This window comes from Haemaphysalis longicornis, unplaced genomic scaffold (assembly GCF_048455015.1).
Source record: "Haemaphysalis longicornis isolate Haplotype H1 unplaced genomic scaffold, Haemaphysalis longicornis Haplotype H1 scaffold_9, whole genome shotgun sequence".
NCBI lineage: Eukaryota > Metazoa > Arthropoda > Arachnida > Ixodida > Ixodidae > Haemaphysalis > Haemaphysalis longicornis.
The window spans coordinates 121,866,865-121,929,764 of NW_027526460.1; the positions used below are offsets into that span (position 1 = coordinate 121,866,865).

At 49.8% G+C, this 62,900-nt stretch overlaps 2 protein-coding genes across 3 annotated transcripts; both read right to left on the reverse strand.

The window, feature by feature from the left end:
• Positions 1–4,680: 4,680 nt before the first annotated feature.
• On the reverse strand, positions 4,681–20,888 carry LOC144152063 (thiol S-methyltransferase TMT1B-like). 2 transcript variants are annotated; one of them, XM_077683261.1, is made up of 4 exons: positions 20,522–20,888; positions 20,052–20,454; positions 14,002–14,151; positions 4,681–5,460 (listed from the first exon to the last, which is right to left on the reverse strand). In XM_077683261.1, exons 2-4 carry the CDS (start codon positions 20,427–20,429, stop codon positions 5,227–5,229), a joined length of 762 nt encoding a protein of 253 aa, XP_077539387.1. In that variant the 5' UTR covers positions 20,430–20,454; positions 20,522–20,888; the 3' UTR covers positions 4,681–5,226. The 2 variants fall into 2 exon arrangements, with proteins under 2 accessions (XP_077539387.1, XP_077539386.1); XM_077683260.1 differs by having other exon boundaries at positions 4,682–5,460; positions 20,052–20,887.
• Positions 20,889–39,604: 18,716 nt separating this feature from the next.
• Positions 39,605–55,818, reverse strand: LOC144153404 (neprilysin-1-like). Its single transcript, XM_077685051.1, has 3 exons — positions 54,758–55,818; positions 43,541–43,716; positions 39,605–39,874 (listed from the first exon to the last, which is right to left on the reverse strand). Exons 1-3 carry the CDS (start codon positions 55,695–55,697, stop codon positions 39,605–39,607), a joined length of 1,386 nt encoding a protein of 461 aa, XP_077541177.1. The 5' UTR covers positions 55,698–55,818.
• Positions 55,819–62,900: the final 7,082 nt, after the last annotated feature.

Consider the following 62,900-nt stretch of genomic DNA (forward strand, 5'->3'; position numbering starts at 1 on the left):
TTACGCCTGCAATTAGAGCACATGGCGAAAAAAGCGGTCGCCGAAGCGGTCGCCGAAGCGGTCGCCGAATCCGTACCATTATTCACCGAGTACCCCCCACAGACAGGGCTGTGTAACGGCCTGCATTTCCACAAAGATGCATAATAGGCAGAAGTAACGTTTCTAATCATTATTATAGCTGAAATTACGATAATTGGTAACACGGAATTTTGAAAAAACAAAAACAAAACAAAAACTACAACGAATAGAAAGAAATAAGTTTTACAGAAATGAACTGACAAAATTAAAAACATGAATCTTACACGTCTCCCCACAAACCCAAGAGCAAACTGAAAAAGCGCTGGAAAGACCGTATAGATATCATGGTCAACAGGTTTAATGTACCGACTCACAGAGACCTCTCTGAACTGGACAAATCTCTCTAGATAATAGACAGCGCAAGTGCCCTCTTTCGCGCGGTAGTACTCTTTCGCGCGGTAGTGTTCCTCTATTTATTTTTCTTGGGTTGGTGGTGTTATTTGCTTTGCGCCATTTACTTTGCATTTTGATTTAGCGTTTGCATTGTGGAATTTTACTTTCAATTGTATTTTTTAAGTCCGGGCTCTACTGGCCGCATTCCGCTGTTTTTCGTTTTTGAAGTTTCTTGATCGTCTTCTTGTTGCTCTACCCCTAATGTCTAATATGCACCACTCATCATTGTAGTCATCCCCATTAGGTGTAGCAAGCCTTTACCCTAGCAGGGATGATCTCACCAGTTCACATTAAATAGCTCTCTCCCTCTCTCTCTCTCTCTCTCTCTCTCAGACAGATCTTACCAATGTGGTTGAAGGAACAATTGTATTTTTCACTTATCCATTCACGCATTGTGTATTGCCATTTAGTATGGGGATTAGGTATTAAACTGACTTAGATCGGCTCCAGTATAGAGATGTAAATTTTCATGAAATTTTGACGGCGTGAAAAAAAAACAGGTTTTCTTCATGTTTCTTCAGAGAAATATAAAAAAAATTGAAAAATATGATTCTGCAGAGATCTATAAAAATTCGATGTACTTATTAAGGCGAAATCCTTAGGTGTCTCATTAAACGCGAAATGTGACCGTTGTAGCTAGCCACTACACGAATGAAGCCAAATTACGGTCGTTGTAAATAGAAAATAAGTACAGAAATATACACAGAAACTTATTTGGGTTCGAATGGGATATGAACCCGGGTTGTCAAGAGCCGCAGCCAAGTGCTAACTGCAGCCCTAACCTTGTACCGTGCCAGCATGGAACAAGAATTATCCGGATTCGGGACGGATGACAGCGGAACGTGACGGCACCGCAAACACAACGCAGCAAAGAAGTCCCCGATAATCGCTGGATCTTGCCTTCAAATCACTTACCATACGTAAATGCCCAATAAATGTTTCTATTGACACTGAAAAGAAAAATGGCCGCGTATCTTTTCCTTTCGTTGCAAGTGTCGTCAAAAGACGATAGTCTTTGTAGACATTTGCCAAGGAAATGCCCCCCTTTGCTTTCCCGCTCACCTCTCATGCTGTTCCTGTACCGTCGCGCTCATCCCAAGGTAAACACACTAAAGGTTTGCTCTGCGCGATTTGAATTTACCGCGTTCCACTGCTACAGGCCGGGTTCCTCGATGCCAGCGCTGCAGTACGGCGGAGACGCGCGTGAATGGAGGCGGCCGACTGCAAGGTTTATAGAACCGCGTGGCTGTGCTCCACGTGCGTTCCAAGCAGAACGCGGAACCTAGCTAGTGGAACCGCACGCTGTTGCCGCGTGATTTTTCATGTGCCGCCAGGAGGTGGCGAGTGCAACAGCAGGCGGCGGTTTTCTGCAGTAGATGTAGATATCATTTGCTATCGAAAAACCAAGCATCCATGAATTTTTTATTAAAGGAACACTGTAAATATCCTTTGTGTATTAATTTGGTTTATTATATTTGCGTAATGTCTTGTTCTTCTTCAACAAAGTTGATAAGTATGAACATATAAAACGGGCTTAGACGTTTACATTTGGCTGCAACTATATAAGAATATTGCGCAATACCTATTTTACTTTAGCCGTGGGGCTGCGAGTCACACACAGACAGAAAGACAGATATACCAAAATTTCTGGGTTTAAGTAGCCCAAGAAAGCCTATCGTCTTTAATATAATTATTACATGCTGCATCGCAACAGTCCCAGCGGAGCTTCCGCTGTCAAAATCTCCGCACGATTTCGCTTCAAGGCACTGATTTCATAAAGCGTTTCATTCACTGCAAATTGGTTGCATCCCGACAAATTTCACCGGATGAAGCTGTGTTTGTTTTCTTTCAATATTATCCTGGTTGAAAAAAATGAAAAAGAACCCCGATTTTTTTCTAATGCTTTCTTGTGTTTTTTCGACCGCTCACTTCTCTACTACAGCACTTTCAAAGGAAAGCTTTACGATTTGTACACCCGATATCTCAAATAGAAAGCTCCATTTCTCATATTCTAAAAATTTTACCCTTTGCTGAACTTTATAGTTTCTTCTTAGTAACTTGTCGTTATCCCTAAATTAAGAATAACTTTGCACTCTTTGACAAATATTTAAAGCAAGAGGTAGTATATAATTTACGCACGAACAACCTAGTTGCACATAGACACCGGACAATCTATGGTAGCCAAACTATACATAATCAAATTGTATCACTTTGTAACAGCCATCCTTCTGTAATTGATGAAGCCCATAACTCTGAAACTATCTGCCAATACAAAATGAAAATAAAAGCGCTTCTGCTAGATATATCTGGTCTTAACTGACTTTCTTTTGTGCGGAACATTGTACGTAAGAAACAGTGTAGTGTGGTATGCATTTTCTATATGTGTGAACTGTTTTTCTTTTATAAACATACAACTGTAACAATCTAATGTTTAGCCATGTGATTAGTTTTAATATGCGCATGTAACGAACATCTTATTTGCAGACTGCACCAAGTGTGCTTGCTTGTTATGTTCTTATTATATATTCGAAGTGTTCGTTTTTGTGTTCAAGTGCAGATTTTTTTCACGGTTCTGTTTTCTTTAATTGCATCCACTGATTTCGGATCTGTATTCGCGGGGCGGAGGCCTCGTCAGGAGAAGTACAAGTCTCCTTTTGCATTGCCTCGTGGCCATAACTACATCTATGCATTTTTCTGCAAAATAAATGGGAATTCAATACGAATTTGAAAAAAAAAAACGAAATAGTAGCGCGAACGGACCAATTCTGCACTACGTCTACCATCTGCGGGAAAATACATAATTTGCGAAATAAATGCATTTAATCGCGTTAACGGTGTAAATTTACATCATTTGCAGAAACAAAATAAGAGAAAACCAAATAATAATAATAATGATAATAATCTTTATTGCACTGGAAGCAGAGCAAAATGGGTAAATAAGTACTGAGAAAAAACCGGGCCATCTCCACTAACGTGAACACTAAGGAGGGGCGAAGCATGCAGTGTGTAAGTGTATTCAAAGATTTTAAGTTTCTCTCTAGCCGCACGGGGCGTGCTGATATACGCGACATCCCAATTACGAAGACGGAGGCGAAGTGAAATTTGAAGCGGAGAACTACAAATTTTAAAGTTAGAGAGTACGGAGCGAAATAGAAAAAGCGAACGAAAAACGAGTGTCCCGGTGTGTTCTTTTAGTACGCGTTTTTTGCCCACGTAGATAAAACGTTCTATCGCGAGTCGGTAGAAAGCGAATGTCCCGGTGCTTAATACCGAGACCACACAAGAATACGACGACATGAGACGACGACGAGGTGAGACGCCGACAGCCCCAGCTCCGAAGGTGCTTTGCCGCAAAAAGAGGGTGGCGCTCTAGGGTGGCGCGCTAGGCGTGGCAGATAGGTTAAAACCCATACGCGGAGTGCTGGCAGGAAAGGTGATAACTGGCTATGGTTTGGCTATAAGCAGCCAAAGACACCAACTTGTCTTGATTAGCCAAATACGCCAACGCTATTGGCTACTCACAACCAAACACGGCTGCTAAGCACTCACAGTATAGACAAGGGGCGTAGGAATGCTGTGAATCAGTAGAAAATCCTCTGAATTTCAGCAGATTTCTTCAGAAGTAAAATATGACAGCAATATTGGTTTTGCACTGGTTTTGTAGGCTTCCAGCTATAAGACAGATAGAAAAAAAAAAGAAAAAAAAGAAAACGCCCGTGTGTACGAACGAGATTTCCCTGCACGTTAAAGATCCCCAAGTGGTCAAAATTATTTCGGAGCCCTCCACTACCGCGCGCCTCATCGCCTGCGTTGCCTCGGTGCGTTAAACCCTACAACGAACCAGAAACTTTATTGTTCACGGGATGAAGGGGATGAATCAGCCGCCTCGGTCCAGGCAGCCGCTGCTCTGATGAAGTGGGCTGCCAGTTCCCGTCGCTCTTGGAGACTCGCCGCAACAGCCAGCCACTCTCCGGTGTGATTGTGTGGTTGGGTAGGGTTGTAAGGGCCCTCCCACAGAATGCGGTCCTGGCTTGGGGGAATAAGGCAGTGGTGAGAGAGTGGGACAGGGAAGTCTGGCGTTCGTTGGAATAGATGGAGCCGAGTGGGTGTGTGAAGAGTATGTGTTTCTGCCTGCCGAATGATTACTTGCTGGCGACTGGTAAGGCCGGAGTGGAGGGGAGGGAACATGCGACGTATGCTTAGAGGTCTGCTAATGTGGGGAGCGGAGGGTAGGACAAGGATTTGTGTCGCGGGCGTCGACAGGTGCCCGAAGGAGAGAGCCTCGCGGGGAAGCTGTTGTGTGCGTTCGTTTCCTACAACACCTGCGTGACCAGGGATCCAGTGGACGTGAAAAGGCCCTTTAACGTTGTTGAGGAGGCACAGTGCGGAGGGGAAGGTGAGTCCCTGAGCCAGATGGTAGCACGCTGACTTGGAATCGGTGTAGATATCGGTCGTGCGGCCGGGGATTGTGTTGTAAACAGCGGCAAAAGCGATGGCGAAAAGTTCGGCTTCTTCTGGGGAGGTGCAGCGTCAACCATAGCGAAGAGTAAAAAGCAACAAAATCGCCCCTGTGACCAGAACAATGCTTCTGAGGTAAGCAGCGACCACTGCAAGTGACGAGCTGCAAGTGTGACTTGCAGTGAGGTCACATTGTGATTCACTAATATAGTAACAATGATGGGGATGAGTAATAGTAGTTGTAGTAGTAGGTCGCTTTGAACGCGTTCGACCCGGCACGAAATTTGTTCAGTTCGTTCACGCGACCGCGTATCCATGGACGTGGCGAGACAAGATGGTGGCAATGTCGATGTACGACTCCCGCAGGTGCACTTGGGAGAAACCCGCACGCTTGATGAGCTCTCCAGAGTCACGGTTGAGGCAGCACCCGCAAAAGACGAGTCGCCACACGGGAGTAAAGACGTTCTGGAGGAAGAGGCCCAGGCTGCCGTTTGGTTGGGCGACGTGTTCGATGAATATGAGAAGGCCGCCCTAAAGGGTGAAAAGAGAGAAAAAAAGCTCCGTGGTAATACCTTTTTAAAGCAAAGCTTTCTACCTCTGCCAGCCAACTGTTCTTTCGCGGCGTGCGTGAAAATGAACTCCCAACGCGGCGGAGGCGGTTTCAATCACGGAGACACTGTAGATGGCGCGGCGAATTTACCCATCGTTCCCCGCGCGGAGGTGCCTGCGAGCGCGTCGGCGGTACGACTTTGTCGTGTGCTTTAGCGACGGTTGTTTTGGGCTTGTTGTGGCGGAGCTTGGCGTCCATTGGGCGCTGCCTTCGCACGGCTTGATTAACTTGTTCGACAACACCTCCAGGGTAACCCACACCTGACGGAATTATGTGGTCTTGCGGCAAACATACGTTAAGGATTGGTTTGCATGGTGGGAAAAAAAAATGTATAAACCACATACAGACATCTCGCCCTTAGAGAAACGCTACCTTTCGCGCACTGCTTGCCACGAATGGCGTTTTCTAAATTGGTGAGTACCAATTCGGTTGTGGTTTTTGATTCCCCCGCTAGGGAGGGGGAGGGCTTTTTGGCGCGAATCCAACATAACGGCTGACAGAATCTCTGGTTTCACTCTTTATAGAGCCTCGTGTGTGAATTTAAGTGACGTTGCATGGCCAATTGTTGTGGTGTCATTTAAAGTTTCGCTTTCAAACCACCTCCACAACGTGCATTAGAGCCAATTTTTTGAAGGTTCACACAAGGACGAATAATACCGTGAAAACCTATCATGAATACACAAGCAAACACAAACTACATAGATATTTGTGTATGAAGCAAAATAGAAACACTCTTCAAGACATATGGGTGAAGTGCACTTACCTGCTCACCTTCTGCCGTACTTTTACTTTATTAAAAGCAGCGTACCGCATTTCCTTCCTTCTAACGCACCTCTTCTCCGAGTGTAACGCGCAGGTAGGTTTACTTCTAAAAAATCCTAATAAATAATTTGACACCGGTTCTACCACGCACATGACACCATGCACCCGCAGGAGATGCTTTATTTTATGCACGCCACTGGGATAGCAAGTATTTGTTGTGTCTAATAAACTTGCTTATCCAGCCCTTGCTGGCCTTAAAACACTGGTATAGTCGATTTTCATTTTGAGCCTGATTTTAACGCGCACGCACTACTACAGGCTACTTTGAGCGGAAAAAGGTGCGCGTTAGAATCATGAAAATACGGTAATCATCACGCCATTTGTTACTAAGCCAAACATCAACCCTCGAAAACGACGAAGATACTGGTAGCCGGGTTTACATCACTCGGACGACAATGTGTCAAGACGTATGCGACGCATACGCGTACACATGCCACGGACGACGAATACGCGCGAATAATTTCGTCTTAAATGTGGCCATACCGCATTTCCGAAGAGAAAAATTACCTTTAAACTCGATGCAGGCATTAATTTTACAATAATTTCAAACAGAAAGGAAGGAACAGTAGCACAATTTTGAGATGTGGTAAGGGATAAAATTCAAAGCCTGTCTTAAAAAAAAGATTGAAGGAACAATTGTGGTGAAGGTGCGATACCTCAGAGTGTTATTAACTCGAGAATAATGACTCGAGAATACCCTCCTTTCGGATGTTCTGGGCTGAGAAGAAAAGGGGCTTTGTTTAATGGGAGCAACTACTAGCCCCAAACAGCATGGCCGATCCAGGACGCGGTGGGAACGGCGATCTAAACAAGGGTTTGAGGGGTTTACTGAACCCGCCCCGGAGGTAGCACAAGCTGGTGCGCACTGCAACATAACAATGCTTTTAGCAATAACAGACACTAAATAAAAAACCATGCATCCCTCCGTCTAACGGCGACGATGGTTGGACGCGACGCTTTCTCGTGATGAATTTTTTGGTCGGCCAATCCCGCAGTGCGAGTATGTTCTACTCTGAGGCACGCACACTTTTTGAGAATACCCACATCAACTCTCGGGTGTGCACTCCGTAGGCCTAACGTTTGGGTTTGGGGTGTAGGGCGGGAATCCGTACCTGCTGCTTGGCGTCCGGTTCGGCCATGTCAAAATGCAGCAATCAGATAGACGCCTGCTTCATAACGCGGTGGGCCGAGGTTCGATTCCTGCCACGGCATGATGATAATGAACAAACGTTTATTAAAGAGCAAAGGGGTAAGAGAAGGGGGGTGAGGTTAGTCTCCTATGTCCAGGAGACCGCGAGAGGACGCCGGCGTCACGGCCCGGTCGACCAGCATAGCTCGATCTTCAAGGTCGGAGCTGATCAGCAACCTCTCCCACTGCTCACGGGAAGGGGGTGGGGGTCAGTCGGGCAAGTAGGGGTGGAGAGGGTGGGCATTCAATGACAAGATGGAACGTGTCTAGTGGGGTATTGACATTGTTGACAGGCTTTAGGGTAGAGCTTTCGAGCAATGCGATGAAGACGTGGGCGTGCGTGAGGGAGGGGCGCGGTGGACGATATTTGTAGCGGAGGTGCCTGGAGTGGGTGAGAATGGCTTCAGTGGTGGTCAGGGGGTCGGTGGTGATGTCTTCCGTGGCTGACGATTCGGATGCTGAGGATACCGGTTGTGAATCTCGCGGGCTGCAGCATGGGCTGTTTCATTCCCCAGCAGGCCGGTGTGAACAGGTGTCCATATTATTGTGATGAATAGTTGAGGGGGAAGCTTTTGCAGAAGGAGAATCGAAGCGTTTTTTTCTTTCACTTCACCCAGGATCATTCGTCATCATCGTAAGAGAAAGTTGGCTTTCCTGCAGGGCGCATTGGCGTACAATGGCATCAGTAAGGACACTAAAGCTTTTTGCGTTAAACTTGACAATTTGGTCGCGCAGAAAACGCAACATGGGGCGAAAGAAGTAAATATACCTGCTTTTCCACAGCCTGCCGTCTGGCCATATCTCCAGGACGACTGGTTTCAGCCTGTCGCGTGTGCTGAAGTGCACTCACAGACGACCCAGCTGGCGAGCTATCCAAGGCGAAAGTAAGAGACCCGGCGCCGGCTAAGCAGCCGTTAAAGCATCGCCTCGTTACATGGTACCGCAGCGACGGGGCTAGTTCTGCAACGGCTATCATTCGGAATTTAATTTTATTGATTACCCCTCTTCCAATTGCACTAAGATGTGCTTCCCCACCCCTGCGCTTCTGTGAACTTTCGAAGTTTTTTCGGCCGGCATCAGTACTCATTTCTCTCTCCCTCTTAAGAAAGCACCCTCAAATGAATTTTTTGTGCTCTGCAGTACAACGAAAAAAAAAAAGGCGCAGCTTGCACTAATGGTGCAAGGCTGGAGAAACAGCGCAGCTGGCGGCCCTTCTCCCTTCGTCGCAGACCCAAGTGTTCAACCTCATATTTATTTCTGAACTTGCTAGTTCTCCATGGCTGGCAGGCTCGGATCGTTTTGTCCGCAGGGTTTCACATCTCTCCCAAAGTGGACCGCGTTAGCACGGGCTAGAACCGGCGGCAACCAGGTTCGTGAACTCGGCGCCTGTAGCGCGTCTGGGCTCCCCTCTTCAGGCGCAAACGCGCTTAAACAGGCGAGGAGAACAGCGCGCGAGAGATCACGCCACAAACGCTGGGCCGTTGGGTCGAGCTGGCCGATGCCGGGCACTTCTCACGAGGCGCACGCAGCCGTGCGCTCGGTTTTTTAAATGCGAATGCATTTCTTAGTCGCAGGTTGTCTTGCGTCGTTGAGCGGCGTGCGCCTAGCAACAGCTGTGGCGCGCGCCTAGCAACCGGAGCAGGTGCGGAGAGTAGCGGAGGGCAAGGGGAGAGGAGGAGCGCGCTCGGCGTATGAGGGCGCTCGCATCGCGGAGCTCGGGGTGGAGAGAGAGCTCGCGCGCGGGCTGGCGCGGGTCTCTCTCTCCTCTCCGCGTACCCCTCTCCGCTCGCTGCGCATATAAATGCAGGGAGCGTGCGCCTCTCTCCGTGACTGCTTGCCGACTGGCGCCTTGATAGCGATGGAAGTCGGTGAAGTCGAATCCCTCGCGGCAACGATACCGCAAAGAAGAATTCGGTGCACCCAATGCATTCGCATTTCCGCACGATACCCTTCGGGGAGGTGGGGGGATTTTTTTCTTGGTATTTTTGTGCGTTCCTCACCTGGCGCAAGCCTGTACGACGCCAGGATCCCCTCACGAGGCACACGCTCACGTGCGCCCGGCTGGGCTGAGTTTTCTTGTCAAACTCCACGGCGAAACTAAAAGGAGGCCGATTTTAACAGCTCTGCTGCTAAAATCTGGCCCCGATCAGTTATGAATCCTCTTAGATCAGTTATTAATCCTCTAAAGTACGGCGGGACGAATTGCTTTAGCTACTTATCAATGTAAGGTACTAATATTTCCACATGTTGTACCAGGTGCACTCTGGAGGTGCGACGGTAACCGGTGTCGGCGCACGCACAGACGGCGCAGCTGGCGAGCTATCCAAGGCGAAAGTGAGAGACCCGGCGCCGGCTAAGCAGCCGTTAAAGCATCGCCGCGTTGCATGGTACCGCAGCGACGTACCGCTGCCCGTACCGTAGGTACGGGCAGAGCACGAGTTGCAGCTTTTATGGAATGAAATTGGTCATTTTTTCTTTGCATGACGCCCGCATTTGGCGCCGACTTCAAACCAACACTTATTACAATCACCTCCATCTCCACCACATATCCCCTACTAACTACCCAATTAACTGCCCCCAATGCGATGAGCCCAACACCACAGCTCATCTCGTCTGGACGTGCCCCACCAACCCTCCACCACCCAGATCCCCCACCCTTGAGCAGTGGGAGTGCGCGTTGCAGAGCTGCCAGCTCGAAGACCAGGTGGCCCTGATCTCTCGGGCGAGGATGGCAGCCGCGGCGTGCGGCCTACCGGAATAGGATGGCCGCCCACAGCTCCTAACTCTTTTTCTCCCCTACCCCGTCCCTGTTGTTTCAATAAACGTTTTCTCTCTCTCTCTCTCTCTCTCTCTCTCTCTCTCTCTCTCTCTCTCTACCTTATAGTGGGTGGCTACAGTTTATAAACCCGATTCGGCCCGTATACGGGTCGAACAACATCTAGACTACCATGTCTACCACGTGTTGGGGAGCAATAAGCCCCATAGGAATCCCTGAGAGATGCCGAATGCTGTTTTTCCTCCTGTATTGGAAAACACCAAAAGCAGCTACGATTGAACCTACGTACTGGACAGCGAAAATTCCCGGTAGTCACCGAGCCGCCGCAGTGGGTGTGGATAGCTTTTCACAGCTGATGCTGAGGGCACAGCGTGCGGATCATAGTGTATCAACGTAATTTTTATAATAAATGATTTAATCTATCTCTAAACACACCAGAACAATTCAGCTTACCACCGATAACCATTCCACTGATCCGCACCTCCTACGCCTACGAAAGGCTCGAAGAAGCATGATAAAGCGATAGAAAAAAAGAAGCAACCGTGCCCTCAAGCTCCGCATAGCCCAAATTACTACCGAGACCACAAAATATGCACATCATCTAAGCAGATATAATTGGAATCAGTTTTATGACCAACTACAAGGCACGCTGAGCAATCGCTGATCTTGGCACACTTTCAGAAATTTTTCGGCAACGCATAAACCAAGGTAGCCACCACACATTATATATGCCGTCTTATTCACCAATACCAAGGAGACGACAAACAACTTCTCAGAAGCCTGGCCGACCGTTACATAGGTCCCATCCCCTATACCCTCATCTGGTCCCCGCCTACGCCGGTAACCCCAACCCAGACATGGACAGTCCCTTTACGGAGGCGGAAATAACCGCGGCTCTTCCCAACCTGAGAAGAAACAACGCCAGGGCACGAAAAAACCAACAAGACACTCATGAACCTAGACTATGATACCATAGAACAGTTACTGCAATACATCAACAAGAAATGGGAAAAGGGGGAAGTATCCAATTTCTGGAAACATGCCAACATCAGCTTAATTCCCAAACCTGCAAACCCATACATTTCGCGAACCTACGTCCCATTTCTCTGACGTCATGCGTAGGCAAGTTATATGAACGTACTGTGCACAATAGGCTTGACCCTCACCTCGAAGCCAATGATCACTGGCTTCACAGTATGTATGGCTTCCGCTCGCACCTCTCTACTCAATATATACCCCTGTAAATCAAAGAAGACATCCGGGACAATCTAAGCAGCCAACACAAAAGCGCCATTTTGGCACTGATGTCAAAGGGGCCTTCGATTATTTCACACACCATGCCGTATTAGAAGGACTACAGTCAACCCACCGTGGCGAGCGGACATACAACTTCGTGCAAAACTTCTTGACAGACCGCACAGCGACAACTGGCATCGGGAACCTCAGGACAGACAAACACCCGACACCACCAAAAAGATCACCCCAGGTTTGTGTCATATCACCACTGTTTTTCAATTTGTCCATAAACGACCTCCCAGCACAACTGAACAATATTCCAGGCATCAGTCACGGTATCTATGCCGATGATATCACAATATGGACACGCCTGGGCTCTGCCGACAGACAGCAAAACGGCTTGCAAGAACCAATTGAAACCACCGAACAGTACCTTCGCCGACGTGGCGTGCACTGCTCTCCAGATAAATCCAAATTACTGCTCCTCAAAAAACGAACCAGATGTCGATCCCCGGCGCCAGTTCCTGATATAGAACTTCAGATAAATAGCGCTCTAATCTCAAAGATAAAAACTCTCGGCCTACTAGGTCCTACGCTACAGCTAGATGGAGCGGGCATGGCAACGCCCCATAACCTGCAAACCAAAATAAATCAAGCTCTACATCTCACCCGCCGTATCACAAATCGCCGAGATGACCCAAAAAAACCGGACACCATTAAAATCGTGCAAGCTTTAATAACGAGTAGAATTACGCATGGGACGCCATATCTAGCCTTAAAAAATAACGAAAAAGAAAACCTAATATACGGATACGAAAAGTCTACAGGTTTTCTCTCGGTTTACCCCTCACTGCTTCTACAGACAAATTACTGCAATTATGTCTGCACAATGCTTGGGAGGAATTGGTTGAAATCCACAAAACTAGCCAATTGGAACGCCTAAAACTCACGAAGAGAAGACACACAGTACGAAAACTGGGTTACGAAGTCCCAACAGACAATAACGCTAAACAACGCATTCCTCCACATGTTAGAGAGAACAGCACTGTCGCCCCGGAACCAAGAAATATGCATGTGATCCACAACATAGCACGACGCGAGGCAAGAGTTCAAGCTCTTCGAACTGCTTGCGGAAAACGGCCTGACGTTAGGTACGTAGACGCATCAGTATGCACCAGTACATCAGGCAACGCCATCAGCATAGTCAATAATCAGGGATTGAAGCTAGCTTCTGGTTCGATACCTACCAAGGATATCGACACCACCGAAAAAGCAGCCAATGCCCTTGCAGCTACCACTGGCAAACAACATGTCACTGTCATATCAGACTCCCAGAGTGCGTGTCGAAACCTCCAAATTGGACGCATTTTATCAAAGCAGCAAACATTCTATCTACCTATCCTGATTTACTCGAAATTTTCGTAATTTTCATCTCTGTAAGGGAATGAGGCCACTCATGCCGCAGCCCGAGCTTACAGACACCGGCCGCCTCCTTCTGGGATACCAGCCGGTCCTTCCATAAGCCCAACACGAGAAATAATCCCCAGAAGGTACAGTGACACGTGACATCCTGTCCCACTACCGCTTGGGACGAAGAACCTTTCCGCCTCCACATCTCAACATGTCTCGCGAAGACACGGTCATCTACAGACAGCTCCCGGCTAGCACATTTCCACATGATGCATTACTATACTAAATAGTTCCAGCATTATACACATACAATTGTAAATTCTGCACAGAGCCTTGCATTCTTTACCACATGGTATGGGAGTGCCGCCACACACCATCCCTTGCCCCAAATTCAAATCCCTCATTTGAGAAGTGTGAGGGTCGGTTGACCAGCTCCAACCCAGATAACCAACAGCATCTGCTAGACCGGGCGAGACAGCCAGCCAAGAGCCATGGCTTCCTGGAAAAAGGAGGTCCCTTCCTTGGCGGTAAATCGAACAAATCTGACTGCTCGATTAAACGTTTATACCTTATCCTCCTCAAAGATTACATAAACTCCCTGCACACTTTGAACTTCGTACATCGGCACACATATCTTAACGCAGTAGTCGAACAGCAAGCTGTGCTCCGATGTAGCAGCAGTACAATAAACCCATGGGCTCCACAGGTAAGAGCAATATTCAATGCAACGCTTACCACTCAATCGTTGCATGAGTGGTATTGCACGAATATCAATGCTCGAGATATTTATTGGCCCTGAGGCAGAGCCTTCAGAAGGTTCGAGTACGCTGGCAAGAATATACTGTTGCAGCTGCAACCGTGCTTAACATACTGCAAGCCATTGGTGCTGTTCTGTGCAAATTTTCTTATTCCTAGGCTGGGTCGAAAAAAAGCCTGACTTAGCCGGTAATTGAGTTGAACTGGAAGAAAAACTGCATAAAAACCGCCCAAGTGTTAAAGAACAGGTGGTTTTACTAAGTCTATCCTCACCTTAACAAGGACTCGCCTGCATTCTTGCAAGACCCTTTCGGCATTGTTGACCGAGCAGAGCAGGCGCGTGATGACCACTACGTCGAAGTGGTGGTCGGGAACTTGCTTCATGTCTTCGCCGTAGCTTGGCACCCAGCGTTCCATCTCCACCTGTTTCGTGTGGGGAGGCAATTAAGTGCAAGCGGAGGTGAAATAAGCTGGTAACAGTCGTGGGCTAACACGGCGTTGTGAATGGTGGCTGGATAATGTAGGACGTGGATCTTCAATGAAGTTCTTCATCATGAGAGTCTACACCCGTGTTCTTGTTTTATCCCTTAACATATTGCATTACGTTGCACACGTACGAAGTATCAACTACAAAATGTAAGTTTCATTCAGTCAGATTTATCGGTAGCTTCCAACAAGTTCGGATACTTTTGAGGGGATGTTTTACCATTTGGGAGTAATTGCTGGTTTTATGCGGTTTTCATTCACAGAATCTACACTCGAAGAAAGGGGAAGGAGGGTGACTCATAAACTTGAGCCCCTTGACAAATTTAGTTTATACAACTACGTGCATCAAGACCTTCGTTCCATGCATCTTTTTGGAATGCCCAATAATTATCAGGTTTCGAACAAAACATTCAAATGACAGTTGAATCTTAGTGAGGGCTGAAATTGAAAATGTTTATCGCGAAGCTTTCAAGGTGCAAACAACATGCACAGGTGCACAAAATGCAAACAACGACGTCTGGGTCCTTAGCCTTCGGGCTAGTTATGGACCCATTCAAAACATAGCAATTGGTGTAGGGGCGTATCCGGGCGCATACAAAAATTCAAGCCAAAAAGGTATAAATGCAAAGGCAGCGTGTTAGCACCACAGCACAAAATTTTGACAAAAATTCAGCCAGAAAAATTCCGAATCACGGGAAAAAGCATGGCCATGCGAAAACGCTTGATCAAGATATTTGACTAGCCGGGAAACAAGCAAACACAGCGAATATTACAAGATTAGCCCTTGCGTCGCAATACATAAATATGATCAAAATGTGGTGTTTCACGCATGTAACGGTCGTGTTCCCATTGTCATGACGCATTGACACCGACTTGCTCACCTTTAAATTCTGATACATCTGATTTCTTTTTTACATGACTGCACAGACAGTTGTGCTGGAGCGTGTCCACGCATCTTCATAAGGCCAAGCAATGAGACGGTAAAAGCCAGCAACAAAAAGAGAAATTTAATGAGATGCTATGTTGCTGTCCGAGAGTTAAATCGTCCGTTTTCACCGAACAATACGGCAACAAACATTCTCACATTGATAAGAGACCTACAAATTGAAGGCTTCAAAGTTCGAATTGTTTGGACTCCAGGACACACTACAGGCGCAGAAGGCAACCGTATGGCACACGACGCTGCCAGGGAGAGGCTACAATCACCTCCCACGGTGCCCGCCACGCCCGTCCCCCCTCTCCAGGCAGACTGGCAACTCCAGCTTCGTCACCTCAAAAAGGAAAGCTGCAAGCGCTTACAGGCAGAAACTCCTGTTGGCATCCTTGCCCCTCTCAAGCGCTTATCGCGTCCCGGGGAAGTATTCGCCAATAAAGTGTATGCGAATGCAGCGTACACCCCCCACATTATTTATAAATGGACAGCTCCAGCAGGATCCGAATTGCGCCGATGCCCCCACTGTAGTCGTGAAGGCACACCAAATCTTTATCACTTAATTTGGCTTTGTCCATCATTCGACCGTAATCGCCACCAGCTTTTAACTCTAGGTCCCGCCCCTGTGACTGAACAGGAACATGTTAGTCGGGTCCGCGACGATCCCACCATACTAGAAGCAATCACCGAGTACACCCTTGAAAACGGACTCTACAAATTAGTGTAACGGCCTGGTAGACTTCCCCGTTCTACCTACAATGTGAACTGACTGCAGCGTGCACTGTTTTCAGTGTGAACCGCGTTGTCTACAGTGTGAACTGTACATTTAAGTGTGAGCTGTGCATTTTAGTGCCACTGACTGACTTTTATGTGTTCATTTTGTGATTAGGACGCCAAGACTGCAACTGTGTTCATTGTGAGAGTTGTTACCTTCCCCTTTTCCCCTCATCCTTACCCCCCCCAGGGCCCCATGGCCTCTCGTCTAATAAAGTTTTTCACTCACTCAGTTATACATGCGCCTGCAGAACGGGGAATGGCCGTCGTAAATAAATCTTTCTACTGACTCCTCAAAAACCACTAGACAAATACTGAAAAGATTACTAGGCGCGCAACACAAGATGCCTTCCACAAATATTTGTGCATTTATCTTCCTACAAAAAACACATCAGCCTAAGACGCCGATTGGTAACGTAGACAAACATTTAGCAAAAATCATGCACCCCAAAGTGTAACGACGACGATGACTAAACCCGAAGCTTTCTCTGGAGGGATTCCTTGGTTGTCGTCTGAGTGTGCACTTTCACTTGCACACGGTTCGGACTCTGACTCGTTGAGCTTTGACTTTGACTCGCACGCCATAAATCCCTCACAAAAGAGCAAGAGACGTCATTTAAGCAGCTACAGACCAATACTTTTCCTCTCCCTACCAGGCTTCACGCTATATTCCCTACAACGTATACATCCACTTGCCCTCACTGTGGAGAGCTCTCAACCTTATATCACGTGGTGTGGGCTTGTCAACACAATAAGAATATAGACACAATACGAAATCCAACTTTAGAGCAGTGGGAGTGAGAGCTGGCCAGCTCTGATCCTGATCGTCAGCTTCGGATCATCAAGAGGACGAAGGCGGCACCAAGGTCTACTGGGCCCGGGTCCTGGACCAAGGACTCTACTCACAGCGCTCTTATTTGATATCAATAAAAGTTTTCCTCCTCCTACTCTTCGCACGCAGTGCGGACTTTTTATCGCAGGGCTTTGAATTTGACCCTTCGCCATTTGGTTTCCTACACTCTTAGGCAAAAAGGACTAAAATAGGGGCTAAAATACAGCCGTTAGTCTTCAGGGGCAACTGTCCATCTTCAAGGGGAGTATCTGCGGCAGAGTATGTGCTATGTGCACAAATTCGGACTAACTGTTCGTCCCCGCCGATCGCTAAGGAGTAACGGGAAGACGAACGCATGCAGTTAGTCTCTTTGCTGCGTCGTTAATCACCTCATGGCGTCGTCGTTGCCCTTTCGCGCATATGTCTGTGAACAGTTTTAGATTTGCGAAACACACGTCATTGCAGTCAGCAGGTCCTTTAGATGGTGCCATATGAGAAAATATCGATGTTAATTATAAGAAAATCGCCTAGGGTTAACAGACCGCCGGGTAATGGCAACGAGCGGCGAAGCGCGATGACCAGACGCTTCTCGGTGAGGTTATGTTGATACGCTGTGTTGCATACGATTCGTGCGCGGTAATAACGTTCAATGAAAGCTTTCAAGCGCGTTAACAGTAACACAAAAATTAGTGACAATAGCAAACGTGGATTCCTAAGCGTAATGAATATGTAAATGTTTAACAGACGAGACAATACGTAGTAGTTGCTGATGACAACTGCAAAATAAAAATGCTCGCTACAGGTAACCGTCTCGAAGTTATCTTTTGCGCTCTGTACATAATTGCCTTGTGCACCAAAGCTATGACAATGCTGCAAGTGCTATAAAACCCGCTTGCATTTACCAGTCGCAATCGTTTAGCGACGCGAACTTGAAGAATTCAGGCTAAAGAAACACCGAATTTGGTTTCGCCGATGCAGGAAAATATGGTCTGCTTCCTTATTCTAACACTCAAACAGACGACACCTTTCACACACGTTACATAGAGCACTTAACATATGTATCGAACACTAAGAATACACCTAGTTTGCGCTATTTGTGCGGAAGCAAATGAGTCGTCCGATCGCCCAGCTCCTACCTCAACTAGGCGACGACGAGTTCATGGTTATTTACGAGAAAAAACTATGGCTGTGAGGCTGTACTTACAATCAAACTGAGCAATAGTACCTAAAGTTAGCAAAGTGCTAAGCGCAAAGCGCAAAGCGCGAATCGCGGTCACGTTCGCTTGCACGGATAGAAATGCGGACTCGAGTTGCTATGGGTCTGCCGCGTTATGCACAGAACTAAACGCTGTACACTTGAATGTTATCTACTGCGACTTTTACCCGGCGGCGTCGATTTCATTGCGTCTATTTCCGGGCGTCGGTGGTTCGATCCCTGGTGGTGCTATCGTTTTTTATTTTTTCTGCGACTCAGCAGTTCGTCCTTGGGGAGCATCTGAACGGACCACCCGGGTTGGGGACTAACCGTTCGTCCCCTCGCAGTTAGTCCCCATAGAGACTAATGATTGTGGCAGAGACTGTTAGTCTCCCAAAGGACGAACTGCTAGTCCTTTTTGCCTAAGAGTGTACGAAGAAAGCTTCAGGTTTTGCAATCGGCGTCGTCAGATGGAGCAGCGCATAATTTTCTGTCTAATTTCGCACGTACATGCACTCCTCTCAACATACAAACTAATTCGACCCTGTTGGAATGGTGCAGTCGTATAGACGTCTGAGTTACAAGCAGCGTAGCAACACGGATTGTAGGCGGGCCAGTTGGTACTTTCCTGCGCTGTTTGTAACTCAGTTATGTACCAACTGGCCCGCCTACAATCCGTGTTGCGGGATAACCGTCGGCTTCATAACGTGAATGACGCAAGTTGGATTCCGACTACAGGAAGCGTTTTATTCTTTCCATTCAACCACGATCATCATAATCGTAAGAGATAGTTGACTTTCCGGCAGTGCGTTTACGACGCGACATGCGCCATCTGTGAGACATAGAAAGCTTTGATTTAACGATAAGAGAGTAGTAAACCCATTTGTATTAAAACTACCCCAACGATTACAAATAATGGTGCTGTTTGATTGAGTAGCCTCCAAAAACAAAGCGAAAAGGCCAATCTCCGATACTCCCCATAACTTCAGTAGTCAGCAGAAGTACGCAAGAAAAGAAATGACGTGGGTGGCGCACCTCCCTTATGTTCCGATTCTCCTGTCTGCCGTATTGAAGCTGGCAAAATTCTTGACCACAAATTTTGGGTCTGTGAGGTTGTGGTGGGCTCCGTAGAAGTTGCTGTAAAATCTCCAGACTCCCCGCGGTATCTGAAACTTTCCAAAGGCCATTAGGCGCAACCCGCCATTTAAGCCACATTTCATCGCAATAAACCGGTGACTCCCCTCTTCACAGCTCTTAGAGGTGCGTTCTGTGAGTACTGTGGGCTATTTGCCCATGAGTTTGCTGGAATGGGTGACTTCTAATGCATAAAGTGCGTGACGGAAGCTTTCTCCAATTTCAAGAAAGCCAAAGTTACCTTGAAACGTCAGGCTATTCGCAGCTATATAATCAGAGGTGTACATGATTGTCAAAAGAAAGTACCGATAGAGCGTTTTTCATCAAATGAGCGACGTCTCAAGGAGCCACTTCAAAGAAATGAAAACAGGCTAAAAGGGAAAGTTTGGCGAATTGGTACATTTTAAAAAAGTGAAGAACATTGCGATAACGGCGAAACGGCAGCGCTATCTGTTTGTTCTCTCTTCCTTGTGTTTTGTCGTTTTCGCCGCGCGGTTCTTTTCTTGAAAAATCAAAACAGTTTTTCTAGCGCATGAAGAAAACGAGAATAAGGTTTTGCAATACTTCTGCAGTAATCTACATCATGGTTTCAGTAAGTTCCTAGCCCCTTCTACAACCTGCCCCATAACCAAAGTTTGTATTCGGCGCAAGTTCGCGAATTCAAGCAGGAGCGAAATGCCAGGAACTATAGTGTATTCGGTTTGGCCCATCTAACCTTCATAGCTATCGCTTCGAGCAACCCAGCACCCCAAATCTGCGGCCACAGCAGGGCCCTCTGCAGGCGAACAGCTTGCACCCTCAAGGTCCTTTTCCCCCACCTTTCCAGTCGTTTCCTCTCCAGGAAAAAAATAAAAAAAAGCAATTAGAGGGTAAATTGACGTACAGCTCGGCAACTCTGTGTAAGTTGACTGTATTGAAACATTTGATTCGAAGTGAATTGCTGATAATGTGCATTACCACGGAAAACGCACCTTCGGGTAATTCTTGAGAGTCTCCAGGAAGGCGCCCTCGAACTCGGTGTTGGGGTCGACGTTCCAGTACTTCACCTTCCGTTGCATGAACCTGAAGTTGGCTCCGAAACCGGCTCCTATTTCCAGAACCCGAATGGCGCCTTCGGCACGCAGCTCGGGGTCGTGAGACTCGACTTCGTTCAGCTTGGCCATCGTTGCGCGCTTGGTCTCTTCGAAGTCATCTGGCCAGAGAAGCGTCAGGACGCCAAGAAGGCGCACGAACAGCCACTGGCGCAGACGCGTGCACAGCGACAGCGGCACGCAGAAGACTGCGCCCAAGATGAGCACGGTTGCGAGAAATGCGTGCTCGAGAGCACGGTGACGTGGCGATTTGGCCATGACGCTCTCTGCTTTCTCCAGCCAACTGCAGCAGGAATGAGTACGGAAGCGCCTTGCCCACAGCGCGAACTCGTGCCGTGTACGATGGTTACCTGGCGGGGAATCTGTGCGGCAAACGAAGACGAGGGCCAGTGATGGAAGCTGTGCTCGCCGAGGGCACGCCTACTTGCAAGCGCTTCTGACTGGTCCGAGGCACAATCGGACGGTCGTATATGACTGGCGCACCGCGCCCATTCCATTCAGGAAGTAAGACACATCTAGAGTGTTCTAGGTAGAATAATCTGGAAGGTGGGGCAGGTACGCGCGCCGGCCCGCCGCGACGTCGAGTGTCGACCGAAACAGATAAAAGAGTTTACGCGCCCTTTCGGCCTTGCCAAAGCGGATGTCCAGCGAAGCTTTGTAGCACATGACTTAGAGGTGACACGAAATTTAAGTGGAAGGTGTAGAGAAGTGTTATTTCCCTTGAGCGTTCTTGGCGGTCATTCCTATGAAAAACACATGCCATACACGCGGATACTTTTATATTGATTCTACTGATCTTGACAAATGTGTCTATCTTTCTTTTTTTCCAGTGTATAGCCCTGTCTTGGACTGTGTTATTCTTTGTATAATACCTGATAGCATGCGCAGTTTGTGTAATGCCGAATTACGTGTAGTACCACAGTACGGCTTCTGCGTATTTACTGTGTTGGCAGTTAATATTTGGTCCATTTTCTTTCTTCTTTTCTTTATTATTATTTTTTTTTATTCTCTCTCTTTTGCTCTTCTTTTCTTTTCAATATACAAGTTGTATTTGATGTTGCCGTTACGCTGCCCAGTGCTTGGGGGCTTGCAGCTCTGTCAAGCTGTCGATTTTTGACAGCTTTTACTGCTCGCTCCCAGCGTCATGTACGTTGTGCAAGATGCGAATAAAGACAAACAAACAAACAAACAAACAAACAAAATATAGCCAATCCAATAAAAATGCTTATTGAAGTTATGCTACGTATAGCCTTGATTTCCAAATTGTGTTCTGAACGGCGCGCGACTTTGGCGGTGACTGCGTTACTGCGTTCTATTATCACACTCACCGAGAAGGTTGTTTTGCAACGCCGCGCACGCTTGGTTGGATGCCCTATCAGGCGCGCACTACGTCACGCACTATATCGTATACATTCACAGAGCCACATACCTCGTACGCGAGCGGCGAGATGCGTTTGCTTTTTCTGTTTGCTTTTGTTGTTGGCTCTCTCGCTCTCAGGTTTTGAGGAGTTTCCTCTCCGACGCGGGCGGCGATATGCATTTGCTTCAACGATATACCCTAGATTCTAGCGGCAACAGCTTCGCTTAAAGGCCAACTGAACTCAAATTTTCGACAACGTAAAAATAATGTCACCTTATAGTACACATAAAAAGGGTGCGAAATGCAAAATACTGCGTTTCAAACATGAACGCGCGCGACGCAAACGGCTCGCGAAATTGGCGTTTTCGGAACCGAAACTGAATAGAAAAGGCGGCCATTACCGGCGGCCGGACGTGACGTACGTGAGGGAACGGAAGCGGCCGCGCTAGCACCGACGGCCGCTCACAGCCGCCTTCAAATGCACGTGGTAGCGTCGCGGTTTGGCACTGTTATTTCCACAGACCTTCCACCAACGTTTGCCCATGATAATGGAGTTATGCCCAATTCCGCCATCGCGTTGCTATCAATCGAGGTGAAGTAGACCGTCCGACAGTAATTTTTTTCCACCAGAATAACTGCCTGAGTGGCGATTCTTGGCATTGCGAGTAAAAAAGCGGACCCTGATTTACAAAGCTACCTGCTTCTACGATATCGAAAAGTAGCTTTCGTTAGCCGGCGCCTCGGAAATCACATCGCTCAGTTTGAAGGGAACAAACTGCAAGCAGGCGGAGATCAATCACTATTTCTACAATACATTAGGTACAGACAGCTTCGTGAATATCGGCCCAGTATTTTTCACCTTGCTGCACATCGAGAATCGATTTTAAAAAGTGGTCTGAAACTATAAGCCAGCTTCCACATCTAAATGATGTACTAAAACACGAAAAAGTTTCCTATATGTGGCACTGTTTTCTACTTTCACCAGAGGCATGTGCTGCTGAAAACACTTTACTTTCAAGTGAACTATATCTGACGCTCTACCACTAGTAAATACTTCCCTTGAGAATTGAACAAAAAATCTAGTTTATTGTTTAGGAGAAAAGCAGTTTCGTTAGCTTTCGCACTTCGCGAGGACGACGGCCGATATTTGTGCGGATGTATTTGTTACTACGGGAAAGGCTGATTTTGGTTCGCTTAGCGAGTGAGGCAAAAGACGCCAAAATGTTTATACCTGCGTGTACAGCAACTCTAGTTAGGTCGTGAAACTTTTGGAAAGGTCTAAAAGGTGGCGTTGGGCCAGCCCAAATTATGGCCGATATTGGACGGGGAAGTGCAAATGGTCAAGAATTTATAATATATCTTTCTGTGGTAGGTGCAAAAGAAGTGACAAATGTAGGGCAACTGCTCGTTTCGCGCTTTGTTTTCCCTTGAGTAAAAATATTTTCAAGTAAAAATAGTTTGTAGGCTTCTAACCTCTTTCATTGCATTGAAAAAAAAGGCGGATATTGCTACCTATGCGGTTAGTTTTAAACATGTGATGATGACGGCGGTACAGCGCGCTGGTGTAGCAGAGAAATCCCGGCCGAACGCATCCCTGCAGCCGGCGCAGCGCCATGCAAGTCGCCGGCGAAGTGCGAGCTTCACGGGACAGGTTCCCCAACCTCCGTCACAAGGCCACTCGGAACTGGTTTCGGCGACTCTCCGCCAAGTACATACGTCGTCTGCTCGGGGGTGCTTTGAATGAAGGTACCTGGCGTGATCTGTAATACCGGAGCTAAGGATTTCGCCATGGTGACTTTAAGAGCATAGACTACTTATCTGGATCAAATTTGGACAAACAAAAATTTGAGTGCAGTTGGCCTTTAAGAAATAGCTGCGGCTTAGCTCCGGTAACCCTGCATGTGCAAAGCGAAAGCTTGGCTTAGCCTGAATAAATCTTGGCTTCAATTGGTTAACCTTTGATTTATCTATAATTATTATACTATCCGCCCAAATCCTGCCTTAGACTATAATTCTGATCCCGCATTTTCAGAGCCAACCGGCTCGCTTGTCCTCAGCCTCCGACACTAGCTTCGCGCGCTTGACATTCCTCCAATGAAGGAGCCCGCTGGTCGATATCCCAGGGGTGGTAAGACGCCGCTGGCCGACGACTACATCGATGGCTCGAAGCCTCGAACTCCCGCGCAATGCTGAGACAAGAGAAGACGGCTTCGCGCCGCTCTCTTTCATGGGCAAGCTCGCAATCACTCGGCTAGTCACGCGGCCTGGCGGCGAACAAGCTGCGGAGAGCGCATGCGCCAAGCCGGCAGTGGCGCCGGGGCCGGGCCGCTAGCATGGATATGGTCCCTAGAACTAGGGACCATAGCATGGAGATAGGCCCGGCACGTCACGTGATGCGTTTCCAGCGGTACGGCGCAGCAGAGGTCAAATGAAGATCAAATCATCCGCGAAGGCGAAATCGCTCGACGAGATTAGTAGACTTTTGCTTCAAAACAGCAGCGCAGAGAAAGATAGCTTTGAAACTGAATCGATGTCCAGCTTTTCTGCGGGCTGACGTTTCTTTTGTTCTGCGTTTTCTGAGTGGACCATGGAGATGCAACGGCGGCGACGAGGATGGGATCTGAAAAAATTGGGCCCACCTCCCCGCGAGGGGGACTCTAGTAAATGCGTCGCATAGGGGGTGAGTGTATTGCGTTAACGTTTAGTGTTTGGGGAGTTGGTGGTAGTGAATGCGTTGTATCAGCAGCTTCTTGACGTAGTTTGAATGAGTCAAGGATATAAGGCGCGTTCGTAGCCTCCCATTCTGTGTCGGCTTAGTGGCGCAGTGGGTAGAGCACCATGTACATTGCGTTCCGCCCGCAGGGTCGAGGGATCGAAACCAGGCGCCGGATAGTATTTTTTTTATATGGTGTAGGGGGAGGGGTGCGGACTACGACTACGGACGTCAACGCGGGTGACATCGTGAGTTACTGAAATGCTCTGCATTTAAAAATAAGAGACGTTGGGGGGCTATGTAGTGCGACCACGTGAGTGCGACGGTTGCTCAACTACGGGACAACTCCATAGGACAGGGACGGTGAAGGTTACCACCGGAGTTTCTTCTCGGTTATGAAATACGATCCCTGCTGCACGCGTGTTTGGTAATCGAGTATCATTTATGCTAGTTATCTTGCACGGAGTTCTTCCCTAGTGGAACAATGATCGTACTAATTGCCACCCAACTTCCCTTCTTTCGCTGTCAAGAAAGAAGAGCATATGTTGTTGCGGCATTGAGTCCGCAAGGGTGGAAGATTTTGATAGCAAAAATAGATATGCCCACGCCATATTACTTGACTTGCGACGAAGCTGTAGCCACTCTGGTCGCTACATGCGATAAATTAGGCCAGGAATACGACATGCTGGTGTCTGTAGAAGTGTTCTTGGCAGTGAGTCATTTCTACTGGACAACACCAATTACAGTTGAAGAATGACACAGTTAACCTCTGTGATCATTTTAAAGGAGTTCTCACACAACATTATGAAGGCGAGATAACTTCCGAGATAGAGTGATGTGAGCACCCATACATCATCTGCAAAATATCAGCGGCAAATACAGCCTAGAACACATTTAAAATCAATTTTAAAGTGTGCGAAACGCAACCGAGCAGCCAGCAGAGGACTTCGCGCAATCGACATTCCCTAGATGGGAATTAAATAAACGACACCCAAACCTGACGCGAGTTCGTGTTGGCCGCTTCCGCACTGCCGGCGTTTCTCGCCGGTTCGCCGCTCCGATTGGAACTTTTGCTGTACAGTTCTACAGCGATTCCAGACACTCTATTTTTATTGCTTTTTATTACACTGGACGCAAAAACGCGCCGGGGACACGACAAACGCACTGAGCGAGCCGCATGCACGGTCGTTGCGCAGGCGTATGCCATGGTCGCGAAGTGGCGCAGGCCGGCGCAGGTGGCTCGAGGCATGGCTTGTTGCCGCTGCTCGAAATGGACTCAATTCCCAAACAAGGCAGGCCATAAGAGAAAGGAGTAATGACGCCATGGAGAATCGCATTAAAAATCGTCATCTGCACCGCTTACGAGAGCGGCAATCGAATATGCGCCGCAGTGTCAAGCCTAACACATCTGTAAGCAGACCTGTAGGCTGACCGACCGGCTGCTCCCAGAGCGCGTCTCCCCACCCACTGTCTCGAGCGTCGCGCGTCGTTCTCTAGCCGCTGGGGCAATTTGTGCTCACGGCGCCTGCATCACGTCCACGGTCGCTTTTAATTAAGCGGCTGACGAGATCAGTAACTAGAGGCATCAGCAGACACTGCCGCCCACGCGGAATCGACAGTGCTACGGCAGCTCTGCTTTGTGATATCCATCCGACTGTCACGTGGGCAGCTTTGTTTATACCAAATCCAATCTTTATACCATGTTTACACCAAATCCAGGCACCCAATGAAACCGAAACTGGACTGGCCACATCAAAAACGTCTTTAATTAGAGAGCTTTAGCTGACCGTTCAGCGCAACTGGAGCCAATGCCATTCGCGGCCAAGCGTGCCACGCATGCGCAATGGCGCTCCCGCTTGCTATCTAAGCGGAGCAGACCATGAAAAACGGTCAGCAAAAACTCGCCATTAAACACCCGTCGCGCGCTGAAGATAATAAGGTTTCTACACGGGATGAGTAGGCCATTAGCTACTTATCGTAACAAAAAAGAACAAGGTGCAAAATTTTTATGTCAATGCCGCTTTACAGCCGCCTCAAACCCAGTCCGGGCCACCTCGCAATACAGCTTTTACTTTATTGAGGACATTTTTGCCCGTTTAAGAAATGTAGACTGTTCTATATCTCTTGACCTGGAAGACGCATGTGCAACCCAACACTACTCGCCAAAGCAGCGAAATGTTTGCGTCACTGGCGCGCGTAAGGGCATCTTTTGGTTTGATAGGCTACCGATCGCACGAACATCTGCACCGGCTATTTTCCGGAGAAAAATGGATAAGCCGTGGCATGCCTGCCGGGCTTGCAAGCTTATTTACACGACGTGTCTGTGTCAGAAGGACGAATGATAACGGCCAGCGATTCAAAAACGTCCTGATATCGCTTCCGGGTACGAGCAGTGAAACGTAGCCGTGATAAGCGCAAATGGCGCAGACCGGTTGCAACGTGTGTTGGGCCCTGAATTGACCGCGATTGTCCTCACCCTACAGACATGAACGTCATGGCTATTGTATACGGGTACGAAGCCCGGGCAATGTCGCTGCAACTGCGCTTATTTCTTGGAACGCTTTCGTTTTGCGCCAAGTTCCTGCCTGGCATGCCGAGAACGCTTTTCAAATTTTATCGGGTGTTGGAAAGGAATGTACGCTTGCACCGGAAAATCTCACAGCTAGCTGCATTTAATGCGGCGAAAGAAAGGCCTAAATTTGTCCATGTTTTTCAGCCTTCGGATAAAGTGTGCAGATATTCCTATAATTGTTTTTGTGTTTCGTAAGCATTCGAACGCCGCTTGTATTCGGGGGAAGTTCCTTTTAATCAAATTCAGCTGTGGCTAGGTAAGTTGGTTTGCTTAAACTCGTCTAATTTTCATGCTTTTGCCAATAGTTTGCATTTACACTGTTGTAGATACCAAATACGCAAATACGCATTTTTTGCAATTACATGGAGTTGAACGGTTGGCCCGTTTCGCGATACTTTTTATGTTATTTGTTTTTTATCATGAGGTGATGGCGTATAAGTTAGAGGGTGTGAAATATAGAGGCGGATGACATTAGAAAAAATGAAAGGAAGAAAGTTCAGGACAATCTGGTGCGCCAGCTGTTCGACTATCCTAGAACTACATAGAGAAGTGGGAAATCACCACAGTGGATGCTCGTGGCTCATAATATCAGAATCAGAATCAGAAAAAGAGTTTATTTGTTCGTTGATCATGTATACATGAGTGACAATACAGAAGGAGGTCCCAGAGCCAAGGGCTGAAAGGGGACCTCCTGTGAGTAAGCGCATAGTCAATGGTACATGAAATATTGGCAGTGGATCAAACAAATCAACAAAATTAACGCACAGTCAAGGGTAACAGAAGACAGGTAGTTGCATATCGACAATAAAAAGAGACAATGTGGTTACGGCTGTAGAAAAAATTCAAGAAGACCTCTTTTAAATACATGCAACGACGAAGAGAGTTTAACGTTAGTTGGCAGGGAATTACAAAACACGAAAGCGGCAAAGTTGGCAGTTTGTTTTCCATAATTAGAGTTTTCCATCCATAATTAGAGGCACGTTGCGCTGATGTTTGCCTCGCAAGCAGCAGCGCCGTATTCTCTGGTGGTTAGGGGGTCATGTCCAGTAGGAAAGGGCTCGGGTTCGGTTCGTACCATTACGCAAGTGTCGGCGCCCTGTCCTAGACAGCAACCGGCGGTATTATCGCGAGTCACGCACGGGCGCCCGCACAAGGAAGGCATCTAAGGTAACGTCACGATAACAAGGCCGAGAAGAACGAAGAGTATAAGTGGCACAGACGTTGATATTGTAGCCCACTATTCAGATCGCAGATAATACAAATGACAGGGAGGAACCGATGCATTCATTACGGCCGTCTTTCTTTACACCGTGTCTCAGTGTCAACCCCATAGATCGTTGGCACGACATGCTGCAGGAAGTGGTTGATAACGGGTCGAGGAATCGCCACTCCATTACCGATGCCCTAGCGTGCGCTTCAGACAACTGTAGTAGGAAAAGTGCTGCGCTCACAGTGGCCTGTGTCCTGTGAACCATGTGCAACGTGCCTATACGGCCATAACTGGGCACGTGTGTTCTCCTTTTACTATTGAAGGACCACCCCAGTGCCAAGACGCCGGGGTGGAACTATGGTAGCGCGTACAAGTATATATATATATATATATATATATATACAGTAACAAAGTTTTCCTGGACGCCGGTAGAATATACACAAAAATGGTTTCGACCACGGTAAAAAAAAAGAGAACAGATTTAATAACGTTTCGGCCGAGGGACCGGCCTTCGTCAGATACAGTGATGGCATTTGACCCTCGGCCGAAACGTTATTAAATCTGTTCTCTTTTTTTTTACCGTGGTCGAAACCATTTTTGTATATATATATATATATATATATATATATATATATATATATATATATATATATATATATATATATATATATATATATATATATATATATATATTCTGAGGCCGTAGATAGAAGGTGACGGGACCATTGCTTTCGCAGCTCCTTTATTCCGAGGCGTCAGGCGGGGGGAAGAACCAAGATGGCGACTCAGCGTCCCTGCTGATGATGATTAGCTGAAGACGAGGTTGTGCCGGTGATGATGAGTATGTACAGCAGATGATGCGGTAGCTGCAAGCTACTGGTGATGATGATAAATACCGATGGGGACAAATATCTCCTAGCAGGCAGCAAGACACAAACTCAGATCATACTATTGTCCCCCTCATTGAAAGAAGCGGCCGCCTGGCCGCGTTTCAGAGTTCGTCGCGGTGGTTAAAGGCCTTGAGCCGGGAAACGTGAACTATTTCGGTGCCACGATGGGGGCGGTCGGAACTTGGGCAAACCGGTGTGACGCGAAAGTTTACAGGAGAGGTCGCCTCGAGAACCTTGTACGGACCAAGGAAACGGTGCAAGAACTTCTCGCAGAGGCCCGGAACACGAATAGGCGTCCACACCAAGACTTCGTCACCGGGTCGGAATTGAGGAGAGCGATGCACAGTGTCGTAGCGTTGCTTTCGATCCTGTTGGCTCGCTTCAGTGCGCATGCGGTCAAGTTGGCGGCAGTGTTCAACGCGAGCGATAAATTGTTCGGGAGACGTCGCAGAAGGTGACACGGGAGCGGCGAAGAAGCAGGTATCCAGAGTGTGCGAAGGGTGACGGCCGTATACAAGGTAGTATGGGGAGTATCCGGTTGTGGTCTGAATTGCAGTATTGTAAGCATAGGTAACAGGCAGTAAGATGGCGTCCCAGTTGCGATGATCAGGTGGAATATACATAGAGATCATATCAGAGAGAGTTCGATGGAAGCGTTCTGTGAGGCCGTTTGTTTGGGGATGATAGCTGGACGTCATCTTGTGACAGGTGTTGGAAGCTGGAAGCAAGTCGGCGAGAATTTGAGATAGAAATGTCTTGCCTCGATCGCTTAGCAAACCGCAGGGCGCTCCATGGCGTAGCAAGATGTTGTTTAAGAAGAAGTGAGCGATCTCGGTGGCGCTAGCTGAAGTAAGTGGAACGGTTTCGGCGTAGCGAGTCAGGTGATCCACGGCCGTAACTATCCAGCGATGACCGGCCGCTGTCGGAGGCAAGGGACCGTAAAGGTCAATACCGACCACTTCAAACGGGCTTGCTGGACACGGAAGGGGCTGGAGTAGACCGGCGGGGGGTTTCCGGTGCTGACAAGGCGCACAAGAGGCGACGTATTTGGCTACACTCGTAGAAAGCGCTGGCCAAAAGGAGCGCCCTCGGGCACGGTCGTAGGTCTTCTGGAATCCGAGGTGGCCTGCAGTCGGGTCATCGTGGAACGCTTCCAAAATGCGTGGACGGAGGGAACGGGGCACAACCGGAACCCATCTAGCTCCATCGGTGTGGTGGTTGATGCGGTGCAGTGCGCCATCCAGAAGGTGGAACTGGCGCAGCTGACGACGTAGGCGGCTATTCGGTGCTCGTGTGGAGCCGGTGAGCCGATCGATTATTGTCCGACAATAACTGTCTGCGTGTTGAAGGGCAACCAAGTCGGGGGTATCGTTGATAGGAATATCGATGGGTGCAATGGGCAAAGGTGGCACATTAGAATGTCGGGCAACGTCATCTGAAGACTTCACCAGCGGACACCGGGAAAGCGCGTCCGCATCGAGATGCTTGCGACCAGACTTATAGATCACCGTGAAGTCATACTCTTGCAAGGGGAGAATTCAGCGCCCAAGTCGTCCTGACAGATTTTTCAAAGACCGCCAACACAGGGCATGGTGATCTGTAACGACTGTGAAATGTCGGCCGTAAAGGTATGGACGGAACTTTTGTACAGACCACACAACAGCCAGACATTTGTGCCCTGTGATGGGGTAATTTTTTTCTGCGGACATCAGAGAGCGGCTTGCGTAGGCAACCACTCGTTCACGCGAGTGAGCATCGCGCTGTAGCAAGACAGCGCCAATTCCATGCCCGCTAGCATCAGTATGAAGAAGGACTGGCTGCGTGTCATCGAAATGGCAAAGTACAGGCCCGGAAGTAAGTGCTTGCTTTAGGTTTTGAAAGGCCTTCTCGCAGTCGTCACTCCAGACAAAGGGGTTACTGGAATGCAGCAGCTGATTGAGGGGCGAGGCCAGGGTGGCGAAATTGCGAACGAAATGGCGGAATTATGATGCCAAACCAAGGAAACTGCGAAGGGATTTTTGCTCTTGAGGTCGAGGGAAATTGGCCACAGCGGAAATTTTGTCTGGGTCGGGCCGTATAACATCTTTGCTGACAATGTGACCGAGAACTGATGGATTTGCTGACGAAGTGGCACTTCTTGGTGTTCAGAGTCAGGCCGGCTTTGGCCAGATTAGTCAGAACTTCGTCGAGACGCCGGAGATATTCAGGAAAATTCGACGAGAAAATAGCAATGTCATCCAGGTAACACAAGCACGTCTTCCATTTAAGGCCACGAAGGACTGTGTCTATCATGCGCTTAAACGTGGCTGGGGCGTTGCATAAACCAAACGGCATTACGTTAAACTCGTATAAACCGTCTGGAGTAGCAAACGCTGTCTTTTTCTTGTCAGGCTCGTGCATGGGTATCTGCCAATAACCAGATCGCAGGTCTAAGCTGGAGAAAAATTCCGCCCCCTGTAGACAGTCGAGCGCGTCATCTATACGTGGCATGGGATAAACATCCTTCTTGGTGATCTTATTCAAGGCTCGATAGTCCACACAAAACCGCACGAAACCATCCTTCTTGCGGACCAAAACCACGGGGGAAGACCACAGGCTGGAAGACGGCCGAATGATGTTTCGTTCTAGCATGTCCGCTACATTTTCCTCGATGACTTTTCGTTCGGACGATGACACACGGTATGGGCGACGGCGGACGATGTGGGTCCCCTCCGTCTCGATCCGATGCGCTGTCACAGACGTCTGCCTCAGCTTGCTATAAAGGCAGTCAAATGTGTCCTTGTGTTTTTCCAGGAGCTGAAGTAGCTGGTTTGTTTCGCTTTCTGAGAGATCTTTGCTGATGGTAGCCTTAAGTGTGGAAATATTTGGCTCAGATTTTGCAGACGTCAGGACGGAAGAGGCGGAGCACAGGGGAACTAATGAGAGCGTATCGTCAGGCATAACAGAAGCGATAGTAGCGCCCGCGGGGAGCAATATGGATTCGGAAGTGGTGTTGGTAGCCAGAAGCTTTGCTGATCCATGTGCGAAGCGGACGAGGCACGTCGGGATGACGACACCTTTGGGCAGAAAACGTGGAGAGGGAACTATAAGCACGTCTCCGTCACTGATTCGGTTTGAGCAGACAGAAAACAGCGTCTCGCGGCGGGGATTTAAAAGACAATCTGCAGTCACTGTGAGCTGTAGCTGCGGTACTTCAGAAATGCCACTGAGCTGCTCTGTATCCGTGAGTTGAATTTCAGGGTGATCACATGAAATGACGGCGGATGCGGATGAGAGAAAATCCAACCCAAAATAAGATGATGAGCACAGGGGGACAACACCGCACACTGAACATGATGCCGAAGAGAACCAACAACAATCCGCACTGTGCATTGTCCGGATAACGCTCGCACCTGTGTCAATAAGGGAATCGACGCAAACACATTCAACCAAAACAGACAGCAAGTTCGACGGACGCTCTGGAGGACTTGTAAACTTCGCAGGAGATGCATTTTTCCCTCCCAAAACTGCATTAACTAGTTTTCCTGGCGGTGGTCGGCAATGTAAGACGCAGGACGAAGAGGGGAAACTAGCACAGGCATAGCCGCAAGCTCCTCTTTAACCATCTCGCGAAGGCCAGGAGTCGTAGCGGCTTGGCGAACAGCGTGCGCAAAATGAGAGATGTTGCCGTACACTTCTTCGCAAACTATAGCTCGTATCATCGCACGAAGGTCTTCGTTCCCAAGATGAGGGGTAGACGCCGTGTCCCGTGGGAGGCGGATCGATTGAAGTTCGTCGATACGCTGACAGGTGGATGTTACGTCTGATACGGTGGAAAGGTTCTGCAGGACTAGTGCGTTGAAAGCGAACTCGCCGATCCTTTTCAGAATGTGGCGAACACGGTCAGACTCTGGAATATCTTTGTCGACGTGGTGACACAGCGCTAGAACATCCTCGATGTATGAGGTGTATGTCTCATTAGCTTGCTGCACGCGAACCTCCAGTTTCCTCCTCGCGACTCCGCGCTTTAGGGGAGCCAAAAATCTTTTGCACCTCCGTGGTGAAGCCAGCCCAGTCGGTAAATTCATATTTGTGGTTTAAATATCACGTCTCGGCAATCTGCTTCAGAGAGAAGCCAACGTTGACAATTTGAGGCGATCATCCCAGCTATTGAACTGGCTAACACGTGTGTAGCTGTACAGCCACTCCTCCACGTCTTCGCCCCGAAGACCAGCGAACTCGGGCGGGTCGCGCTGGGAAGTGGTGACGATGCATTGGAGAGGCGCGGAGACTGCGCCACTCGGAGTGTCTTGCCACATGGACATTGGTCTTGAGGGCAAGCGGCGACCGGAACGGAGCTCCAGGGGTGTCGAAGGAGAGGTACAGCTCGGGATCGAGTTGCAACTCCACCACTTGTGAGGCCGTAGATAGAAGGTGACGGGACCGTTGCTTTCGCAGCTCCTTTATTCCGAGGCGTCAAGCGGGGAAGAACCAAAATGGCGACTCAGCGTCCCTGCTGATGATGATTACCCGAAGACGAGGTTGTGCCGGTGATGATGAGTACAAGCTACTGGTGATGATGATAAATACCGATGGGGACAAATATCTCCTAGCACTAGCAGGCAGCAAGACACAAACTCAGATCACAATATATATATATATATATATATATATATATATATATATATATATATATATATATATATATATATATATATATATATATATATATATATATATATATATATATATATATAAAATAAATCTATAGGGAGTTATCTTGCCGCGCAGCTATGAAGCAGCGTCAGCCCGAAAGTGTTGTGTGCGAGCAAAGCCAGGTAGCTAACCCGCCAACGACTGCTGAAATTTTCCAGATGGTGAGGTCGTCGGAGTAGAGTGCGTGATGAATATGAGAAAGAGAGTCGATCGAGAGCTCGTGGTAACCTGAGAAGTGCGACGTTGAAGAGGAGCGGGGATATTACTGAGCCTTGTGGCGTGCCGTTGGGTGGTGGGTGGAAAGCAGAGTGACGGAGGTCACCGATTCCGACCGTAGCTGTCATAGTGATATCAAGAAGACGGGGTAGTAAAGATCGTTTCCCCGAAGTCAGGTGTCGATCAGGAACCCAATCGCCCGGGCTCCGGTTGATTTGACAGGAGGCTGGCAAGGCGATGGTGTTGAAGTTCTTGGAGACGGCGGTCGAATTGACGAACTCGAGGCGTTGAGGTTTATTAAGTGAAACGACGAGTTTATATACAGCTATTTACAGTGGGAAAACTGAGCACATGAGTAATGAAAAGAAAAACTTCAAACTTCAGCTAGATGCTAGCACCCAGTGCGCACAAATCACTCGAGCTCCTCAACTTCGTCTACCTCTCCCATTCTCGGAGCGTACACAAACCGCTCGAGAAACGACGGCCGCGACTCTGTCTCGCCGCAAGATCCGTCTAGTTGCCCTGTACGGCGCTGTACCCTTAGCCTCCGACGCGATCTTAACCTCTAGCCTAGGGGGCTCACAAATCCCAACCTAGCTTTAACGGTCGAGACTCGTTGTCCCGCCGGGAACTGCCCAGCTCGGCGCTCAGACAAGAAGCGTTTCCAACGGCCAAGTTCAGCCTTATAAAACCTCGAGATCACCCTGTCTCGGGAACGCCCCTGTAGCTTTCGTACACGCGTGAGGGATTGCCCAAATTCACGTAGACAGCTGTCACTCAGCACGCCACGGAATATTCAACGAGGCGCCGCCACCTTTGGGTCAACGGGACGCTCGCAGCCGAGCAGGTGCGTGCGACCCCGCGGGGTGAGCGCGAAAGGCGCGACTGTTCGTCATGCTGACCAGGGCGCGTTAACAATGGAGGCTCGCACGGCGCTCGTCCCGACGCCGGTAATCCCACCACCTCCGCGCGTCAGGCAGACGGTTTCCGGAATCCGGCAGTGCTGTCTGCTTTCTCAATGGGGGATTATCCTTGTGGTATGCGGTGGGCCAGACAATCCGTCTCCCGTGCGCGCCGTGACGAATTGGCGACGGCTGCAGCGCAGAATTTACAGTGCTGGGCCACCAGACAAAGCGGCGGGTTCTCACGCGCAGCTCGGGCGCCTGGCCGCTAATCTCATAAGTGGACCTTACAGGAGTGATGTCACAGAACATGATGAAAGAGGGGTGAGGAACAGGTTCCCTGGCCCCCCTCTTTTGGCCGGCTGATTTCTCTCTTGCTTATACGAAGGAACCCGACTTACCTTACCATGAGAAAGGTCTGTGTTGTATAAAAAGTGGTCATTTTTGTGTGTCATTTTACTGTTGATTTTGACTTAGATTTAAAACACAGCAATAGAGCTGGCGCCATACTTTTGCACAACGGTTATTTCTGCACTCGTATTAAGGTTATTGAATAGACGCTGCATCGAGTCTGCAGCAAAGAAAAGTTTGCAAGACGAAAGTTACAATTTTGACTAATAAACATTTTGGAAGTGAAATCATGAGCCATTCCGCGTTCTTTATGAGAGATGTTCAGCAAGACTGCAGTGGCAGTTGTAATGACGAAATATTTTCCGCAGCAGTTGGATATGTCGGCCCAGTGTAACCGAATAGGAGAGAAGTCGGCTTGCGGCTTATTTCATCTCATTGAAGTCTAGAAGTCTACAGCGCAAGTAGACGAAGACGAGAAGTGGACAGGACACAGCGCAGACTTACAACAGGCGATTTATTGCACGAAAATACTTAAATACATATCTCCGTTGCAACAAAGGAAGGGAAGGGGGTGGGGGAAGATACACATGGGGGAAAGGGGGCAGAGGAAAGAAACATCTATTTTTCGAGCCAACACGGCGGATCACGTTCACTAACAAGATAAAAAGGCGATTTCTTTGTCGGTTAGCATGACAGAAGGGCAGCTGACGCACACGTCTTTGTTGGAGAGGATTTCGTAGGCTTCAACTATCTCTCTCGTCAGTCGATTATTGCTTTTATGAATTATAGAGCATTTTTGCAGGTCAGGGTAGCAACCACATTCTTTACAGTGCGCGCATAGATGTCCTTTATCTTCTTTCTTCACATTATTGCGATGCTCGCGTATTCTGTCATTTAGACATCGTCCTGTTTGCCCTATATACTTCTTCTTGCATTTATCTCATGGTATTGAATACACCACGCCTACCGAGCAATCCACAAACTGCGTGCGATGCTTTGTGGTGCAAGTATCGGTGAACACGGAGCATTCATTCACTTTATATATCGCGTGTTGTTAGTTTGCGCTGTGTCCTGTCCACTTCTCGTCTTCGTCTACTTGCGCTGTTAAAAAGAACAACGAAATTTGTTTTCGCGCCTATACGGCGATTTGAGATATTAAGAATGACCATATGTGATCAAGTGACCTAGTACGAAACGGCCCTTATGACAGAAGTCGTGTGACAACGGGCCTATACCGGCGTGAAAACATCCAGTATGCGCGTGATGAACGCCTTGTGTCCTCTTGCTGCAGTTTCATGGAACACATTGAAACTTCGAAATTAATGCTAAAACATCCGGAGGATTCAGCTATTTACGTTACTCACCTAAGAAGTAACCGTTAAGGATATCGGCGACATTTTACGTGGCTGAAGGATTGACTTGGGAATATTTTGTGCGGATTTTCCACTTGGGACCACATCACCCGGGACCACATTGTCCTACACCCTCCGCAGACACGTGAAGAGCCAGCTGCCGGTCACGAGGACACCGCCGGACGAGGCACGCCTCAGCAAGCGCCGTGCACGAGCTGAACGGCATAACACGCGTCGCGGGCTGGGCGTCCGCAGGAGGCCTGGCCGTGACCCACGTTCAAGGTCACTACATTTTCTGTGGCCGTATGAGATTAACCGCGTGCGGTACTTAAAATAGGTGGCCACAAAATGACCGAGCCCAATGTTACTGCTCTACGCACACCTGGTCTGTTTTCTTGGTATTCTAGGCATTGCTCGCGTGCTTGAGCGACGCTACGCGCGCAATATATCCCCGGTATTGGGATGCTTCCAATCAGTGTGCCGGGACCCATACGGTAGCACCCATCTCTGTCCCGTGCACCCGTTGTAAAAGGAACGCCCTAATCGTGAAACACGCGCACTAGAAACAAAACCTCGGGATTCTTCGCAAATCCTGGAAGTCGACAAGCTAGTGCTCGGGAGGTACATCGATAAATGGACGTCTTTAAAAATGTTTCCCGATCTAATCACTGCTCCATTTGCGCTCAAACTTTACACGAAGTCTAAACACCGTAAAGCGCAGTAGGCAAGACAAGGGACGAAGGGGACACGGACGAGCGGTAACTTACAACTGAATTTTATTAACAACACGAGTACCAACTAGCTCGTACCCATACGTTGTTAAATTTACACGAAGGCCGCATTTCGAGGTCTATTTTGTTTGCACCAATTACAAGAACGGCGCTTACCTGCTTAGTTAGCGAACAAATAAATACTATTTTCGGTTATGAGCAATCAGGACGCCATCATGACAACTGATTGACGATGATGCTGATGATGATTAGTGGTTCTGAATCGGGACTTCGGTTGTCAGTTGTCACTTGCATTTCTTTTGTGGCGCCATCTCGCGTATTCAGCCCAGAACACCCGCTGCCGATTCGCGTCAGGTTCGCGGAGCATCTGGTGTTTTGTGCTGTATGCCCGATGTGGCGCCACAGTTACAAGTGCAATCAAAATTACCAAGATGGCGCCCAAGTTTCTCATACGCGAAAATCGCTTGTTTTCTATATAAACAGGTAAGCGCCGTTTTTGCTCTTGGTGCAAACAAAATAGATCACAAAATGGGGCCTTCGTGTAAAATGTGAGCGCGAACGGCACAGCGGTTTGCTCAGGAAAATTTTTAAAGACGTCCATTTAGCGATGTATCACCCTTCAATTTTTCTGCAATCCTGGTGCGAGAACGCACGGTTTTCTGTGTGCTCGATGGGTGGACGAGGCATGGTAAAGGAGGAACGTATTCGTTCTCTGTCCCGACGGGCTGGACCACATCGTTTGTGGGCCGTACCCTTCCCCACCCTGTCCACTAACCTCCCCTCCCCACCTTCCCAAAACGCTTTCCACCGCTCAGCATAAGCTGAAAACCACGAGGAAATAAAAAACAATACAAAAGGTCAACTTGATTTGCCACTTGCCCGAGCCAAATAAGCGCTTCTCACACATTCACAGTAATGCCAATAGAGCGTGTGGAGATTTAGAAAACAATGTTTCGAGGTGATAGGTCGTTGTTCATCACAGCCAAGCGAGACGGGCGAAAAGTGTTCCAGGTACGCCACACGAAAAAGCGTACGTGTACGCCACTCGAAACTGCATGAAACCACTTTTTAGTGTTCCCGCACAATCACCACTCTAAAAATATTCTGATGGCAATGCGACTCCCCACCGTGCAAAGAAAGGCAACGTAGAAGCGGTAATATTAGCGTACAAGTTTGAGCAATCTTCTTAGAACTCAAATATCACGCATATCCCAGTAAATGCGGAAAGGGCTCACGGCATGCGTCGACCGTTGCACGTCACCTCACTCGCGGTATTAGCCCTGCAAATTTCCCCAAGCTTACCGCAAAGAACATATAAAATGTATTAGGTAAAACAAAAAATTCCCCGCATTTCGTCGAGGGGAAGAATGTGAAAGTGCGTATACACGAGTTGAATTTGCGCGGTTCGGTAATGTTCGCGAAAGAGAGATCACACACACACACACACAACTACAAAGAAAGAAAGATGCATTTATTCACAGACACCTATTTGTGTTGTCGTTGTACTTGATTGCTAGAGCGGATCTCAGCTTTGAAATTTCGTGTCAGTACTCCTTTAAGCGGGTGCATTAGCCCTTCTCACGCCCGATTCCTGGCCAATCGCCCACGTGGGTATGTGCCATGTCAGCGGCTAGGCAGCGCGCGCCCATCTTTGAAATTTCGTGTCAGTACTCCTTTAAGCGGGTGCATTAGCCCTTCTCACGCCCGATTCCTGGCCAATCCCCCACGTGGGTATGTGCCATGACAGCGGCCAGGCAGCACGCGCCCATCTCCCCCCGTTGCTAAGGAAGACGAGGAGCGCGCGCACCCGCAGCTGTTGCTATGCGGACTACGGCGGCGGACGATTCAGGCTCGCTTAAGAAGTGCATTCGCACTTAAAATGTGACCAATACCAATGGCTGGATGATGTCAAGACTTTATCTTATTCCTCCTAGCAGAGCCCTGACATGAAGTCGGTAGCGGAACGTTTTGATTATTGTTAGCATGCTATCGCACAGTAGATGCTTTTCACCTGCACTGACATTTTGCAAAGGACGCCATGGTCTACAGCAACTTGCTTCAGCATACGAAACATCAAATGAGAAAAAAACAGGCTTCTAAACCACCGGATGAAAGGGACGACATGGTGGGCGAGTACATTTCAAGTACTATATTAGCACATGAAATTCAACATACAAATTTAACATATCAGCACATGAAACTTAGCATTCCTATTTAACTGATGAATATAATAAATAAGTCGGGCATAATAAATAACTTAAAAAAAGTGCCACTATTTAGCGGCCGATGAACATGCGAGGCCCAACATTTGCATTAACCCCACATGGTTAGTACGTATATCGCCGGGAAATATGCAAAAGCATATTGCAGCACCTTGGAGAACAGGCGTTGCAGCACGAGTCTTTCTGGTTCATTACAAACGAGGCACACGAGAGGTGAGGTCAGACGGGGCAGTCTCCACGGACGTAATTCTGCTTTTCCTTGCACGAGAAGGTCTCCGCGAATTCCGGCAAGTTGTGCAAGGGAACCAGGCAGCGCTCGCGCGCTGGCACGCTCGAGTCCGAGCGAGCATTCGCGGCGCTGCACGAGAGAAGGCAGAAACGCACGAAGAAGATCACTTCTGCCTGACGCCAGTAGCGCCCGAAGACGTCGGCGTCGATGGAAGCCGTAACGAACCAACTTCGGAGTGCCGCGTGAGCGATGCGCAGGCCCTGCGTGCAGCAAAAAGACAATTGCGATCACTTTTACTCCGACGGGCTGACCACGCGAGAACGCCAGCGTGTGCGCGTTTCACATATGCCGCGTTAGCACGCGCGCGTAAGACGATTGTAGGATTTTGTCCCTTTGCATGATTTGGCGGAAGGATCTGCGGCATACAATTCATGGAAATCTGCCAAACTAACACGCGAACAAAGCTTGCTGCTCTGTTCACAGCTTAGTGTCGTAGAATCCAGTCGGCGAAGCTCACCAGGGTGCACTTCGGAATGATTCACAGCCTTATGGGGAATTTTCACTGCGTACAACACCTCAGAAAACTCCCTTTTAAACGTCATTTCTCGTTTATAACACCCTTTAAGAGGGTGTTTTTTTGTGGGGTGTGAGGGCCTTAGTTTATGGCAATGAGAACTCCTCTTAGGGATTTGCACGATTTCGAATTGCAGCGGCGTTCATTTCTCCTCGGTTTGCCAATTCGGAGTAGTTCTGAGCAGCCTGTAGACACTTCAGGATTGCTCTCCTAGGGAGGAGTTCTATTAGCGGCGAAGCCGCTCAGGTGCTGGGGCTGCTGGCGACTCATGTGGTCGTCATCGCAGTATTCGTCATCGTTATCGTCGTCTCATGTAGTAGTCACGGTGCTAAAACACCGGGACACACAATTACGCTTCACCACATACCGTTTCGCGCTTCAAAGAAACGAGACTTTTACAGCACAGCTGTATACCTGCACCCCCAACGGTTTCATCTCCGTTGGGAAAAACTCGCCCCTCCCCATGTTTCGCGTTAGTGGAGATGGCCCGGGATTTTATTAAATGGAGGAGACTTTTTGTTGACAGGCTCTCGCAAATATTTGAGGAACCGCGGAGAGTGCCACGTAAGCATATGCAGCTTTCCCGCTCATGGCAGTCCGTTCAACAGTGATTACTCTGCAAGTTTTTAGCGAAATGAAAAGTTCTTTTGCACAGCTAATACTTGGGGTGAATACTTGCTTTGTGCACAGTTTCACGTCGCGCACGTTGCGCGACTGGGTTCCTGAGCCATGGGAACTTTCCCATAGAAATGCATGGGGAGTTAGATTTGATAGCGAATTACATAAAAAAATCAGAAACCTGAAATATTCTTTTAGCGTTTTAATCATCGCGTTGGCTTCTAGCTTTATGCCAAATATTATTTTCCTAAAGTGGTTTTGCTAGGTTCCCGAGAGGTTGTAATTTTGAGCGAGAAAGCTGGGTATGGTACCACATAATGCTCTTAATCGTGTAACTTAAAACTGGCGCGCTGCCACTGATACTGTTCGTAGTCGGTGCACACGTGGAGCACCGCGTTCTGGCATAGAATCTGCACGCAAGCGCTCGTACCCAGAAAGCTCCCCGGACCTTTACAGCAGTAGTATGCTCGTCTTTGGCTCTCAGTTTCGTGTGCTACTAAATGCATAAGCACGTGTTATACCAATTGCATGCGTGGATCGGGCGATAGCCCGGCAGAGGGTAAGTGCGCGTAGGATGTGCGTCAAGGAAGCCCGGAAACATGCTAGCTAGGTCCTCGATATACGTTAGGAAAACTCCATTACTATCAATGGTGCTTACGCAGTCTTCCCTTCCAGTGCTTAAAATTATTCCTTCAATGGAGTAACATTATGGGGACATTGAAGTGAGTTATAAACATTGCCTACTTTGCTGACCACGTTGGGAGCTCTGGAACCCCCTCGCCGATTACCTGCTGTCGGCTTTGAAGACACACCGACGAGACCACACATTAGTTCTAAACTTACGGATTACTCTGATGTTTCTCCTTCTTAACCTGTACACCTAAACAAATTGAAGGTGTGCCACAAAAGAGACATTAACAACTTGACTTCAGCGTAACTTTCACCGTTCTTTTGTTTATAGACAAAATATCTTCGTACCGACCGCATACTGATTTGCATGGGGCTCAGGACGAGCCACAGGGGCCAAATTTCCACGCACTGCTTATTTTTTGGACCAGACAACAGAATAATGTTCAGATTTATTTTATGGATCAGACCACAGAGCTATGTTCTGAGCTACTGCTGAAAGGAGGTCGCTCGGCGGCTTTCGGGAACTGCTCGGGTTCGAGTTCTAGCAGTTTTGTTTTTTAAAGGGTACTGACAAAAATTTTGAAGCCGAGATAACTTCGAAGATAGATTGGTGTAAACATAGATACATTATCTGCAAAATATCAGCAGCAAATAGATCCTAGAACATATTTCAAATAATTTTTATAGTGTGCGAAACGCAACCGAGCAGCCAGCAGAGGACCTCACGCAATCGACATTCCCTGGATGTGGAGTAAACAACATCCAAACACGTCACGAGTTCGTGTTGGCCGCTTCCGCACTGCCGGCGTTTCTCGCCGGCTCGCCGCTCCTATTGGAGGTCAGAACTTTTTCTCTCGAACGAACGAACGATCCGATCGTTGGTGGCGGAGACGCCGGAATTTAGTTGGCTCATCGGGCAGCTGGCCGCGAACTAAGTTCTACAGCGATTGCAGGCAGTCTATTTTTATTGCTTTTCATTTCACTGGACGTGAAAACGCGCCGGGGACACGAAAAACACACTCAGCGAGCCGCTCGGTGGCTGGTACGACCGCGAAGTCGAGCATGCTGGCGCAGGTAGCTCGAGCGATAGCTAGCTGTTGCTCCACTAAATAGGATCAAGCCCCGCACAAGGCAGCACATACGAGGAAGGAGTCAATGATGCGATGGCAAATAGCATAACAATTGTCGTCTGTACCGCTTACAAGAGCGGCAATGGAATAACCGCAGATTTGTCAAGCTAAACACATCTGTATGGAGACCGGCCGGCTGCTCCCAGGGCTTGTCTGCCCACCCACTGTCTCGAGTGTCGCGCGTCGTTCTCTAGCCGCGGCAGCAACTTGCACTCGCAGCACCCGCATCATGTCCACGGTCGCTTTTTAATTAAGTGGCTGACGAGATCAGACCTAGGGGCATTAGCAGAAACTGCCGCCGACGCGGAATCGACAGTGCCACGGCAGCTCTGCTGTGTGATATCCGTCCGACAGTCCCGGGGGCAGCTTTGTTTTTTATAGAAGATCCGGCCATTAGCGAAACCCTTTGAAACCGAAACTGCGACTCGCCGCATTAAAAACGCCCTCAATTAAACAACCGTCGCGCGCTGAAGTGAATGTGGTCTCTACACGTGATGAATAGGTCATTAGCTACTTATCGCAACGAAAAAAGACAAGAAACAAGATTTTTGTGTCACTGCCACTTTAAAGTCAATCTTTCGGTATGACATGTTTTCGGAAGTTTATTTCACGCATCTTGTATATAAATGTGTGTGGATTGGAAACTTTCAAGTCGCTTTCACTGCACAAGACATAAGTGTATCGTGCTAAGGTCCACAGAGAAAACCTGAACAGAACTTTGTGGTCTGGTCCACAGAATAACGCTGCAAGTTATCCTATAATCTGGTCCACGGCATAGGCACTTCCAAATTGCGAACACGCACCGTTGGGGCAACTTTTGCAACCGACATGCTACTGCAAAACGATAGAACGCTTGGCAAGTTCACCCGGCTTGCACGGGAAATCGCCCCTATGGAAAAGGGTGGCTGCAAAAACGCAGGAACTTTTTTTTTATTTCCGCACGACCCATAGTTATTCACATCAACGCGTTTTACTTGCGTAAGATTACTACGCAGCATCCCTGCCTGCGTCCAGGCGACCAGCTCGTCCTCTTGTTCACGGTTCGACCAGGACGCACCACTGGAGGAGGAATCGAGGCTCCGGCGCAGATCCTGGAGACACCGGACGCTCTTTTGGTGCTTGGCCCTGGCCTCGCCACTCCAGTTGGACGCTGCGGTGGAGCCAGCGTGCGGTGAAATCGCGCTTTACTGGCGACTACGACGTGCCCTTTCATCACAGTTAAAACAAGCGAACATTTGTACTTTACTACAGCTTTGAATGGAGCTAGTTGGTTTTTAACGCGGAACATTGCTGGCGCTGGGCGGGACAACGACCAAGAAATACTCACACAAATACTCTAAAGCCCTTGCGCTTGACTACAGCTTGGAAAGGGGCTAGTTGGTTTTTAATACGGAACATTGCTGACGCTAGGCGGGGCTAGGACGAAGAAGTACTTACACAAGTGAAGCACCCTTCTGCATGATACGGCTTGATTTGTGCTTGATACGGCCCCAACGACAAAAACAATTTTTATTTACTTTGTGCCGATAACAACACCAAATAATTTTATCGCACATATTGAATCAATAACACAGATCAGATCAAGCAGTGGCAACTCCACCTTCCGGCGATGTCTCTGTGATGTCAGAGAGTCAGTGTGCAATTGGCGGGTGCCGGCGAAAGCTGCTGCTGAAACATGATTGCGTGATAAGAGTGGCGCTTCTTGTTCCATTTGATAATAGCCGTTGAATGGTAACGTGTAAGTAACAATAAGATTTCTTAAAATTTTTAAAGATTTAAAAGAGATTCAATGTTTCTTGCGTTTTTTTTTCTAGTAAAAACGTCTTTGGCTGGAATGGAGCTGTGCGAGTTCCCAAAGGCTTGTTCTTTCGAACTGAACAAATGTATGTATTGTCTTCTTGGGCCCTTCGAGTACTTACGCAGAAGTAAACTTCCTCACGGTTCTAGAACACTGTTATCGGTCACCGTGTGGTATAATAAATGTCCTCATTTTGGGTATATTAAAACGCGAGTCAACAGCAGTCTTTCCGGGTAAATTTCCTTCCAAAGTAGCCAATGTATCTATTTAAAAAAGAGAAGGCGTGCGCATTTACAATTAATAATACCGACGGTGATGGCCGAGTGGTAAAAACACTCGTATCGTAAGCGGGAGGTACCAGGTTCGAATCCTGGGTTTCTTAATGGGTACAAGCCCCCCCCTGCACTACCTCGGCGGGGGATGAAGGGCTTGGAACGCTCTACCACCACTGCGGCAGACGTAGGAAGCTCCTGATCCCCGACTCCTGCTCCGGCTGCTGCTCCTGCTCCCCGACTTGAGGCCGCTAACCCGCCAGCACTGAGCCTCTCGAGACTGGGCCCTCTCGAGCCTGACGCCCTTCCACGGCTGAGCAGCTAGTCGTTATCTGGCATTGGAGCTTCCCATCTGCCCCCCTCCAGACCAACTTCACCCCTGTATCACCCAGAGGGGAAAAACCGGCAGACGCAGTGGCATAGTGTGCGCTGTGTGAGTGTGTGCGTGTTTGTGGTTTGTGCGTGTGTTTGGGTCCCAGGTTGGGTACGCAAGCCTGACTAGGTATGGCCAATTCTGCCCTCTGCGGCCCTGTACGCCTGGTTCCACCCACCATGAGTACAAATAAAGTATTATTATTATTATTATTATCATTAACGTCATGTGAAAGGCTGCGAACGTGTTACCGTTATGAAGTTATCTTAAGGGCAAAAGAGGGCGCATGTTGGTTTCAGGAAGGAAGTTTGAAAGCGTGTTTACGGAACCGGCTTCACAAATGTAGCTTTATAAAATATTCCTGAAACATCTGCGTTCCAGGTATTTCTACGATATGCGAAGCAGCATCGCATGCGAATACTCACGGCGCATCTACAAAGGAGGATATATTTTGCCGGCGCTACCATTCCTCATCGCGCGCCTTCGCTGGATGTCGGCGACGCTACGAGCTCATTTACGAGCTGAGTGTTCTCGGCCCTTATAAATTATTTGCGCGAGCCTGGCGGAGATCGCCGCCAGGGGCCGAAACAGCGCCCGCGCCTCGTTTCGACTCCCGCTTTTCGTCTTCTATACGCGATCACTCGACGTGCACGCGCTAACCACCGCCATAGATCGATTCCTAAGCATCTCAGGAACCGATGGACACCACGCTTGACCCGCTCCGACCATCAGCAGCGACACAAGCCAACCGCAAAGTCTGCCAGCGTCACCGCCGCTGCTGGGCCTACCTTCAGGCCTAGCACGAGCGGCCACTCTCCAGTCATGCCGCTTCAAGAACACCGCCTCGCGCCCTCCGTCACGACACCGGAGCACGTGCAACGCATCCCACCCGCCGCCTCCACTGAGATGGAAACGGGCTCCGACTCATTAGTGCGCCTACGCCTGCTGACGCCGGCGTCGAGCTCCCGCCGCCAAGCACTGAACCTCCACCCGCCATCTCAACCGAAGAAGACGGCGCTCAACAAATGGACTATGACCACCTCAGCGGCCGAACATGCCCCCGCCCAAACCCTTGGATGGAGGTCATCTACGCACGCCGAAAGAACCTTCAACATCTACGCCTACGCCACCCCCTGCCACCGAGACGCCTACAAAAGCAGTGCGTACCATACCACCACCGCGCTTCCCACCGACCCACTACCTCACTGTCGTCCGCCCAAATGACGGCCTTCGTGTCGGCGACTGGTCCAGCAGCGACCTAGCGCGAGGTCTCGCCGCTGCAAGCAACATACCCGACTCGACCTTCCGCGCCCTCGTCACCCTCCAAGCGCAACCCAACACCAACCTCATCGTGGCTGGTACCTCCGACCCCCACCTGGCCGACCGGCACTCCAGAATAACCCAACTAACCCTCCGCCAGACCACCTACGCTGTCAACGCCTACATGAATCCCCCGCCAGGCACTGCACGTGGCGTGATTCATGGAGTCCCTGAAGGCCTCACTCAGGAGCAACTACTAAACTCACGACTACGAACCGCCCTTACCTCATCCATGCCCGCATTATGGGCAAAACCAGGTCCGCACTCCTCACCTTCGCCGGAACCCGATCCGACACCGCAACAGACCTGCACTCCTCGCTGCAAGCTGTGCGACGGACCCCGCCCAACGGCCAACCGCGACTGCCCCAAGCGCTAGCGACCCACTCTGAGCTGGTCAGCTAAATTACTCGCGCCTCCCACTGCTCCTTCACCACCACCCCCTAACCCGTCTCACCCCTCCTCCTCCTCCGACCCACTCACCGCCGACCTCAAAAAATTCCAACAGCACTTCCAGGAACAACTTGATGAACTTAAAAAACAAGTTGACGCACTCACGCGACTCCCCCCTCCCCAGCCCATTCCTCCCCCTCTCCGAGGACCACATCATCGAACGTGTAACTGAAATTGTCAGTTCACGCATGGCCGCCCAAATTGAAGATGCCGTAGCAAAATTTTAAACGCCCAAGCCCAAACTAATGCTCCTCTCGTCAAAAACTTCCAGCTTCTCACAGAACGCCAAGTCAAATTCGAACTCGCCCTCCAACGCATCCCGGACAGCCTCTCCCTTTCCTCTGATAGTCCCCCCAAGAAACCCAAGCACCACCCGTATCATGCCTAACATCCCCGTTGACACCATAACTGTCTATCAATGGAACTGCCGCTCGCTCAACAGCAAGCGTCATCAACTCTCCCTTTTCACCCAAAATGACCCCCCCACCCCCGATGCCATCGCCCTGCAGGAAACGAACACCTCCACCCCCCGCTTATCACAATACAACGCCTTCACGCAAGATCCCCAATCCCGCACGGCCATCCTCGTTCATAACTCCCACCCGGCACAACCGCACCGCCTAAGCCAAACCATCATCCCCCACACCTTCGTCGAAATCATCTCGACTCGCCCCACACATCCGACTCGCCCCACCCATATACATCCTCAACATTCACAGCCCCCCAAACGACCACCTCAGGACCATAGAACCCCTATTTCAAGAAGCGGTACAAATAGCTGGATCCCACCTCCTTCTTGTCCTTGGTGGCTTCAACGCCCCTCACTTGGGGCTACCGCTACGCCTCGAAGAAGGGTACCGCCCTGCTCCGGGCCAGCCAAAATCATCACCTCGTCCTCCAAAACGACCTAACCGTCCCGACTAGAACCATAAATAGCGTTAGCCGTGATACCATACCTGATCTGACCTTTACGAGACACTGCCCCACAGCCCAGTGGCACCGGCTTGACGAAAACCTCGGCAGCGATCACTACCTCATCACTCTTCGCGTACCCTTCGTTCACAAACCACTCTGCAGAGGCACCGCACGCCTCACGAACTGGCCCAACTTTCGCAAAGATCCCACCTCCTTACCGCTCATTGGAGACAACCTGGACGACTGCGCACAAGCCCTAGAACAGAGGGTATGCGCCCACACTCAATCTATAGCCCTCACAGACGCCATGCCTGCGGCTGATCCACACCTCCTCCACATGTGGGATGCCCGTCGGAGCCTTTCTAAAAGATGGAAGCGCCAGCGCCACAACCACACCCTCAGAAAACGCATAGGGCGCCTGAACCAACAGATCCAAAAGTACTCCAGCCAGCTTCACAACCAAAACTGGCGGGACTTCTGCACCCGCCTGCAAAGTACCCTCCACACCCGCAAAACCTGGCACCTCCTCCGCTCCCTCCTGGACAACCACTCCACTCAACGTCAATCAATGCACCGCATCCATCAACTCATCCGCAACCATTCGCAACCGCCTCGTGAGCTTCGTCGCACCATCGGGCAGGATCTCTTAGGTGATCCGGTCACCCATTCCCCTGCCCCGAACCTTCAATACACCGCACCCCCCAACGCCGATATGGACCTCCCTTTCACCATGACCGAACTCCACGCCATTCTTGCCCGCCTCACCCTCAACACCACCCGGGCAGAGACCACACTACTTATAGAACTGTCTGCAACCTCCCGGGCGACACCCTTGAAGACCTCCTCACCTATTACAACAGCCACTGGGAAGCCGGCACGTACCCCTCACAGTGGCGCCACTCAGACATCACCCTTATCCCCAAGCCCAACAAACCCGTCTCCGCCACCACCCTCCGACCCATCGCCCTCACCTCCTGCCTCGGCAAGATCTATGAACACCTAGTTCACCAGCGCCTCTCCACCTACTTCGAAGACCGTAACCTATTTCCTTACCATGTTCGGTTTCCGCCAACATCTCTCCACCCAAGACGTCCTTATACAAATAAAAGAACAGCTTCTTGACCACCTCAGCCGTGACACCCCAAAACACTCCTCACCCTCGATGCCAAAAGGGCCTTCGACAATGTTACGCCCCAAGCCATCCTTGGTAACCTCAACCAAACCGGTTGCGGTAACCGCGCGTACCAGTTGGTCTCCGCGTTCCTGCGGGACCGCATTGCCACCCTCCGGCTCGGCCCTCTCCAATCCCCTATCTTCCACACCCCTGCCAAAGGCACACCGCAAGGCTCCGTTATTTCCCCCTTACTCTTTAACATCGCCCTCCTCCTCCTCCCCAGTCTCCTGAATGCCATGCCCGGTATCCATCATGCGCTTTATGCCGATGACCTCACTATATGTACTACCAACGGCTCCAGCGGCGCGCAACAAGACGTCCTCCAGCAAGCCATCGACACCACCGTCGCCTACCTCCACCCCAGAGGCCTAACGGTCGAACCAAGCAAGTCAGCCCTCCCCGTTCTCCGAGCCCGCACCCGCGGCCGCCCCCCACAACCCACCCTGGACCAACAAGTGACCATCCACGGCACTCGCATTCCCCAAGTCAGCACCCTTCGGGTACTCGGAGTTTCTTTTCACTACGACGGCTCCGGCGCCATCTCCCACAGCTCCACAAAACGATCACCCAACTTACGCACCTCATTCGGCGCATCCGCGGCTCCACCTACGGCCTCAAAGAATCCGACACCTGCAAACCCGTTCAAGCCCTTTTCATCAATCGCCTTACATACAGCTGCCCTTTCGTCAACCTCAAGACACAGGAAGCTAACCAGCTGGACGCTCTGATCCGCAAGACGTACAAAGCAGCCTTAGGCCTTCCTACCTACACCTCCAACACACGCCTCCTCCAGCTTGGCCTCCACACACCCTCACATAAATCTTGGAAGCCCAACGGACTTCCCACCTGCACCGACTCTCCCTCAAACCGGCTGGTCGACGAGTACTTCAGGCCATCAGACGCACGACCCCTGCTACCCACACGCGCCCCAACGTATTCCCCTCTCCATTCGTAAACGCATCCACGTCCCTCCCGTCCCCAAGCATATACACCCCTTCTACAACCAAGGCCGCCGCAACGCCCGCGTCCGATTCCTCGAAAAACGCTACGGCTCGGATCCCAACACCCGCTATACCGACATAGCGCAGTCCTCCACCTGCTACAGCACCACCATCGCAGTCCTCAACAACGAGGACCGCCTCCCCACCGCGGCCTCCTACCGCTACATCCCCACGCTCACCGCCCAGTACCTCACCATCGCCCACGCTGCCCTGACCCACTGCCACCAACCCTACCTGACCATAATAACCGTCTCGCAGCAAGCCTGCCGCCTCTACCAAGCCGGCGTCGCCCCGCCAGAAGCCATTCACCTCCTTCTACGCCTCCCTGAAGACATTGACCTCTCCATTGTCTGGACCCCCGGCCACTCCGGCCTGGCAAGGAATGAGGCGGCCCACGCCGCAGTCCGCGCACTCATTACCCGGGCACTTCCCTCGCCTAGCCTCGACCAAATAACGCCCCCCCCCCCCACCAAGCAGTCCTGACATCTCTCGACCCCACGTAGAACTCCATCCTCTCCCACCACACTAACTCCCGACGGCGATACCCGCCCCCCACCCTTCCCTCACCGCCCAACAGGCCTACATCCTCCGCCGACTACAGACCGAAACCTACTTTAACCACATCATTCTATCCCACATTTACCCATTCTCTCTTTCCACCCGACTGCCCGCATTGTCACATCCCTCTCAACACCTACCACCTCGTCTTCTCCTGCCCCTAACACCGACATCCCCACCCCTCCCCTTCCCCTGAGCAGTGGGAGTCCGCGCTGACCAGCTCCCACGGAGCCAGCTCCACACCGGAGCGCCAGGTCGCCCTGGTGCGGCGCGCACTTGAGGCAGCCCGGACAAGAGGCCTCCTGGACTTAGGAGGCTAACCACGCCTTTATACCCCTTCCTTTTGGCTTTATTAAACGTTTTGCCACCACCACAGCCTGGCGGAAGCGAAGTCGCCCCTGAGACAGGGCAACTCAATCTACGCAGTTCCCCTTGTCTCTTCCCGAGAAGGCCCCTGCGAGATTGGGAAAGTTAGACCGGGGAATCGAGCGGGCTTTTCGGGCAGGCACCTCATGCTTGGCTTCTCGAATACCGCAGTAGGGTGTTTTAAAGGAGCCATGAAGACAAAATACAAGTTGGGTTTATTAGAAAGACTGCTTAGTCCCGATAACAATGATGCCAATATCATCGCAATCTTCGAACAAATACGGAGATTTTAAAGAAAACGTGTGAAGCAGTCGCGACCCCCTAGCCAATTTATTTCCCGCAACTTTGTATGACGTCACGGAACCTTGTTTGTGCGATTGGCGGCCGCCTAACTGACCTGTCGCGACGACACATGACTGGACGTCTGTAATGGGGCCTCTGGTTCCATTTGACCGCATCACTTGAATGCTAACGTGCAGTTAACGCACTGAAAATTATATTTTATTGTTGGCCCGTATGACGTCATTCTTGCTCATTACACGTCACTTTGGCGCAATATTTGAAAGTTTTTAGATACTTGCTTTTTTTCGTTAAAAGCATCTTTTGCGGCTCTAATGGAACTGAGTGAGATACTGAATCCTAGTTCTTTCAAATTAAACGAAGTTGTATTTTCTCTTCATGGCTCCTTTAAGTGCAGAGCCCTTTAACGCTCGCCTTGTCGTCGTAGCTCACTCGCTGAACCCCAGTAGAGCACTAGGGCGTTCCGTTGTAGCGCTGTCGTCGTAGCGTACCCAGAGGCTTGGAAAGCTAAGTGGTTTGTGCAGTCGTAAGCGTTCCAAACTCGCGAGCCGCTGGCGCTTGTCCTACATCTCACCGTTGTTTAGCGCAAAGAAAACTATACGTACGTTTGAGGCCAAATATACGTAATTAACTGGCACCGCCCGCTTTCATTTAGTTAGGAACGCTCGTTGGGTTGGTTTTGTAGCGTGAGCCACACTGGTCGAGGTTGAGCAGTTTCGCGTGGCTCCTGGAGAGCCGTGCTGCGCATGCGCGAGGATCAGTGACATCTCACGGCGCACAGCTGGCGCACCGTATCCGCCGCCACCACGACTGGATTGGATGGGATTGGATTGAGTTCGATTTGATTGGATTAAATTGGATTGGATTGTATTGGATTGGAAATTTAAAAGCAGTAATCATGATAATCAGCTAATCCTAGACAACCAGGACACCTAAGAACAACCAGCTGAACCTTAGCTCACGCTACGTATATCCTGGCATAGCCGAGCTAAGCCACTACTAATTTTTTACGATAGTAAGTGAAAAAAATTTGTCGCGCAAAAAATGGCGGGTTCGAAATGACGCAGAAAGGCTCCAGCCGCGCAAGAAAAAAATTACGCGATTGAAATGTCGCAAAACACCTTCAGCATACGAAATTAAAGAAGCACACAAAAAGAACAGAACTGCCGCTGGCGTAATTTCCGGAAGGGGGCGCGCGAGCACTGCGAAGGCGGGAAATTTGAATTGCATGGGGTGGTAGCAGTGAGCGGATAACGGCGCTGCAACCCAGTATGACGAATCCTTGCTCTGCGCATCCGTTAACTTTCACATTCAGTGGAACGGCTTTAATTTTTTTAGCGCACCGTGGCAACCATGGTTTTAGTTCTAACCGTCAGATCAGTGGTCCCATTTGCTCGCTTAAAGTGGCATTGGCTGCCGGTTGCTTCTCGATTCACGCGCGTCTTCGCCGTACGGCAGCGTTGCCATCGAGACACCCGGTTTGGAGTAGTGGAACGCGGGAAATTTAAAATGATTTAAGCAAGCCTTTGGAGTCTTTACCTTGGGAGGAGCGCGACGCAAGAGGAACAACATGAGAGGTGAGCGGGAAAACGAAGGGAGGCATCTACTTGGCAAAAGTCGCTAAATACTATCGTCTTTTGACGACATTTGCAACGAAAGGAGGAGATACGCAGCCAATGTTTTTATCGTATCGCTTAACTTAACCTGACCTTCGCCCCTGTAGTACCACGCCACTGGGCGAGGGTGAAATGGCGGATATGTGAAAAGATGCCGCTCGCTCAGTTCACAGGAACGAACTAGAGAAAGGCAATGCACGCATACGAAAGCACTATTCCAGTGGCAGCTTTGGCGGCGCATGGTCCCTCACTGTCGCCATCGATGGCGCCCCCTCTGAGGTGTGTGCGCGCGCCCTACATAGCGAGCGACAGGATGAATCTAATAATCCAGTACATATAGCTAGAGGGGAAGCTGCGAAATCTCGCTCAAGGGCAAACTTTCACGAATCCCTGGGTACGGAATTCTTGCTTTCGCTCGTTAACACTAGGGTCAAACTGTTGAATCTTAGTCAGTTCTTAGTCGCTTGCGACTCCAATTCTCACCATAGCTTTTTCTTTTTCGTATTTTCCTCCTTCAAATCTTTCCTTCTTGCTTTTCTTCTTCTTTTCTTGTTTTTTTTCTTTGTCACTCGTTTCATTTCTCACCTGACGTAGCATGTCAGGCTCTGTGCTGGACAAACCTCGCCAGTATCATGATGATGATGATGATTCCTATTGGTTTCCCCTTTGAAGCGGGGTGATGACATGTCATCTTACCAAAAAGGACTAATATAACCATGTTTTACACTCTTGGTTTAATACTAGCGCTGCTTAGGGTAGGCACTAAAGCTTATTAGGCCCGAAATATTTTCTTTTCCCTGTTACAGGTGGTAACTGTCCTAGGCAATATTCCCCTCCCTGCTTTTCGTCCACCAGCATTCTAATCTTCTTTTCGTCCCCTCGACGGACTTGAAGTTAACTTTTTCTCTGATACCCTTAAATCCTAGGGCTTCTGAAAGTCCAATATTCCCTTCATGTAGATTTGGATGGATACCCTCACATTCTAACACTATGTGCCGCATAGTTTCTGTTTCTATTCCGCAGACCACGCATACCCCATCATTTTGTGAATACTTGCCCACAAAACTCTTAGTTTGCATGCAACCTGCTCTAGCCTCATTCATTAAATCATTCTCTCTCTCTCTCTCTCTCTCTCTTAGTCAGTTCTTGCCTGCGTCTTCATCCGCTGTTGTGGCAGAAGTGGTTCGGTAGTGGCTAAGCCCGATGAGCTGAAATTGTTGTAAAATACCCGAAGGAAAAAAAAAAAGGAAAATAGACAGGACTACCGATTTTGCCATCAAATATACGGCGTGCACATGACATAATCACTGCCATTTCTTGTGACCTACTTCCAGCTTTTTCAGCACTCCCAAACATAAGATCTGGGGATAAGTGTGCAGCCTTTCGCTGTGCTTGTGGGTCACAAATATGGCAGGTGTGCTGATGTCAGTGCAAACCATCTGTAACGACTACCAAAAATTATATTTCGGCCGCACGTATCGCAGCAGTTAGATTGCTGGTTTAGAATTGTGGTGTCATCACGTGATCCCCTGAAGAAAAACAATTAATGAAAAAATCGGATGTTCGGGTTAGAGCACGTCAACTGTGTATTGAAGTTGCTTTCTTGCTTGTTATTTTTTATATAACCCTGATAATGCGCCACGTCAGCGCCTTTTTTTTAGCCTGGCCGCCGAATACTATTGTTGCAAGAAGGCGACGAGGATGAGAATAATGAAACATAATGCTACGGTTCCAACGTCCGAGGGAGAAGAAGATGGGCAGGCGCGCAGCCAGCACGAGTTCGGTCATGGCCACCGTGTGCCTAATGTAAATACATCTTTCGCCCATCACATGGTTGGCGTCCTTTGTCTTGCCGCCACGTAACATCTCATACAACGTGCACCCCTGCTCTGAAGAGTACCTGTCAGTGTTGGCTTTCAATAGATATTATATCCTTGGAACGAGTTATAAAACCTCGAAGAGTCGAAGATATTTCACGTGTCGTAGACATTACAGGACGGCGAGGGTTTGTTAGGGGTCGACGAGGAAGGCGAAATTTCGGAACTTACCTTGTCCGATGGTGTGGGCCATCTTTGTGGCCAGGAGGGCACCGACGGTTCCGTAGTTGAAGTTGAGCGGCACCTGGCTTCCATAAAGGTACGGCTCCTTCAGCAGGAGCGAGCTCACCAGGATGTAGCGCGACCATGGTTCGTAGACGACGCCGTTGAGGGGTTCAACCATGGCCGACGAGAGCTGCTCGCGCGTGGGCGGCGCAAACCACCGCATCCTTTGGGTCTCATTGAGGACGTCCAGGTAGACGTCGACAAAGCCCTTGCCTAAGGCAACGTGTGGCGCAAACTTGGCGTAGAGGTTGCTGCGATGGGAGTCTCCACTGCCTAGCGACATGTAACCGTCGCCGCCGATGACGATCTTGGTGTCTTCGAGTCGGTCGAGAGCTGCCGCCTTGTGGGCGTCATCTAGCCAGGAAAAGACGCTGGTGTTGCTTCGCAGCGCCTGGCGTAGTGAGGTAAACATGGCGTCGACGGAAGGGGCCAAATCGGACTTCTCCATAAAGCGGCCGATAAGGAGGGGCCACGTAAGCGGGAGGCAGCGGCTCGTCAGGTCGATGCAGAAGCGCTTACTTGCGGGGTCCAGCTTTTGCAAGCGAAACCGGGCCTCTTCGAGTAGGGCGATTTCGGCCTCGAGGTTCACCGCCAGGTATAAGGCCGCAAGGGTTGGTCCGCCAGCTGTTGCCTTCTTCAGTGCACCGCGCATGACGTCGCGGGCGCTGGCCAGACACGGCGATTTTATGACCGACCCGAAGCCGCTAAGCCGGACGGCATTGAAAGCAGACAGCCAGACCTCGATGCCAGCACCAGCTATGAGGCCGTCTACGGTGCTCTCAAACGGCCGCCTGTCTTCCACGAACCTGCCGTCGCTTGAGGAGAGCGCCTTTTCGACGCTCTCGTCGACCGCCATGAGCTGAGAAACCGTTTTCGGCTGGCGCATCTTGTGCCAGCGGTGAAGAGAAAATGCATTCTGTAAGTACACGACGTGCTTAACCTGACGGGAGAATTCCTACGTATACTTGGCATCCGGCACGTGCAATGGGTATATTCAAAAGCGCAGTAGTCGCGTCTTATTTGAACGGCTACGACTGGTTACTGCGAAGCCGTATATGTGTAACCCCCCCCCAGTTTTTATTCCCATGATGCTGCTTTACTCGGCGCCCTTTTGAGGCTCGTCCTCGCCATTGCCGACCCTTCTTTCGCGACTCCTTTTGCCACCACCGAAGCCTCTTTTACAAATTGCGGAATCTGCTGACAACGGCTGTAGCGTCGCTATCAGATGATCGCGGAGAATCCACAGTAGTGCAAATGGACGTAAAAAAATGGTTGCGGTCTAGCTCAGCAAACCCCGGATGTGCAAAGGAAAAGCTTGACAAGGTCTGGGTCTGGTTGAGTCGTGGTTTCGCTTGGTTAACCTTTGATGTAGTTGTATTGATGTGACTTAGTGTTGCGCAAAAATAAAACGACACAGGACAGAGGGAGGCAACGGGCACAACAAGCGCTAACTTCCAACCGAGTTGATTGAAAAAAATGCGTCAATTCAAAACACTGGGGCGGGACATTATCATAAAGAAACAGATATATATATAGAAAAGAACCGAAAAAAGCAGGTCATGACAAAATTTGCACACAAAATATTTCTCACAACGCTGTGACGTCGAACAAAAGGCGGCACGAGGCACTGACTAAGGTGGCATCCGCCCACCACTCAGATAGCCAATGTCCTTATCGGACAAGGCCACGGATGGCGCGGACACGCAACGATCCCCCAGGCGTGCTATTTCGGCCGCCTCGATGATTTGCCTCGTCATCTGGTTGGCGTAACGAGCGATGACGGCACAACCGTCAAAGAGGGGCGTACAACCGCAATCGCGGCAGTGAATGCCCAAGTGGCCCTTGCCAACCTTCTGAACATTGTAGTCATGCTGACGCAACCGGTAGTTCAGGCACCGACCTGTTTGGCCGACATATACTTTACGGCACTTCAGTGGAATGGCGTACACAACGCTCACCATGCATGGAACAGCTTGTTACCTCTGTCGCTGAGGCCTTACTCAGGAATATCAAGCACGCCGGTCGAGATGCACAGCTTGAGGCGCGGAACGGCGCTGATAGCCCTGTTAAAGAGCATTTCCGCGGGGGGCGCGCCTTCAAGTCGTATGGATTACGTATTGGTTGTTGTTGTAGTTGTCTTCCAGCGTAGACATTGTCGATGAAGTCGCTGGTGAAACGTGAAACGTGCCGTGAACCCCCTGCCGCGGCTATGACGCAACGTGGCGCGGCTATGACGCAACACAATCCAACACAATCCACTTTAATCCAATCCAAATCCAAACCAATCCAAGCCAATCCAAGCCAATCCAATCGAATCCAATCCAATGCCCCTCGCGAGAGAGTGTTATAGCGCCAAAATCGCGCCACCACACGAACGCGTGATGTTGACGTCACGATCACGCCACAGATGTTAGCGACCGGAGCACGCGCGAACGACATATGTGGTTTAAGCGCGAACCGACCGCGGCGAGAGAGCGCGATGCGAGCGCCCCCACCTGTTCTTGCGCGTGAACCGACTGTTGATCAGCGCGAACCCAACGCGGCGAGAGAGGGCGTTGCGAGCGGAGAGAAGGCGAGGAGGACGCGGAGAGAGGGCGCACCTGTGGCCGACGGTTGAATGAGTCAAGGATATAAGGCGTGTTCGTAACCTTCCATTCTGTGTTGATTGATTGATTGATTGATTGATTGATTGTAGGGTTTAGCGCGCCGACGCAGCGCAGGCGATGAGGCGCGCCGTAGTGGAGGGCTCCGGATTAATTTTGACCACCTGGGGATCTTTAACGTGCGCCGAAATCTCGTACACACGGGCGTTTTTGCTTTTCGCCTCCATAGGACATAGGGGGGACGTATGTCCCTTCCCAGATACAAGAGTTTGCATTGCATGCGGCGAAGCTAACCCTAACGACGAGCATTCCCGCCATTGCAAACCTCGTTGCCAGCTGTGCAACGGATGTCACGTGACTGGGGCGAAAGAGTGCGCAAACAGGTACAAGATTCCATATATTGTAAAGCGAAGACAATGGGAGCGCAAGTTGCAGGGTGACCAACAACATCAACAACAGCTGCGCAAACCCCCTGCTCTAGACCTAGCGGACTCCCACTTTCCCCCATTGCGCCAGCCTTCTAACGACAAGAACAGTAGAAGTCGCTCGAAGTCCAGGAACAATAGCCAGCAACGCGGCAACGGCTCGCGGCAACGCAGTGTCAGTCGAAACAGCCAACCATCCCAATCGAAGGAACGTGTAGCCTGGGCGGATACCCTGAAAACGCCTGCGATGCAAGTATATCATCCCACCCAGGAATCGGCGACTTTGAAGGCCCTTCGAACTGAGAACGAGCAGATGAAGCAGAAAATTAAAAGCCTGGAGCAAATTAACAGGGATATTCAAGAGAAGATGAATAAACTAATCTCAATGCAGCAGCGCTCCCAGCAGGCACCTCCCACCCCTGCCCCGATTCCTACACCAACGGCAGTAACGCCTAGTACCTCGCAAGGAGACAATGAGCCGACTAACAAGAAGAGGGCGATGGAGCTCTCTTCCACGCTGAAGGAAAAGAAATGGCAAGCACGGCAGGACAAGCTTGAGGCGCGTGTCACAGCTCTTGAGGATAGATTCCAAGCATTTACAAAGGAGACTACTGACCATTTCCAACAGATTCAGACTATGCTGCTACGGATGCAAGCCCAGCTTAACACTCTTGTTCCTCTTCAAGAGTCCCAACTTGAGCACGCAGCACCACCATCTATAATACCTTCGGGTCCTACAACCCTGGGACAGTCGACAATGCCTTTACCCCAAGTTCCACCCCCGGTGCAATACCCATCATGGCCTCCACAGTAAAAGATCTCCTCATTTGGCAGTGGAATTGCAATGGTTACCCGAGTAAAAAAGCACTCCTGCAACAGCACCTCACAACGCTTGCCCGCAAACCGGACATTATAATGGTACAGGAAACGCATAGCGAAATTGCACCCAAGCTCTCTGGCTACCGCACGCACGCTAGCCCACCTAGTGCAAGAGCGGAAGCACGAGGAGTTGGGCGTGGAGTTTCCATATTTGTCCGTAAAGGCATCACGTTTGTCGAACATGAACTCTTAGAACGCAGCGCTATCGAGCATTGTGCTATAGAGGTCATCACCGGGAAGAAACAGCGCAGAAGCACTTTCCTCTTAACACTGTATAGTAACCCTAAGCACCGGCAGCAACGTTTTCGCTCGCTGTTACACAAGGCATCGAGGCTCGCAAACGACAACACACTCATCATCGGCGGAGACTTCAACGCTCCACATCAAGACTGGGGCTATCCAACGTCTACACCCAAAGGCCGTTACCTCATAGAGGATGGAACCGAAGTCGGTCTCCATATGATCACGGACCCAACCGATCCCACTCGATGTGGCACTTCGATCTCAAGAGACACGACCACTGACCTAACACTTGTCAGTGCGCCGGTCACTCAGCGGCCTATCCGATGGAGAAACACCCATGAGGACTTAGGCAGTGATCATTATGTCCTCGAAATCACCGTTCCCCTCTCTGAAAAGACGCCGGAAGTCCATAAACACACCCATACGGATTGGATAGCTTTCCGGAAATCTCTACCCACAGAAAGAATGGAGATAGATGACATTGAGGCTTGGGCGGCTGCTGTAGTCCAAACGACCAAGGAAGTCACGCAAGAAATAGAGACTGCGGAAGATATCCCCCAACTAGATAGTCACCTGGCGCATTTATTGGAAGCTAAGAAATCCGTCAAGGCTAGATGGCAGAAGCAACGTTTGAACCGTCGCCTCCGAAAAAAGGTGGCAACTCTCAATCGACAAATCGAAGCCCACTGTAAGGTGTTATGTGCTCAACAGTGGCACGAGCTGTGTGCGGAGGCAGACGGGCAACTTCATAAGAGTAAGACTTGGAACTTGCTCCGGCATCTTCTCGATAACACCAAGACAAAGAGCCATCATCACAACACGTTACAACGTATCCTCCACAGAGCATTGGTGGCCATGGGGAAAAGCGAAGTAGAGAGAAGACTGGATGAAAAGTACTTACCCGTAACACCCACCCACGACCACCCGGAATACGCCGGAATGGATAACGCCGACCTAGACCGAGACATTGAAACATGGGAAGTTCGGGCTGCATTACTAACCCTGAACTGTAAGTCGGCAGCCGGTCCTGACCGGGTATCAAACAAGGCACTCAAAAATCTCAACGATGCTGCAATTGACGCCCTTGCGAGATATTTCAACGTCTGCTGGAGCACAGGCCGACTTCCTCGCCAATGGAAGACTGCTAGGACCGTCCTGATCCCGAAACCGGGTAAGCCGCCCAGCATCGAACACCTACGTCCCATTTCCCTTACCTCATGTATTGGCAAGGTCTTAGAACATGTTCTTATGAATCGCTGGCAACGGTATCTAGAGGACAATGCACTCTACCCAAACACTATGGTGGGATTCCGTGAAAAGCTTAGCACCCAGGATGCCATGTTACTCCTCAAGCGGGAAATTGTCGACAACACCACTACCCGGGATAATCGAGCAATTCTCGGACTCGATATACAAAATGCTTTCGACAAAGTTCAGCATTCCGCGATCCTCCAACAAGTGACCAACCTCAACATGGGTCAGCGATCCTACAACTACGTAAGAGATTTCCTCACGGGAAGATACACCCAGATCTGTGCAGGCCAACTAGAGTTACCGGAGAAACAACTGGGCAGTGTGGGAACACCGCAAGGCTCCGTTATCTCTCCGCTACTCTTTAATCTAGTTATGATCGGCGTAGCCAACCGCCTAGAACAAGTGAAAGACGTCCGGCACACCATATACGCTGACGATGTTACCCTGTGGGTGACAGGAGGTAGTGATGGCCACATTGAAGAAACGCTACAGGAAGCTGTCAATGTGATAGAGGAGCAGCTGGCCGGTACGGGCCTCAAATGCTCCCCGTCCAAGTCTGAGCTACTGATCATTCCGCCTTCCGGCCGACGTAAAAGGGACTATGCACACAACATCCAAGTGCATACGAAAGAAGGGCAACTTATTCCTGAAGTGTCCAAGATCAGGATACTAGGAATGCTCCTTGAACGAGGTTGTGGCAACGGAGCAACAGTGACCAAGATTGCGGCCAAGGCAGTCTCAGCGTCACAACTGATCCGGCGTGTTTCTAATAGAAGGGCAGGCATGAAGGAGAAGAGTCTCCTACGCCTCATTCAATCCTTTGCTATCAGCCATATCGCCTATGTTGCTGCCTTTCACAACTGGCGCAAACAAGAGCAAGACCGCATCAATGCTACTATCCGTAAAGTCTACAAGATCGCATTGGGTCTCCTACAAAGTGCGAGCACCGAAAGGCTTCTTGCTCTAGGGGTACACAATACCCTAGATGAAATAGCTGAAGCACAACGCGTCGCTCAACTTGAACGACTGTCTGCAACACGAACGGGACGTTACATACTACAAAGAGCCGGCCTTACACCTTCAAGCGACCCAGAGCTCAAGAACAAAAGTCTACCAGATACACTTCGACAGCACCTCGTCGTATCACCACTACCCCGCAACATGCATCCTGAGCATAATCGGGAACGACGGCTCGCGAGGGCGAAAACCTTGATCGACCTCCATGCACGGGACAACGGAGCAGTGTATGCCGATGCAACCCATCTGCAGCACAATATGTACGTTGCCGCAACGATGCCTGCCACTACGGGAGTACTTCAATCAGCAGCCGGCGTCCGAGTATCTACAATCGCCCAGGCAGAAGAAGTCGCCATCGCCCTGGCCATCACAGATCCCCGGTGTACAACGGTCCTCAGCGACTCCAAGACTGCAATCCTCCACTACGCCAGAAACACAGTGTGTGCGGAAGCTGCTCGTATCCTTCGCGGTGTGCGAGCCAGTGATCGTGCCATCTACATCAAATGGTTCCCTGCCCACATGGGACTTGATATCTCGGGGAAGGGCAACCCTAATCATAATGAGACAGTCCACTCTGCAGTGCGAGATCTAGCTTGCCGCACGGCAGGGAACGACTGCACTGACGCCTCGGAGTCATACGACATGGGCAAGGAACCCCTGTTAGCCTACAGTGAAATTTTACAATGGTACCGCAACAGTAGAAGATCTATGCCTCCCCCACACCCTGGTCTAACCCGTACGGAGGCGGTCCTCTTTCGTCAACTGCAAACTCACTCTGTTCTTACCCCAGCCCTTGCCCGGTACGTTTGCCCCGAGGTGTACGCCACGGACATCTGTCGTCTATGCCAAGAAGCACGAGCTACCCTGGTACATCTACTATGGAACTGCCAGCCTCCTACTAGCAACACTACGACGTTCCCACCGCAGTTTGAAGCTGCAATGAAAAGCGAAGACTACGATACACAAGCCCGGGCCACTAGACTACTCAACAATGCACTAGACCAACAGAGGCCGGCTCGCCGTCCAGAGGGGATTACCCATGGCACCGCCCAGGATAATACCGGACACCACCGGTACTTGGGTTTGACAGTGCCTGGGACAACGACATCCCCCTCACTGGAGGGCTGAGCACTGGTCGCTCTCACTGGCGCCCCTAACAGGGTAGCCTCCCCTTGACTCGCTCTTGGGTGCTCTAATAAAGTTTTTACTCCACTCCATCAGAAAAGCGGCCGCCGTGGCCGGGAATCGAACCCGCGACCTTGTGCTCAGCAGCGCAACGCCTTAGCCACTGAGCCACCGCGGCGGGTGTTCCATTCTGTGTCGGCTTTGTGGTGCAGTGGGTAGAGTACCATGTATCGTAACCTTCCATTCTGTGTCGGCTTTGTGGTGCAGAGGGTAGAGTACCATGTACCTTGCGTTCCGCCCGCAGAGTCGTTGGTTCGAAACCTGGCGCCGGTAAGTATTACTTTTTTATATAGTGTAGGGGGAGCGATGCGGACTACGGACGCCAACGCGGGTGACATCGTGAGTTACTGAAATTCTCTGCATTTAAAACGGCTCGCTGTGATTCCGTACTTTCATGCATGACCTATCACACAGGCTGAAGAAGATTGGTGCCGTTCCTTCCATGCATGGGAAACGTTGTGTACGTCATACCCCTGAAGTGCC

Coding starts and splice junctions, on each gene's coding strand:
- LOC144153404 (XM_077685051.1), bottom strand. CDS start 55,697: ATGCGCCAGCCGAAAACGGTTTCTCAGCTCATGGCGGTCGACGAGAGC. Junction 43,717..54,757: donor GGCCCACACCATCGGACAAG/GTAAGTTCCGAA, acceptor GCTCCACCGCAG/CGTCCAACTGGAGTGGCGAG. Junction 39,875..43,540: donor TGCGTAGTAATCTTACGCAA/GTAAAACGCGTT, acceptor TGCTGCACGCAG/GGCCTGCGCATCGCTCACGC.
- LOC144152063 (XM_077683261.1), bottom strand. CDS start 20,429: ATGGCCAAATCGCCACGTCACCGTGCTCTCGAGCACGCATTTCTCGCA. Junction 14,152..20,051: donor CTCTCAAGAATTACCCGAAG/GTGCGTTTTCCG, acceptor CACACGAAACAG/GTGGAGATGGAACGCTGGGT. Junction 5,461..14,001: donor GCAGGCGAGTCCTTGTTAAG/GTGAGGATAGAC, acceptor TTCACCCTTTAG/GGCGGCCTTCTCATATTCAT.